This window comes from Jatropha curcas, chromosome 3 (genome assembly GCF_041381405.1).
Source record: "Jatropha curcas cultivar XTBG-Jc1 chromosome 3, XTBG_Jcur_1.0, whole genome shotgun sequence".
Taxonomy (NCBI): domain Eukaryota; kingdom Viridiplantae; phylum Streptophyta; class Magnoliopsida; order Malpighiales; family Euphorbiaceae; genus Jatropha; species Jatropha curcas.
In genome coordinates this window covers 18,608,898-18,680,986 of record NC_143153.1, presented here as the reverse complement: position 1 = coordinate 18,680,986, position 72,089 = coordinate 18,608,898, and the positions used below count along the sequence as shown (strand labels likewise).

Genomic DNA, 72,089 nt, shown 5'->3' with positions numbered 1-72,089 from the left:
CGTGGATGCAAAATTTGTAACCAAGAAAACAGTCAAGGGTCGGGCTGTAGCAGAATTCCTGGCAGAGAATCCAATTACAAGTGATGAACCTTAGGAATTGGAGTTTCCGGATGAGCACCTACTATGTATCGAAACAGGGGCTTGGAAATTGTACTTTGATGGATCAGCCAACAAAAATGGAGCCGGAGCTGGTATTGTAATTGAAGCACCTAATGGCGAGGTTACCACGATGTGCAAGAGACTATTGTTCCCGGTCACTAACAACATGGCTGAATATGAAGCATGCATCATGGGAATGAAAGCTCTCCTTGCATCCGGCGCTAAGGAGGTCGAGGTAATAGGAGATTCATTACTGGTTATTGAACATGCCAATGAGAGATGGAAGGTAGAGGAAGAAAGACTAAAACCCTATGTCGAGTACTTGTTGAAAAAGGCAGCACTATTCGACAAGATCACTTTCACTCACATAGGAAGAACCTATAACAGAATTCCAGATGCCTTGGCAAACTTAGCATCAGCCTGGCAGGATTTGAGTAAAGTTCCGAAGAAGCCATTTATCATTACCATAGCCAATATCCCGTGCTATAAAGAACATTTTATGAACCAGGTAGAGTCGGAGGAAGAACCATGGTTTACGGATATTCTGAGGTATATGAAAGACGGTACTTTTTCTGATGATACGACGAAAGAAGACCACGCAGTTCTCAGAAAAATGGCCTTGAATTATGTTCTAGCCGATGGTGAACTCTATCGAAAAGCTTGGGATGGGATGTTGCTGAGATGTGTGAGTAAGAAAGACGGAGAAGACATAATGAGGAAGGTGCATGAAGGAGTTTGCGGTACTCATCTAAGTGGTATGAGCCTAGTGAGAAAAATCATGAGGCAAGGTTATTTCTGGATGCAGATGGAAGGTGACTGTGTTCAGTATGTGCGTCATTGCAAAGCTTGCCAATATCATGACAATAAAAGCCACTTACCTGCTGTTGAACTCCATCCGACAACTCCTTCTTGGCCTTTTTCTGCATGGGGTATAGACGTCACCGGCAAGATCTCGCCAGCAGCATCGAACGGCCATCAGTATATATTGGTTGCAGTTGACTACTTCTCTAGATGGATTGAGGCTCAATCTTACAAAATCCTAACCGCCAAACATGTTGCTAAATTCATTGAACAGAACATTTTCTGTCGCTATGGAGTTCCCCATCACATAGTTACAGATAATGGTTCTCATTTTCAAGCAGATGGTGGCCAATTGCTTTATAGATATAAGGTTGAGCATCACCATTCTTCTCCTTATCGCCCTCAGGCTTATGGTGCAGTAGAAGCTGCGAATAAGGAGATCAAAAGAATCCTGTCGAAAATGTGTGAAAGGTACAGAAGCTGGGCTGAGAAACTTCCTTTCGCGCTCTGGGGGCATTGCACTACATTCAAATCAGTAAATGGAGCCTCTCCTTTCGAACTTGTATATGGAATGGAGGCAATGTTACCAATAGAGCTCGAAAAGAAATCTCTCAGGGTTTTGGTAGAAGCTGGTCTGACCGAAGAAGAATGGGTCAAGAAGAGGTATGAAGATTTCGCGCTCTTAGACGGAAAAAGACTGAACGCTCGATTCCAGGATCAGATGAGAAAAAGAAGAATTGCTCGTTTCTACAATAAACGAGTACATCCAAGGGCATTAAAGAACGGAGATTTGGTTTTGATCAGATTATTGGATCACGAAGCCCAGAATCATCCTGGTGGGAAATTTAAGCCCAACTGGCACGGACTGTTCAGAGTTCACAAACTATTAGCAAAAGGCACCGCTGAATTAGTGACCATGGAAGGAGAGCCTGTCAACCGAATTGCCAATCAGGATCAAATGAAAAGATTTTATGCCTGAAATGATGATTTCGATTTTAAAAAAATAATAATAATAATAATAATAAAATAAAATAAATAAGCTAAGTTGAAAACCCGAAAGGGCGGCTTAGGCAAAAATTAAGCTCGCTAGGTTGAAAACCCGAAAGGACAGCCTAGGCAAAAGTTAGAGCATGAATAAAAAGGATAATAAAACAAAATTTTCGGGATCAACGTGTGGTGCTTAGTTTAAATGCAGAATCCATGCCATGCGTTCGTGATAAATTTGTGATTGGTTGCTCAACGCCATCAACTTGACTCGAAGGAGAATAGGAAGTCGAATAGTTAGAGCAAATGACCATTGTATTAAAATAAATTCTTTTTACTTCTGTATAATGTTGAAAAGAAGTAAGATCAATAAAGGATTTGAATTTCAAAATTTTTCTTTTTTTTCCGGGGTTATGGTCGAAGAATGCAAGACATTCCTCTCTGCTTATTTGAATGAAGATCGACTCATCTGGTTTAAAATGTTCTGGCTGTTGGTCCTGCCTAAACAATGAACTCTTTTAAGACGTTGATCAGAGGGACGAGCACCATTTTCTCAGTGATTTCCCCGGAAAGATCAATATAAAACCATGAATAAACCTTAGTACTTACATAGGTTCATGCATACATAAAGGAGTTACATTTGCTATTTTTGTCTGATTTGTGCAGATAATAAAATAGTCACCCCATTCTTTGTTATTTCCCAGTGTAAGCTTTTATCTTTACAGAATAATCTCTTTCTTTATGAGCTTTCATTTATTAACCCGAGGGCAGGAGGCCCAAATAGCTAACGCAACAAATGATTTCGAAAGAAAAAAAATTTTGTTGTCTGTTGTTGATTCATGTGTGCAGAAAAGCAGGAATTAATAAAGACAGAATCATTGGGATCATTAATTAAAAGGAGAGCAGATACATTCAAATAAAAGCTCATGGCCTGAGTACAAAAGAAAAGCAACAAACAACAATTTATTCTAGTGGGGCCCATCAACAGAAGCCAATCTTCACAAAGCATGACATCACTATGGGGTAAAGAACCAGTTGGCATATGCGGGTGTCACGGTATCCTACATCGTTCCTTCATCTAAATACACGGTGTTTCAATTTCGCCAGCGATTAGCTAAATTGGTCAGCAGATGCAGTGTCATTAGACCGCTCTCAAAGTTATGGATCCTGGGAACACGCTGAATTATTCCATATTGACGGCTGATCCTATCGGGAAATAGGCCATGGAACGGTCTAAACTAGCATACAACACATAGTTGAGGTTCATACTTCCAATCGTGACCAGTCTGATCCTCCACCAAGGACAAGTCCACCGAATTGTAGGGTTACCCCCAAAATCGAAGCGTCTCCGAGACTGAGATTGAAAGATGGCAGGCCCATAGGTTGGAATTAAGCAAGCTGGAACCGGGGGAATCAGGCTTAACTTGTCCAAAGCCCAGGCTTGCAATAGCAGTGGACAGCCGCGATGATGAACATTGAAGTTGGTGATGTGAAGGGCAATATCCCTAACCCAACACATTGTTTCTCCCATGATCATCATAAAGACAGTATGATGGTACAATTGCATGTCACGAACAACGGTCAGAAGTCGGAAATCTCCAATTCCAGGTTGACGATTCTTCATGGCATACACATTCAACAGCAAGAACCAGCAAGCTCGAATCCAAGAGAGATCTAGATCAATGGACAAAACCCTGCTCAGGAAAGGTTCCAAGGGAAGACCTTGATCCACGTTTATGCCATCAGGAAGGTAAACCGGACACAAAGCCGTAATCTCAGCTAGATCATACCTAGGACCTAGGGGTAAGGCCGGAGTTTCGTCTTGATCAGGATGATGATCCATCACGGCACACATCTCCTCGTAGGTCGGAGTTACTTCAGAGTCTTCAAACCGGAAAACCATGGTGTTAGGATTAAAATGAGTAACGAGCCAAGACAAGAAACCATAGTCAGGTTTTAAGTCTTTGAAATGTTTCAGCCAAACGAGCTGGTTCATAGGAGGAACTTGCCATAGGTCGTCAGGAATGGATTGAACAAAAGATGAGACTTGGTTTCTAAAGGCCATGGAAAAGGATTATCCAAGAAACCGATTTGCTTTGAATGATGGATATGAAGGAGAAATGAAGGGAAACACCTATTTATAGAAGGTTAAAAGCACCGGTGAGCGAAGCATCGTGATTGTCCGACATAATGTTCACTGTCAAGGGTAGTTGGAAAGGTATTTATGTATGGCCTGCTTGGGTTGGTGAGCACTTAAACCCGCATTGATCAATAAGAAGGACGGTCTGTACAATCAGACGGTTGAATTTTTATGACCGCGTTAATCGCCCTGTCAGGTAAGTACTACGATCCACTGTTATTTAGTAATTGATTTTTGTAGTATTTCGTTTTAAGTCCATTATTTTATTCTTTCTTTATTTCATTTTATTTCATTTATTCATTTACAATAAATCGGTCCATGGACCACTAACAAGGTGAACCATTTTTGTGAATAAAGGGGACACCGCTATTTTGTGTTTTTGTGTGTTTATATTTTATTTTTGCAGGAATAGATCTCACAATTGTAAAGTATAAACAGGTATGATGATATAATAAAAACAAAATACTATAAAAAAAAAAGAGAAGGTAAATAATATCATGAAAAATAATGATATAACTGTACAGTCATCCTAAAAATAATAAAATAATATAAAACTACCGCTGCCTACGGCTCAGACCAGCAGCCGCCTGAGGGGGTGGAGACTGTGGAGCATCATCAGAAGAAGAGCCGTCCTCATCCTCCTCGGAAGAGTCGAGCGGGATGCCCTCAACCTCCAGCCTCGTCCGAAGCCGGTCTACCTCCGCCTGGAGTCGGCTCACAGCGCTAGACTGACGAGACTGATGCCTCCGCAGCCTACCGATCTCCAGGTCCTGTAGAACAAAGATGTGTAAGGAAAGATAAAAAATAATAATAAGGAAGAAGCATAAGACACAAGAAGACTGTACTTACTCGCTCATGTACATCAGAATAGAGCCGACCGATGTAGGATCGGGCAAACCCGAACTGCTGGCAAATCTCCTGGTACCTCTGGGCCGGCACCTGCAAATAAGAAAAATCCATTAAAAGGCTATTCAGGTAAAGTACTCTTAACTTTGTAAATTTGGTTTATAACTTACATGTGTAGTGTGCTCAGGGTCCAGCTGCACCGGAGGAGGAGCCTGCCGAAGATCAGCAGGAATGATGATGCCCGATCCCAAGCCTAGACCAGGGTCCAGCACCACCTCCATGCCCGGTGGGAACGGGACATCACCCAATACTACACGGGCCGGTCCAGCCGGAGCAGCCGCAGCACCCGCCCCAGCCGCTGCCTTCGCCCTGTAGTGAGCCGCAGTCTTATGCATCTTCCGCTCCTGCATTAAGTTACAGAGGAAGTAATGGTATCAGTGATCTGAAACAGTGAAAATAATAATGAAAGTAAATAAGACCGAAGATCAGAAAAGTCACCTGAGTGTACTCGAGAATCTCGGGAAGCCACGCCTACATCCGAGAGGAGAAGTAGGTAGGGAAATCACCGGCGGACAGAAAATCGTTCGCCGAGAAGCCCCTGTACTCCACCTCCAGATCCTCCCGGGTCAAGCTCTCTAGGAGACACATGTGACGAGGAGGGGCGTAAGGCACCCGCCGCTGTGCTGGAGCCACCGGGGTGTCGTAAACCCTCTCTCCGAGGAAGTACCGATCAGCCCAGTACCCCCGCATTAGCAGCCTCGATCGGGTGTGCAACTCAGCCACCTCCCGGCCTGGGTAGGTCCTCCAAGCATTGCAATCCCACAGAGTCAGGAAAAGCTGCAAAAGAATGAGAAATCAGTGATTGTTGTGCATAAAAAGAGAGGGAGGGAAAAAGCTAAGCTAAATGTTCAGAGGTTCTTTTTGTACTTACATCGGACAGCTCCCGGTCATTAAGGAAGCTCCGCCAGTACTCAGGATCCTCGCCACTGGCATAAGTGTGATGGCAATGGGCCAGATAACGAGGAATCCTCCTAGACTCGGCAGGAGAGTCACCGCTCGGACCACCCGGATAGATACGGTACTCGTATGACCATACCTGCAACAGAGAAAGAAATCATATCAGTTGGTTGAACAGTTGAGAATGACAAGGAAGAAGCTGAAGAGTGAAAGAATGTTACCTCCAGAGGCCGGATGAACAGCCAGTTTGACTCACCGCTACCACGGGTCCAGGCATCCAGACCGTGATAGAGATGAGCCAAAGCTAGCGTGGCCCAGTCGAAGGACCCGACCTGGCTCAAATCCCGCAGACATGCTAGCACCACCGGGTCTCCCTTATTCTGGGAGGTGCATAGCAGCTAGGATGATGTAATGTAGAAGAGGAAAGATCGAGCAGCCTGGTCCCTCTCCTCCCGAGTGTAGGCAGGAGCAGCAGGTCGGGCCTCCACCGGCAACTCTCTCCAAGCAGCCAGCCTGGTCCTGATCCTCTCGGCCCAAAACCGGAAGACCACCTCATAAGACACGCATCCCTGCGTGGTGTACCTAGTCTGTGTGGTCACACCGAGCAAAGAGCGGACTAGCTGAGCTCCCAGAGCAGCCGTCTAGTACCGAGCATCCAGTGGGGGAACTGGACCGGTGAAGCGAAGACCGGTGATGGCAGCGTAGTCTACGGGCGTCAGGGTCATCTCGCCGAACCCGAACACGAAGGTGTGCGTACAGTCGTTCCACCGCTCCATCAATGCATATCGCATAGCGGGTGGAAAACGGGGCTGCGTGCGGCGTAATCCGGCAGCATAATCCCCAAAGCCTGCAGCGACGACCCGAGCTCGCATGGGCGGGTCCAGCAAATCCCAGAAAGCAGAGGCATCAGTGGCCGATCCACCCGAGCGGGCCTTGCCCAGATCAACCTGTAAGAAAAATTTCCAATTTCAATAAATATAATACTAACAATTATTCATTTTCTTCTATGGCAGGAAAAATAAAAATCCAAATCTCGGTTTGAACCGCAGCTGCGTCACGCAACTGCACAGCCGCGTCACGCATCTGCACAGTGCGTCACGCAACTTGAACCAAATTGCGCACCTTGAAGCACAGTTGCATCGCGCACATCTGCACCTGCGCCACGCCACTCTACAGCTGCGTCACGCAACTGTTTGAAGTTTGTTACCCTAAGAACAGATGCGCCACGCAACTTCACAGCTGCGCCACGCATCTCGACGGTTGCGTCACGCAACTGCTCAAGGCTATGCCTCGTTGACGAACAGTCGCGTCACGCAATTGTTCTTCCAAAGAACAGCTGCGTGACGCAACTGTCGAAGGTACGCAGTACTTTGATTTAAGCCTAATTTCACTATATTTGTGTTGTTCTCATGCAATTTTCAGGGCCAAACTAAGTCGCCTAGAGATACCAACAAGAAAGCATCAATAAATCAAGTTCTAACACAATAAGATGGGATTAAATCCTAAGTTCAGGGCAAGCTAGGGTTTTCTGGCACCTCGAACAGTTGTGTCACGCTACTGTTCACACAAGAACAGCTGCGTCACGCAACTGTTCACACAGGAACAGCCGCGCCACGCAACTCCTACCTGCTTGACGCGACTGTTGACGCACGCACAAACTACAAAATCAGTCATATCGCTACAGCTACGGATCAAAAGCGGTAAAATCGAAGAAAATTTTTACTTACCTCAGACTGAAAGCCGCGCATCCGGCTCATCTCGTATCTCACCGGGAACTCAGTACCCGACAACGGAAGGAGCTGCAACGGTCGCGTCCCGGGGGTCAGTGGGTTCCAGCTCACCGGCACCGGCGCGCCGTCGAAGGTCGGAATGTCCGGTAGCGCCCCGAGGGTCTCCATCTCCGGAGTGTAAGCGGAAGCGGGGATTTTGTGAACACCCAAATTTTGAGGCTCAAAGAGCCAACTTTCCCGGATTGCAAGCAGTCCGGCCAGACCGAAGGCCATTTTGGAAGTTTATCGAAAGTATGCCAATGTGGTACTTGAAACGTCCGGGACGTCGCGAGGATCGCAGAACTGGTCCCGGAATTTTTTTCGGAGGTCCGGAGCTCCCGGAAAAGCCTCCGGAGTGAGAATTAGTAAACCACCAGGCACGGCGGCCCGTGCCGCAGCCCCGGGCCTTTTGTTTTCCTCACTCAGTCTGTGTTGACGGACGCTCCTTCTCCCTTACGCTCCTTGCGATTCTTTACTGCTTTCTTGCATTTTAATTTAGTTTTATCACTTTCTTGCTTTGTTAAATGGTCACTAAAATTAAATTAATTAAAATTCCCTTAACGAGGAGCTTAACCTGGAGTTAAGAAGCGGTCGACGATTAAATCAGGTACATGAACTAAACTCTGCCTATTTAATTTTAGCATTCTTCTCTTCTACTCCTAATAATTCTATAACTACATAAATGCATTCATGACATCTTTAGGCAAATAAACTGCCTCAAATAAATAAGTTTAGGCTAAATGCCCGGTTAATCAATAATCGTGGTGTTAAGTTTAAATCCGACAATATTAGCTAAAAAACGCCTAGTTAATCAATAACTATGGTGAAATTGCCTTTATTTCGAACAAAATTCGGTTTAAGTCCAATTAATCAATAATTGTGACTAAAAAGCCTTAATTCAAACACGTTTTCTTCTTGGCAATAAAATTGCCTACATTACAATTCGGTTAATCAATTTTTGGCAACCACATTGCCTATAAATTAGATTAACTACTTTCAGCGACAAATCACTTAAATCAATCTTTTGGCAAAATGCCTTAAATTAATCAACTTATTTTGGCTAAAAGCCTTAAATCAATCATTTTGGCGACAATCGCCTAAAAAATCATCTTTTGGCAAGCTGATTGCCTAAATCAACCTTTTTTGGCTAAAAGCCTTCAAATTAATCAATCTTTTGGCTAAAAGCCTTAAATCAATCATTTTGGCGACAATCGCCTAAAAAATCATCTTTTGGCAAGCAATTGCCTAAAGTAAATCTTTTTGGCTAAAAGCCACTAAAATCAACATTTTTTGGCATCAAATGCCTAAAACAATCAATTTTCAGGCAAAATGCCTAAACAAAATGCACAAAGCATACACACACTCATGCATAAAGCATCCCCATTCAAAGCCCTTCGAAGAAGGCCTATCGAACTACGTCGACTTTGATCTTCCATTCAAACGGAAGTACGTAGGCACGTTTGGGATTTAACCCCGAGCGGCAAGTCAAAATCACATAAACACTTTCATTAGTCCAATTACATTCATTCACCTTGCAAAGCATTCATTTTTGGTTAGTTCATTCAGCATGAGATAGTCTCGGGATCCACCTCGGGTTCGAAGATTATGCCTTAAACATTGGGATAATTAATCTAGTAATTAGGTTAATTAAAATTAGAGTCATTTAGGGTTTTTTCCTAGTTTACCCTAAAATAATTAAACAAGGTGGCGACTCACACATCACGTGCATTTCTTCCTTAGTCACATGCATCATATGCCTTTGATATTTGGGGAGGGGTTCACAGATTTCTGAGATCTGAGACATCACTTTCAGTTGAGAAGTTCAGAGAGTTTCCAATTGCTTAGGGTTTGTGAATAAGTGAAAATGAATCGGTTAAGAAAGCAGCTACTTATAGTAAGCGGCTTGGCCCAAGCCCACTTCTCCAAGCCCAAAAAGCAACGGGCCCGTTATCTTCTTTCAAGCCCAATAAGCCCGTGCGGCCCGTTTAAAAGCCCACGACGGTCCACTTCAGCAATTTGACGTCGATGTGCGGCTCGTACACTTCAGCAATTTTTGTCTACTCACCGCACAGGGGGCAGAAACACCAAATTGCCCAGACTACCTTTAGGTCAGTTTTCTTTCAACCGCTATATCATAAAGGGGTATACTTGAAAATGCAGATAACAAATTTTTGTTAAATCTTTTATGCCGAAATTTTTGCTAAAATTTTTGCAAAATGATTAAAATATGCCTAAAAAAATGGATATTTTTGGTCCTAGGCCGGAATTCCGGACTGGGGGCAAAAGTATAACCTTTTGCCTTAATGTGAATCTGTTTTCATAATCAATGCATGGGAACATGTGATGTTCCAATATTTTTCTAACAAAAGGCAAGGTTCGTTTGCGCACGGATATTGCTCTTTTTCTTGTGAACAATTTTTCAGGCCAACAAGTGATGGTTTTTCGAAGCCGATAGGTCTTACTAATTAGTGATGTTGCATTGCGAAGCTAGTCAGAACAATTTTAAAACAGTGATGATATATTGCGAAGCTGTTTGAAATCTCTCCCCCAGTCAATGATGATGAATTGCGAAGTTGACCAGGGTAAAACCGACATCTTTTGGGCCGATCAAACCGAGCCTCGAGGATGCCTTTTCTAAATCGACTGGAGCCGACAAAGCCAATCAAACCGAGCTGAGTAGGTGGCCGGATCAAAGCCCTTCAAGCCGATCAAACCGAGCTTTGAAGACTTTTTCATCAAACCAACATCTTTCGGGCCGATCAAACTAAGCCTCGAGGATACCTCTTCCAAACCGACTGGAGCCGACAAAGCCGATCAAACCGAGCTGAGTAGGTGGTCAAATCAAAGCCCTTCAAGCCGATCAAACTAAGCTTCGAAGGTATCTTCGTCAAATCAATTTTGTTATTAATCCGACTGGAAGCCGACAAAGCTGATCAAACCGAGCTGAGAAAGTGTCCAGATGATTAATTCAGCATCTTTCCAAGCCGATCAAACCGAGCTTCGGGAGTGATTGCCAGACAGAAGGTGCGTCAATAGACCACTTTAACATGAATTGTTTACACAATTAATGATAAAGTGGGGGGCAAACTGTTGACGCGTAATTTTATGCCCCCACCTGACTCAATGATGATATGAGGATAAGGGATAAGGCATCACGATCAATCAGAAGTGTTTAAACAAAAAAAAAAATTGAATCAAACCGGCCCAAAGGAGCCTGACCCGCGTTAGGGTTGCGTCACGCGGCTATTACCTGCGTGACGGCACTCTTAGTCGCGTCACGCAGCTCTAACGGGGCTGACACCTCTAGTGCGCGCCCGTGCAATGGCCTACACTGTTTGTATGGATACGCGGCAACTGTACGAAAAGTAAGCTGCGTCACGCAGCTTACGGTTGCGTTACGCGGGTATAACCTGCGTGACGTGACTATGTTCTGTTGCCCTACCCATATAAATACAACATTTTACACTAAAAACAGGACTTTGACACTTTTCTCTCATTTTCTCTAAGAAATATAACTTTCTGAGTTTAAGTTTTTGGATTAACGGCTGGAGTTCTTCCTCAAGAACTCAAGTGAGTAAACTTGAGGAAGATCAAGTCATAGATATTTAGATTTAAAATCAAAAAAGTACAAAAAGATAAGAAGAGGAAAAGAGAGGAAAGAAAGAAAAAAAGAAAACGATTTATTTTGTGAAAGAAATTAGTGACCACACTTCTAGGGTCGTGAAGCATTGTCTCTGAGCCAATCCAAGTGCATGCAATCCTCAAATATGAGGACTAGGTAACCATTTCAACTTTTCTCTTTCATTTCTAGTCTTTTATTTCTTAAAAATCTTATTTTCGTAGTATTTAGTTGGTCTGTTATTGATTAGACGTGATTTTGCCCATTGTTGGACCTTTCTGAGTTAAGTTTAAATATTTTTGACCAAAAGAACACGTAAAAAGAGTAGTTTGAAAGGTAGTTACGGACCAGAGCAGCCGCGTCACGCAGCTACTACCTGCGTGACGCGACTGTTCATGTCCGAAAGCCCTTTATCTGGACTGGACCACCTGCGTGACGCAGCTGTTCGTGTACTTAGTTTCTATTTTGTCTTCATATTTACATTTAATATAATGCTTTGAATAAATAATCAAAACAACTGAGAATTTTAAATAAGTCACGAACAGTTCCGTCACGTAGCTAGGAGTTCCGTCACGCGACTGTTCTTCATAGAACAGCTGCGTCACGCAACTATTCCAATTTCCAGGACAATAACTAGAGTTCCGTCACGCGACTGTTCTTCATAGAACATCCGCGTGACGCAACTGTTCTAAGTTCCAGAATAAATGACAAGAGTTCCGTCACGCGACTGTTCTTCATAGAACAGATGCGTGACGCGACTGCCTTTAAATTTCAAAATATTTTGTTTATCTCATTTTAATTTCATGTCATTAAGTAGATTTTTAATCTTAATCCGGAAAATAATCAATAATGGGCAAATTGTGTTTTAATCAAACCAAACCAATTAATTTTTTGTGATTATGAGATTTTAGAATTTATTACTTATTGTTTATTATTGATTATATTATTAAACTCGGTTTGTGGCCCGCCTTTAACCATAAGGCAAGAGCGGGTCTTTAATTATTTTTACTGTATATTATGGATGAATGGTGGATGTGATGATTAATTTATGATGAATGCAATGAATGAACCTATTTGGGACGGTTAATTAATTTTCCATATAGGAACTCGGTTCGATTTATTCGGGTTGGGTTTGTATAAATATTTGGCTTTTCTAAAATAAAATCAATTAGAAATCGCAGGTTAAAAGAGGCCGATTTTCCGGGCGTCGACTTCCAACGGGCCGACGTACCTAATTTCCTTACCTAGAATCGTACTTGGTACGCCTGACTAGTTTTCTTTCAAATAATTTGGCCTTGAATAAAAATGGGTTAAATGGAGTCATTTAATAAAATTAAAATTGGAAACGGTCCCATTGCCGAAATAATGGGTGGCGACTCAAAATAATTTATAAGACCGATCTATCGGCTTCGCATATCCAAAAAGATTTTTTATCACCTCTTTTTCAAAAGCAAATAAATAAATAACCAAAAAGAGACGTTTTTCGAGATCCTTCCGGGGTTTTTGGGATTTCGACGAAAACAAGTGCCGGTTCCTAAGAAGGATGGAAAGGTGCGAATGTGTGTCGACTACCGGGATCTGAATAAAGCATGTCCGAAGGACGATTTTCCTTTACCTCATATTGACTTGTTGATTGACCGAATGGCTGGACACGAGATGGTCTCCTTGACTGATCTCGCTGTCGAGTACAATCAGATAATGATGCATTTGCCAGACAAAGAGAAGACGACATTCATCACGGAGTGGGGAACCTACTGCTATAGGGTCATGCCTTTTGGGCTCAAAAATGCCGGGGCAACTTATCAAAGAATGGCAACAACTATCTTCCACGACATGATTCATAAAGAAGTTGAGGTGTATGTGGACGACATGGTTGTTAAATCGAAAACAGCTGAAGAACATACCACAGCACTTGAGAAGTTCTTCCTTAGGCTTCGAAAGTACAATTTAAAGCTCAACCCGGCAAAATGTCTGTTTGGAGCTACATCCGGAGTATTTCTGGGGCATATGGTCAGCCAGAAAGGCATAGAGATTGACCCTTCAAAAGCCAAAGCCATTTTGGAAATGCCAGCACCGAAGACGGAAAAGGAAGTTCGGGGTTTCCTGGGAAGGCTACAGTACATCAGCCGGTTCATTAATCAATTGGCCGATACTTGTGGTCCGATCTTCAAATTACTCAGGAAAGGGGTATCCGTCAAATGGAACGAAGATTATCAGAAAGCCTTTGATCAGGTCAAACAGTATCTATTATCTCCGCCAGTCTTGCAACCACCAAGGCCAGGAAAACCATTGCTATTGTACCTATCAGTGACAGAAGAAGCGATGGGTGCAATGCTAGCTCAACAAGCAGAAGACACCAGGGTAGAGAATGCCGTGTACTATCTTAGCAAAATGATGCTAGACTATGAGCAGAAGTATAATAAGATAGAGAAGTTATGTCTGGCTCTAGTTTGGGCTTGTACAAAGCTGCAGCACTACCTCTCATCCTATACCACATATGTTATCTCTGAATCAAACCCCTTGAAATTCCTTATGGAGAGGCCGGTTCTTGACAGTAAGATGGCTAAGTGGGTGTCAGTGCTCGCAGCCTATGACTTGAAATTTGTACAACGGAAGGCAGTAAAAGGAGGAGCCTTGGCTGACCAATTAGCGGAACTGCCCGTGGAAGACGAAATGAAAGAAGTGGAGTTTCCCGACGAAGATCTCTTGAACGTGGAAAATGACGTTTGGGAGATGTATTTTGATGGAGCTTCGAATTATCACGGAAATGGAATTGGAGTCATGTTCAAAACTCCTTGTGGAGAATACGTCCCAATCGCAGTCAAGTTAGATTTCGACTGCACCAACAATGAAGCCGAGTATGAAGCTTGCATTAAGGGGTTAGAAGCGGCCCTGGAAAAAGAGATAAAAGTCCTTAGGGTTTTCGGGGATTCCAATTTAATAGTCTCTAAAGGTCTAAGGAAGTGGAAAATTAAGGAAGAGCGTTTGGTTCCTTACCTACAACGCTTGGATGAATTGGCTCAACAATTTGAGGATCTGTCTTTCCATTACTTGCCCCGAGCCAAGAACCAGTTTGCTGATGCCCTTGCTACTTTAGCTTCTATGGTCAATGTAGAGGGGGACCAAATCATTCGACCTTTGACAGTTCGGCTACAGAAACAACCGGCCCACATCATGAATTTGGTCGATGACAAGCCTTGGTTTTGGGACGTACAGAATTATCTTCAGAACGAGGCTTACCCGGATGGATCCTCGAAGACTGATCAACGGACATTGAGACAGTTAGCATCCGGATATTTCCTTACTGGGGGAGTTCTATATAAAAGAAGTTGGAACGGTTTACATCTAAGATGCGTAGATGAAGGGGAAGCTCAAACCATTATGGATTCCTTACACAACGGGAAGTCCGGTCTACACATGCACGGGATAGCTCTGGCTCGAAAAATTGTGAACCTGGGTTATTACTGGTCAACTATGAAAGCAGATTGCGTGAGGCACGCGCAGAAGTGCCATGAGTGTCAAATTTTTGCTAAGCTGCAAAAACAGCCTCCGGTCAATTTGAATCCCATTGCTTCACCTTGGCCCTTCGCAACTTGGGGCATAGATGTGATCGGAAAGATCCACCCAAAGGCTTCCAATGGTCATCAATTCATCCTGATTGCTGTAGATTATTTCACTAAGTGGATCGAGGCAGCCTCTTATTCGGTTTTGAATGCCGAGAAGGCGGCACAGTTTGTTCGTACTAACATCCTTTATCGGTACGGAACGCCATTTGAGATCATCACTGATAATGGGTCCCACTTTCAGAGTGAATTTTCTGATTTGTTGAAAGAAAAGAGAATCCAACATCATAAGTCTTCACCCTATCGTCCACAAACAAATAGGGCTGTAGAGGCTGCAAATAAGGTTATAAAAGTCATTTTGCAAAAGACAGTTCAAAAGCACAAAGCTTGGCATGAACAGTTACCGAATGCCCTATGGGGATATAGGACTTCAATCAGAACGCCCACCGGAGCAACTCCGTATTCCTTGGTATATGGTATGGAGGCAGTGCTGCCTGTTGAACTGGAAGTTCAGTCGGCAAGAATCATCCGGGAAAGCCAAATCAGCGAAGCAGATTGGGTCCAGAATTACCACCTCCAACTCCTGGGTATTGATGAGAAAAGATTACAAGCGATTCACCGAACGCAGGTTTACTAGAGGAGAATGGCTCGACATTTTAATAAGAAGGTCAAAGACCGAAAATTGGAAGAAGTTTCGCCCTCATTGGGCTGGGCCTACATTCTAAAGAGAATACTATCCGGCGGAGCCGTCATTTTGACTGATTTAGATGGTTTGGAGTTCATGAATCCATGTAATTTAGATCAGTTAAAAAGATATTATGTGTAATTATAATCATTGCATGATGTAAAAAAGAGCTACATTAGACCTGATTCTCCTCGGAAAAAAAAATTATGTATCGGAGATATGTAGGCAACCCTCTTCGGGCGCGGTCTAAACATTAATGGAAAAATCATTTCATAATTCATTCTTCTTTGCCAAAAAAAAAAAAAAAAAAAAAAAAAAAAAAAAAAGAGGAAAGAGAAGAGAAAAAGTGCAAAAAAAGAAAAAGAGAAGAACCCGCTAAGTTGAAAACCCGAAAAGGGCGGCTTAGGCAAAAGTCGGGGCCCACTAAACTGAAAACCCGAAAGGGCGGCTTAGGCAAAAATGGGTAGCTCGCTAAGCTGAAAACCCGAAAGGGCGGCTTAGGCAAAAGTTAGAGCTTGAATAAATAAATTGAGAAATGCTTGGAAAGCCCGAAAGTCAAAACTGTAATGTCATTCTGTCTCAAAGTAATAGAGTCAAGCAAAAGAGTCCATGAAGTTCAAGAAACAAAAAAAAAAACAAAATAAAAGTCTAAGTCCGAAAAACATACATCCAAAGAAAAATCCAAAGCCAAAATTCCAGATAAAGTCTAGAGTCCAAAAAAATCTAAGTGTCCCGTCGCCTACGTGGGGCAACATCCTCAATGTCGTCTTTAGGTGCTAAACCCTCTCCAACTTCGCCTGTCCGAGGAGCCATCACAATCTCCTCATCAGTCCCGTCCGCATCATCGGTGCCAACCTGAGCCCAACCCTCAATTGCACTCAGCAGTGCGTTCCTCCTTGGCCTCTCAATCGGCCAAACAGCAGCAATGAACCAAGTTTGGTACTCTGGAGAAGTATGAACAGCGGCAGGATTAGGTAGGGGCCTAACCATGTGATGATCTCTAACCCAGGCCTTAAAGATGGCTCGGGTAACACCCGGAGTAATAACTGAATCAGCAGAAGTGCCATCCACAATCGGAACAGTCTAGTCTATCCCCATCTGCCTTAAAACGCGTGAAGCGCAGTACCACGTGCAATGTGTAAGGCCTAGAAGGTAAACTCGGGTATGGCGGAAGCTAACCTGGATAAAGCGGGTGATGTCATACCAGGAAATGTACTACAGTTCATGAGGTCCATGCATCAGTAGACGGATGAGTGATCAGGATCCTCCGCATACGATACTGAGAGGACACATTTCCTCTATCATGGCACCGAATCGAAAAACGTGGGCCTCCGGGTCCCAAAATCTGATGCAGGCCTGTAAAAAATCCCAGTCTATAACCACTCCCCTAAGGGTAGCAATAGGAGATAGACCGTACCTCACCAAATTGATCTTTTCTACCTTGGAGAGACTCTTAGTCCAATTGTGCATGCTGTGGTTATAAAAGGGATTCATTTTTGAAAAAAAAGAAGAAGAAGAAACTGACTGATTTCCTAGAGAAAATTGCTTTTTTGGCTCAAATTTCGAGAGGATTTAAGAGAAATCTTTGAGTTTGAAAGTTAAAAATGAATGTAAAAGTGAAACTTCAGCTATTTATAAGGAAAATAGCCAAAAGGCGGGTCTTCTGGACGCGTCCGATTCTCGCCTTCAAAATTTATTTTTCAGACAACCACTGACTCCCATAAATCATTTTTATGGTTGCCGGTGGGGGAAAACTGTGAATACTCAAATTTTGAGGCTCAAAAAGCCTATTTTCTCGGACTGCAAACAGTCTGGCCGGACCAGAGGCCATTCGAAAAGTTCACCGAAAGTATGCCAATATGGTACTTGAAACGTCCGAAAAATTACGAGGATCGCAGAACTGGTCCCGGAATATTTTTTGGAGATACGGAACTCCTGAAAAAGCCTTTGGAACGAAAAACTAGCCAGTATACAGGATAGGGTGACAGCAGCCGCCGTGGACGGCGGTGGCACCCGCCGCCCACAACGGCGGAACCCGCCGCCCACGGCGGCGGAACCCGCCGCCCACGGCGGCGGCACCCGCCGTCCTCGGCGGCAGCACCCACCCTCCAGCCTAGTTTTTCCCTATAAATACAGCCCCGAATCGACAGTTTTAGGGACCCCGGTCTGTGTTGACGGACGCTCTCTTCTCTCCTACGCTCCTTGCGGTTCTTCTACTGCTTTTCTGCATTTAGTGTAGGCTCTTATTACTCTGCTGTTGTGATATTTGGTCACTTAATTGAATTAATTTTAATTAACATTCCCCAAAGAAGGAGCTTAATCTGGAATTTTCAAACTGAAGCTAAGAAGCGGCCGCCGATTAACTCAGGTAATAACGAAACTCTGCCCATTTAATTTCAGCATTTTGTGCATATTTCTCTTCTACTCTAAACTCTAATTAAATAACTGCATTCACACCATCGTCATCTTGGCAGCAAATTGCCTTAAGCAAATAAGTTGAGGCTAAAATGCCCGGTTAATCAATAATCATGGTATTAATGCTAAAACTCCGAACATATTGGCTAAAGTGCCTAGTTAATTAATAACTATGGTGTAATCGCCTTTATTTCGAATAGTTCGGCTAAAAGTCCAATTAATCAATAATTGTGGCTAAAAGCCTTAATCAATCACGTTTTTGGCAACAAATTGCCTACAGTTTAATCAATCACGTTTTGCAACAAATTGCCTACGGTTTAATCAATCGCTTTTGGCAACAAATTGCCTATAATTCAAATAACCACTTTTTGGCGACAAATCGCCCAAATATCACCTTTTCTTTGGCAATAAATTGCCTAAATTACATATCATCTTTTGGCACGAATGCCTTAATCATTTTGGCGACAAATCGCCCAACAAAACCCCTTTGGCACAAATGCCCTTAATCATTTTGGCGACAAATCGCTTAACTAATCTTTGGCAATAAATTGCCTAAATTACATATCATCTTTTGGCACGAATGCCTTAATCAACCATTTTGGCGATAAATAGCCCAAACATCAATTTTTGGCAATAAATTGCCCAATCAAACATCATTTGGCAACAAATGCCTAAAACAGAAAATCAATCAAACTTTGGCAAAATGCCTAAAAAATGCACGAAGCATACACACACTTATGCATGAAGCATACCCCTTCAAAATGCCTTTGAATAGGCTTTATCGAACTACGTCGGCTTTGATCTCTCATTCAAATGAGAGTACGTAGGCACGTTCGGGATTTAACCCCGAGCGGCAAGTCGAAATCACCAAAACACTTTACTAGTCCAATTGCATCAATTTACCTTGCAAAGCATTTTCACTTAGGTTAGTTAATCAGCATGACATTGTCTCAGGATCCACCTCGGGTTCGTAGATTGTGCCTTAAACTTTGGGGTAATTAATCTAGACTTAGGTTAATTAAAATTGGAGTCATTTAGGGTTCTTTCTTAGTTTTCCCTTATAAAAATAAACTAGGTGGCGACTTCATAAAACACACACGTGAACATACCTCGTTCTAGCATAATTTTGCCTTCGGGGGAGGGTTCACAAATACTATTAAGGTTTTTATAATCAATGCATGCCCTCCAAGAATTATCCTTCTTCTTGACTAACTCCACTGGACTAGCATAAGGACTGCAACTATTTTGAATTATTCCATTTGCTAGCATCTCCTTAACCATATCTTTAGTAATAGTTTTTGCATAAAAGCATATCCTTGCATTCATAGGTTGAGACCCAAGCTTGATTGGACTCTTGCGATCATGGGCTCTCCGAGGCGATAAGCCTTTTGGCTCCTGAAAACATCTGCATATTCCAGTTATAATTCTTTTAATTTTGTCCAATCTTGATGTTCTAAGTGCACAACATATAGCTCCCCAACCACCTTGTGAAAATCAGTAAAGAACCAATCATATTGTTTAGCACACAACAGTTGAAGTGACTCACTATGCCCATCAATATGCTCACCTTGCAAGGAATACCACATCCCTTCTAAACTAAAAGATATAGTAAGATCTGTGAAATTCCAGTTTATAGTATCCAGGGTCTTAAGCCATTGTATACCAAAAATAAGGTCATAGCTTGCTAAGGGCAACAAATACACATCAGCCTTAAAGGATTGTTTTTGCATAAGCCACTGAAAGTCCTTACACATGGAATCACATTTCAATTCTTGACCATTAGCAATTTTAACCCAAATACCACTTACTTTGGTAACAGGACAACCAAGTGTACTTGCTAATTGCTCATTAAGGAAGTTATGTGTGCTTCGTGTGTCTATCAACACATGTGACCTCTATTTCCCATAGAATCCTTTAATCATCATAGTTTGATTTGTTCTTGTACCCCACATTGCATTAAGAGATAGCTAACCTTGCATTTCTACTTCCAGTTCATCATTATCCCTACATACATCTTCGAACTCCTCTTCATCTGTTACTTCTTTAATCTGCATCATAAAAACTTGTCCTTTTTTTACACTTATGACCTGGAGAATATTTTTCATCACACTAGAAACACAAGTCCTTAGCTCTCTTTTTATCCATTTCTTTACTTGTTAGGGTTTTGGGAAATCTATTGAATGGTTGGTGATTTGTTTATGTTAGAATTCATTCGAGAGTTAAGGCTAATGAGGGGGTTTCATTTAAGTTGTAGAGGTGGTTATGGTAAAAGGTTTGTTACAAGTAGAATTATAAGTGTTCTCGTTGATTGGTTTAATTTTTGTGGGTTTTGGCTTTTGTTGGATAGCAACTACAGTTAGTTCTTCTAATTTGGAAAGGGAATAAGCATTTGCTAAAATTATTGGTTTAAACATAATTGGCATTTGCAATTCATCATTTAATCTAGAAAGGAAAAAAACTCAAGGACTGCTCTTTAGTGATGCCTGCTCTAGGATACAATTTATCAAAAGCATTAAGGTATTCTTGTAGAGAATCTTTTTGCTTCAAATTCCAGAGTTCTCCCAATGGATCTTCAAAAGCCAAGGTCTCGAATCTCGCTCCCAAGGCTTGAATGTACCCGTCCTAATCTGCATAGGCTTTTGCTCCTTTAAACTTAATATATCCCTAGTGCCATTGAATTGCTCTCCTTCTAAATGGATCGCAGCACTCTAACACGATTATCTTGTGCAATTTTTACCAGCTTCGAAGAAATATTCTACTTTTAGCAACCATCATTCTAAACCTTCTCCACTGAATCGCGGAAACTCCAATTTAATTGTGCTTCCCTAAGGATTGTTGCCCCTTCTACCTTCTTCACCATTCCTTCATCTCTGACCCTCTGCTCCTAAATATCAACATTTTGTCTACCTAATCTAGCAATTAGGGATTTGAGTTCAATCACCATATCCTGTAACCTCGCTTCCTGCCTGTGCTCAAATTCCAACACCATGGATGCTATTTCTTTTCTCCATTCTTGTGGATGATCTCCATTGTTATCTCCAAGGATCAACTACTCTAATACGAGTTGATCCGATCCGAAAATGGAAGAACAAAAACTAATATGAACACAGAGAATTGAGAGAGTAAATCAATTTCACAAGACTTTTCTAATTAAGAAGTGAAGTATTTATTTACAAGTAAAATTGACTTTTATAACTAGTACAATATATATAATTGTCATTCTTATACTCACCGTTTAACTAAGATGCAATTCACACCATTCATTTAACTTCCAGCTGATACTTAACTCTAATAATAGCATTGTATCACTTGATCGCACAAGCCGATAGTCTAGCCTCCCAATAATTGAACCTCTAATAAGTCTACACTTGACCCACCAATATAAGTTTACTACTCTGGCAAGAGTGGAATTGATAGTGATCAATACAGTCTCCTCAACTCTTCCCTTGTCTTGAATCAAATTCCTTACATGAAAGAGATAATGGAGAAGATCAAATGAAGAAAACTCTCTCAATTTGAATTTTTGTTCTATTCTTCCCACTTTAATTGGTACCTCACTTGGATTGAAGAAGATGATTAGCTAACTAATCTAGCAATATTATTTCATGGTATTAGTCTTTATAAATTCTACTTGTCTATATATTTTTTATTATAATATAATATTGTAGGACTCCATATCTTTTTAAATTAGTAATTCTTCCACAATAAAATTATTGCAATAGGATAACAGATGGTTTTTTTTATTATTATTATTCTAATAGACCTGAGTAAGGAATCGAAATCGTGAAGTGGACATATTTTGAATTGTAAGAAATAAAAAACACAAAATCCAAAATAAAAATCATAATGCAATGAATTAATGAAATCAAGAAAACTTGCATGTATTTATGAGCGTCATGCAGAAACTATCATTCAACTATTATGATGAATTTATACTTGGTTCAAAACTTGAAAACTTGTCTCGCTTGAATACTAAGGGATCGTTTTGCTTCCCCTAGCAAGCATCTGTTCTTCTTACAATATCATGGCCTCTAGTGAATTACCGAAGGATATATCCAGTGGACTTATGAAACTAAACATCAAGGAATCCGAGGAGGTTGGCGGCCTGATCCTTGGAGCGGATGATGTAACAGTAACTAGTTCACCCATTCAGCTAACCTGAGTTGGGAGGTTTCTTACTGAGCAGTCTATCAATTTCATGGCCATGAAACAGACCATGGCATCTCTATGGCATCCTATGAAAGGTGTTAGCATCAAGGAAATAGACCGAAATTTATTCCCATTTCAGTTCTTCCAGCAGACTGACCTCAACCGTGTAATTCTGATAGCCCCTTAGTCTTTTGATCGACACCTTCTACATTTTCAATTAGTAGGGGAGGAGCAACCACAATCAGTCCCACTGTATAACACATACACGTGGCTACAAGTCCATGCCCTTCCTCATGGATTTTGGTCAGAGAAAGTTGCAAAGTCCATTGGAAGCTTTGTGGATACTTACGTTGAAGCTGATACTGATAATTTCTCAGGGATTTGGAAAAGTTATATGCGAATTCGAATCCTTTTTTATGTCCAACAATCCCTGAAGAGGAGAATGAGGGTTAGGAAACCTGATGGAGAGTGGATTTGGATTTCCTTTCGCTATGAGCGCCTGCCTAATTTTTGCTTCATGTGTGGTGTTATTGGTTATTCTGAAAAGTTCTGCCGCCACATTATTGAATTTCCTTATTCCAACATGGAACGTCTATTTTCTACGGAGCTCAGGGCAGATTCTCGCCGGAGCACTCAGGCAGTAGGGGAACGGTGGCTGAGGGAGAAAAATATGGAGGCTGACTACGAGTAGGCAATGACAAGTGGGAAGAGTGGGGAGAGTGAAAAGCGGATGGAAGCAGTTACACGGTACAAACGTGCTATAAAAATTAGACGTGGGAAGGAGGAAGTAACCAACTCTAAGGTTATTGTAAAAAGCAGTCATAAAGAACAAATTCATGCTGGTCATAGCAACGTGGTTGGCGTGGGGCCCACATCTGGAGGTTTAGTAGTGAGCGAGACAAAACGAAGGCATTTTGAGGAAGGGGTTCAAACCAAAAAGGCCTCAGAGATTACTACAAGTCAGTCTGCTTTGGAAACTTCTATAATTATTCCGGTGGGACCTAGGACCTAGGCCCATCAAGTATTTTGAGTTGTCTATCTTGGAACTGTCGTGGTCTGGCCAATCCACTGACAGTTCGGGTCCTCAAAGACCTAGTATGTACATATAGGCATGCTTTTATCTTTTTAATAGAAACTAAGATAAATAAAGTTAGAGTTGATCGAGTTCGCCGGGCTTTGGGCTATGAAGGTTGTTTCGCCATGGATAGTATTGGGATCGGCAGAGGACTTGCCCTACTATGGAGAGAAAAGAACACAACCAGCCTTATCGGCTTCTCTCAGTATCATATTAATGTTACCATCTCTTTTCCTTCGCAAATCCGCTGACAACTTACAGGATTTTATAGAAGGCCAGAAAGGTATCTTAGGAGAGAGTCTTGGGAGCTCTTACGTAGCTTAAGGATAAGTCGACTCTCCCCTAGTGTGTTATGGGGGATTTCAACGATATCCTTTACCAACAAGAGAAGAAAGGAAGACTCCCTCAACCCGAGTGGTTAATCGAAGGATTTTGGAATGCAGTTACAGATTGTGGTTTTTTTTATGGGAATGGAGGGTCACCAGTTTACATGGGAAAAGGGAAGGGGTACGACTGGCTGGATAGAGGAAGGATTAGACCGAGTCCTGGTCTCAGCTTCATGGACGGATGATCATGGGAACTGGAGTGTTCTAAATGTGTCTATAACAAATTCGGATCATTCTCCCATTATTCTTAAGCCATCAGGTGTGAGCTATACAGGCTTCACACGTTTCTATTGCGAGAACATTTGGATGGAGGATCCCGAGTGTAGATCAATGGTGGAGAGGAGCTGGAGATTGGCGTCATCAGATTCAATCATGAGTAAATTAGCTGAATGTGGAGAGGCTCTAGCTAAATGGGGTGGTAGCATAATTAAGGCCCGTCGACAGCAGTTGAACAAGCTCAAAAAGCAACTTGCATCTTTACGGTCTAAACGGGATGCACTCTTGATCCGACAGGATGAGGAGATCTCTAAAAAGTATGAAGAATGTTCTTGACGCCATGGAGTCTTTTTGGAAACAGAGGGTCAAATAGTTTTGGCTTAACGGAGGGGATTCAAATTCGAAGTTCTTTCATTCCCAAGCCTCACCCAGGAAAAATAAAAATTCATTGACACGGCTATGAGATTCGTCTGGTGTTTGACGGGAACCGGATGCGGGGCTGGAAGAAATTATTATGAATTATTTTAGCGAACTATTCGAATCCACAGGTTGTGAAGGAGATCCGATTTTTGAATGCCTGGAGAAATCTGTTGCGGATGATCAAAATAGGGAACCCATGAGAGACTATTCACTGAAGGAGATAAAAGAAGCTATTTTTTCCATGCATCCGGATAAGTCCCCGGTGCCAGACGGCATGAATCTTGCTTTCTTTTTTTCAACATTTCTGGTCAATTATCGGCGCTGATGTCGCTGCAGCTTGTTTGGCTTTTCTGAACACTGGTTACTTCCCCTCACTCCTAACCTTACCCACATTGTGTTGATCCCCGAAAAGGACCACTTGACAATGGCAGACTACAGGCCTATATCCTTATGCAACGTGCTGTATAAAATTCTGTCGGAAGTACTGGCTAACAGAATAAAGTATGTTTTATCTCACTTGATTTCTCCATCTCAGAGTGCATTCGTTCCAGGGAGATTAATTTCGGAGAATATCATGGTTGCCCATGAGATTCTCCATTATTTGAAACGGAAGAGGCAAGGAGCTATAGGAATTGTGGCAACTAAAATCGATATGAGCAAGGCATATGACCATATTGAATGGGCATACCTTCAAGGGATCCTGGAAAAAATGGGGTTCTGTTCACGCTTGATTAACCTTGTCATGTTTTGTGTTTCTTCGGTTGGCTATACTGTTTTGCATGAAAGGAAGGAATTAGGACCTATTTTTTGGCTAGGGGTCTGCGGCAAGGGTGTCATCTATCCCCATACTGATGGGAAGTAACACAAAATCTGACCTCACAATAAAAACTTCCCCACTTGAATGAATCTATTAGGAGTAACAATGAGCAACAAATTCAAGCAACACAAGCTGTTCCAAATCATACACAATCAAAAATAACATTCATCACATGAACACAAATCTTTTTACGTGGAAAACTCCTCCGGTGTGAAGGATAAAAACCACGGGACCTCTCCTCCGGTCCAAGGAAATAAAGTTCACTCTCACAAATATTGTCTTACAACTTACAGCAAGCTACAACCATCAAAATATGTAGTTATACCACAAACAACCACAAATAAATGTGTGGGAACACAATAGAGTGATCACAAAACACAGCTGCTGTTCTCAATACATTTAAAAATGTTCTACTCATCCAAAAATTAAACTGATCAGCCAGAATCAAGAGTTGGATGTTAGGAACAAGCTCACCAAAAATCAGCTCAATCCGACAAAGGATGACTGCCGAAAACGCTGAAGAAGATGAAGCTATGCAGAGCTAGAAGCAGAACAGGACAGCTTCGGATTCAGACCCAGAACTCAATCTCTGAACCTCCAAATGAAAATCCCTACGGTGAGAATCAAGAACAGAGAGCAAAGAACAACATATCCAAAAATCACAACGATCCAACGGTTGACACTCCAGGAATCTCCAGAACACGGTGGCTGGTGCTGGATGGGGCTGTGCAGAAAAACCCTCTCCTCTCCTCCGTTTTTCTCACACGATTTCTGGTTGTGTCTCGATCAAATGAGAGCCAAAAAATATTAGGAATATGGCTGTTAGTTGAGGGGCATAATTGTAAAACAATAATTAGTTAGTGGACTTCAAAATATGGGCTTTTACCACATAGGAAGGGAACCCAAACCCAACACATACTTGGTTATTTTATGTGTAGAGGGACTATCTTCCTTAATTTTACACCGAGAGAGACAGATTGATTCATGGTTGTAGCATCATCCCAGGAGCTCCAAAGGTGTCTCACCTTTTCTTCACAGATGACAGCCTATTATTTTTCAGTGCGAAGAAGAATGAAGGGAGGCAACTGAAAGAATGTCTCTCCCAATATGAAAGAGCCTCCGGCCAGGTAATAAACTATCAGAAGTCCTCACTTTAATTCAGTGCAAATACCAAGTCGGATTACAGAGCTGGAATAGCTAATATTTTCTCAGTTTCTGAAATTGATGATCTGGGTATATATTTGGGTATCCCTCCTTAATGGGTCGCAATAAAAAGCAATCTTCTCATATGTGAAAGACAAAATCTGGAAAAGAGTATCTAGTTGGAAGAAGTTGTTCTTGCCCCGGGCAGGGAATGAGGTCTTAATAAAATCAGTATTACAGGCTATTCTTACTTATATGATGGGAACATTCAGACTAAAGCTCACGTTGTGTTTAGAAATTCAAAGAATGATAAACAGATTTTTTTGGGGTCATAGTCAAGAGAGTGGCGGGGTAATATGGAGGAGATGGGACACCTTATGCAGCTCCAAGTTATCAGAAGGCCTTAATTTCTGAAAGCTACATGAATTTAGTATGGCCCTCCTAGGAAAACAGGTTTGGTGTTAATGTTTCCAGAGTCGCTTGTCTCAAAATTATTTAAGGCCCGTTACGTCCCTTTGGGCTCGGCATTGGATGCGGCAGTGGGATCCAACCCCAGCAGTGTTTGGAGTAGTAATCACGCCATAATTCCTCTCATCAAGAGGAAGATCATCAGAAAGGTGGGTACGGGACTTCTATTTCTATTTAGGATGACGCATGGTTGTGAGATGCCAACATTTCCGAAGTTCATACTGTAAAGCCCCCCGACTGTCAGCATCATTACGTTTTTTCTCTTATGAATGCGAGCTGCTCTGCATGAGGTAGGAAATTATTGACACCCTGTTCGATCCTTATAACTCTTAACGTATCCTAGCCATCCCCCTGAGATCGGGTGCTGATGAAGATAGTTGGCTATGGATCGAGGATAAAAGCGGAGAGCGCGTGCAGATTTCTAAATAGAGGAGAGCCAGTATTAATTGATGATGATATGAGGTTCTTCTGGTATGCTATTTGGGCCTTAAACTTCTCCCAAAAATCAAGAATCTGCTATGGAGGATAGGGATAAATAGCTTACCGATCATATCAAGACTGCAGTCACGTGGGATACAGGTTGATGACTATTGCCCAGTTTGTGGACAATGAGGTGAAACTGTAATGCATGTTTTGGTGACCTGCCCTTTCGCCAAAGATTGCTGGTCTCATACTGTTGACGGGGTCCTGATTATTGCAAACTTGGATCCACAGATTACACTGAATACTTGGCTTCTCAATGTGGTTTGAGTTCTGACGAAGCCTGACCTGCACTCTTTTTGTCTTTCCTATGGATTATCTGGCAAAACAGGAATAGGGTTCTGTGGAAACAAGTTAACATTCCTGTGCAAACTCGGATCGATTTAGCAGTAGGATGGATGTACTCTTGGCGTGTGGCTCAATTGCAAACTGCCATAAGCCCAGCCTCAACTATTCCAGGTCCCACACGATGGAACGCCCCTCCTGATGACTTCCTCAAGTGTAACTTTGACGCTTTTTTGCGTCCCCAAAGCAATCAGATGGGTGCCGGCTGGGTCTACGAAATGCTGCCAGCCACCTACTTCATGCATGTCAACTCTCCCTTCCCAGCCCCTACGATCCTCTGCTGGCAAAAGCTTTAACGTTTCGAAAAGCCCGGAGTTGGGTCAAGTCATAGGCCATTGAGAAAGTTATTTTTGAATATGACTGCCAATTTCTGGTTCAAGCCATGTAAAGGAACTCTTTAGATAACTCTTATTTTAGTACTGTTTTATTAGATTGTCAATCTTTACTTGAAGAACTAGCTCATAGTTCTGTGCGTTTTGATAAGTGATCAGTTGCTCATGTTTTAGCATCTAAAGCCTGCTATATGTCTGGTCTAATGGAGTGGGATCTTCTCCCTCCTAATTTTCTATTTGATGCTTTGTATGCTGATTTCCAGTAGTTCATAATTTTCTTAAAAAATAAAACAATAATAAAAAAAAAAAAAAAAAAAAAAAAAAAAAAAAAAAACTTGCATGTTAAATTACACGCAGTGTAAAATAAGTACAATAAGCATTGACATGATAAATTTATAACTTATATTGGCTATAATAATGAAAATTTAATTAAAATGTTTTCTCATATTAACGATTGGAATTCCTGTAAAAAAATAAGTTACTAATTGACATTTCTAATTGAAGTAAAATTCTTAATTAAATTAAAATTCTTAATTTAGCTAATTAAGATTTTGAAGTAAACTAAAGATACTATAGTCCATTTTTAAATTTATTAACTATATTTTTATTCATCCAATTCACCCTTATGCACTAGTAAATCATTGTTTAAAACTATTTGACTGTTTATTTTATTTAAAACAATAGAAGATAATATCTATTTTCAGATATTCACTAAAACCCCGGTTCTAAAAATCCTGGATTTTAACATTCCAACCTTTGTCCATAGAAAAGAGCTAAAAAAAAAAAGAAACAGAGAACAAAATTCATTTTCATGCTTTGTGGCAATTCAGATCAAAATGCTCTTCATTCATTTCAGTTATGATGTAACCTTAATCAGTCTAATTTCAACTACTACTAATTCAGAGAAGATTCACCAAATAAAGGGGCTTTCATATGCTCCGCAATCAACAAATAGCTTTGAAAGCAAGTTCCAAGCGCATCCATATGAACCCTGAATTTATGAATATAAAAGTAACTGGGAAAATTTTAAGACCCTGAACGCTTCTTAAAAAATTTTAATTGTCCAATCATCTGCAATTCGGACCATAGGTTTGCGTACAGTTACTATAGAAGCTCCGCGAGCACCACCTCGAAAACTAAGTGGACCAAGTTCAATTTCGACCTTTTGATTTGATGGTTCAATTAATGCACTCTTCGGACCAGGAGAGCATCCTAGCAGTATGATTCTTTCAACGACACAGTTTGAGGAAGACTGAGATTTGCCATTGTTCAAGTTTGAGGAGGTAAGTGCCCCATCTGAGAAAACAAAACGGCGATGCATGTAGGCCCCTTGTGTAAATTCGAAACTTTTGCCATCATCAATATAGAGCTCACCTTCGGCTTCTTGAGAACTATTTAGAGCTATCACCTGTTCGAACAAAGATAGGTTAGAACCATGGCTGCTCATCCTACAAACAAAATATGTTCAAAGATATATATTTTCAGTCAAGGAGACTGCAGTAAAAACCCAACCACCGATCCTTAGATGAGTCACCTCAAGCGATTCAGAGAAATCATTGTAATTCCAGAATTGAAGCTACTGTAATAGAAAACAATACTAAAATTGGACACTTTTAAACAGTTACCCCACAGCAGGATGATTGCCAAAGGCAAAAATAAAGGCTCAGAGGAAACTTGCCCAGGCTAGAAACTAGATTGCAACTAGCCAAAATTACACAATAATGCTTACATGATGTATAAACTCATACAGATATTAAACAATTGGGAGGAAAAAGAAAAAGGAGGAGACAGACATCAAACTTTTGTAAGTGCTTAAAACTGTACTCGTTGAGGTTTTTCTTGATATCCAATGTGCTGATCTCAACCAGATTCAATATCTGGTGCATACTTTTGTTTATTTCCCAACATAAGATTATATTAGAACACAAAAGTTCATGTAACAAGACAGGTAATCTATAGCTATGGGAAGCAAATTCATGAGAAATGTACAAAATTAATCCTAGCAGACATGTGAACTAGGTTATCTAACTCATGGATCACTTGAGCATGTAGAACAAAAGTGGAACCTTTGTCTAGAAAATGTTGTATGCTGGATTAAGGTTGGGGGTGGAGATAGGCTTCATTTGAATCACTTCATGGGACTGCAAGCAAAATATAATTACAAGGATTGCCAATGTCATGAGATATATATATATATATATATATATATATATATATATATATATATATATATCCAAAATATAATTGCACTGGAACTGGACAGAGGTCAGAATATCATATAAATAATAATAGATTAGCTTTAATTGAAAAAATATATATATATATATCATCTTGCTCGATTGATTGATTCACTACTCTCCATCATTTGTGTTTCAGAACACTGATTTTAACAATTCTAAACAGCTGAAATTCTGATGATTCTGGATATGCAATCCAGAACAAAAATTGCATAGAATGCTAACACTAGTTGTGATTGCAAAGACATCAAACAATTGACATTATATCTCCCAGGAACACAACTTTTTTACTGGCTTAAGACTTAAATATGTATATGAATGCAGAATGCCTAAACCTAGGTTGTGAAGGACAGGGGAGATGAGCATGTATTCAAAAGGTACCAAATGTCAATTACATACCAGTGTGTAAGGATCATCCACCATCTGTGTGGAGCTTCGACGATACCGGTCTTTCCTTGGTATGATAGTTCCAGCCCTTTGGAAAGCAGGGATACTCTCCTCTGAAACCTCCAGCTTGTGGGTTTTGCCTCCCTTAAATGGAGTTCCAGTTCTAAAATCATACCAAGATTCTTTCCCAGGCAAGTAGACCGATGCATGTTTAGCTCGCTGGTAGGAATAATATATTTCAATTTTAAAGGCCAAAGGGGAGGAGTAAAGGGCAAAATTACTTAATTTAGAATAAAAAAACATATGGTTACAGTAGCACCTCGGTATAGATCCCTTGCACCAGAAGACTGCTTCCCACCATGAAAGCTTCATCATTGTTAAAAGTGGCTTCATCAGCAGGGAACTCCATCCACAAAGGACGCACAACAGGAATACCACTAACATTTGCTTCTCTGAATAATGAGTAGAAATATGGAAGCAACATGTAACGAATATGTATGGCCTCTCTGATAAGCTCTGTATTTCGTTCCCTGCAATCATTTAAGAACATTAATTCCAAGGTTGATTATAGATTGGCCTAATGCATAAAATTTAGGGTTTTATCCTTGTGGAACTCTAAAGTTTTCAAAAGACCCATCATGTGCCCATGAAGTGATACTTTTTAGTAACAACCTTGGACCTTTGGGTTGATAGGCACAACTTTTAGTAACAATTTTTAGAGACTGATTTATGGCCCTGAAGGTGCTTAGTTATAACAAAAACTGCAACTTCAGTGGCATATGATGATTGTCTTGAAAACTTTAGGGTGCCATAGGGTTAAAACCCTATAGTTCATGGGCAATTTTATTCATTAGGCTATTATATGTTTAAAACAGCATAATTGGTGCATACAGATGATTACAAGCATCGAAGTTCATTTAGCTTTTTGTTATAGTTTCATTTAGCAAGTACAGTTGGGTCTTCCATCACATGTATCACTAAATCACACCAGCTCTTCAATATTATACTATATCTTAAAAGATCACCAATTTGTCCTTTGTGTATCCTCACTTATGCAATGGTGCATGTGCGCAGGAGCGTAATCAAATTGAGTCAATACTTTGTTGTGTTCAAGCTTTACTCAATTAGAAAATTCAAGCTTCAAAACCTGACTCATGCTTGACATGACTCAATTCAATTATTATTAAAAAGTTAAATATAATTATTGATTAATGTAAAAATGAAGCTCAAATAAACTCAAATGAGACTAAATTCAACTAATTATTCGAGCTACTCCAGTTGAAGCTCAAATTAATCCCGAGTAAAATTCAAATATTTTGCGCACCGAGCTATAGTAGCTCGCAAGTAATTTTACTTATTCATGTGTAAACCACCTCAAACATTTAGCATGAAATCACAAACCCTAGTTCTTAACACAATCCATAACATAATGCCCATTTTAAAAATACCCTGGGGGAAAGAAAAGTATATCCAGCAGCATTACACTTTAAGTCTTCAATTGATATATGATATTCATACACTCAATCCAACCATCTTATGTGAACACTTACTTGAGAATCAAATCAGAATAAAAAAAAATAAAACTATTATTTCCACTGTGGTGATGTGTGTTTTTGTGGGGACAAATGATGCAAATTGAGAAGAAATTACTTAAAAGATTAAAATGACAAGTAAAGAATGCACAATAGCAATATTAACAATGCACTCATAAGTGTTTACTGCACCAACTAAACCAAAAGCCACCATTCCACCAAAAAAATAAAAGAGAAAAGGATATAAAATAGAAACTATAATACATTAACATAAATTGTAAAGAAAATGTACCCAAATAGCCAAGGTTCTCTTCTTTTAGTGTCCTGATGTGCATGAGCTCGAAAGAATGGATAGTAAGCACCAAGTTGATACCAACGAACTAGTAACTCAGGCTCTGGATTCCCAAAGAAACCACCAACATCCGCACCTGGAAGGGAGGCATAGGCCATAAAAATTATCAACCGTCTGTGACCATGAGGAACTAATATTTGAGTATCAAAAGAAAGAAATCATACTTACCAGAGAATGACATCCCGGTCAGACCAAGAGTCAAAATCATTGGAACTGAAACCCTCAAGTGATCCCAATCTGCTGTATTATCTCCAGTCCAAACAGCTCCATACCTTTGACTTCCAGCAAAAAATGCTCTGGACAAAACAAAGGGCCTGTCCTTCCCATCTCCACGCCTTAGTAGACCATCAGATGTTGCCATGTGAAAGTAGTAACCATAGGAATTATGCAACTCCCTATGTTCCATACCACCAAAATGCAATGCATCTCTTGGCATTGTCACCTGGTCACAATGGATAGTTAGTTCCTTTGGACTCTTTTCATTTCCCCTTGTTTATGTGAATATTCGATCCATGTAACAAAATGGTAAATACAGAGCATCCTTAAGGTCTTGGACAAAATATAAACTCAAAAGTCTTCTGTTTCCTAACTAATATTAGTGTATTACTAGGTCCTGGAAATTTAAAATAATTTATACTCTTGTCTTTCCACTAACCGACTAATAGTAAACTTACTAAGTTGAATAACTTTAAACTTCCAACATTTGGGTGGAACAGCTCTTTAGTCCCTTGTGTTTCATACACTATGCTCATTAGAACTGATGTCTACATAATATAAAATTTAAAGGTTTAATGCGTACTTATTGTGTATAAAACATTTAGATTCTATAATTATTCTATTAAAAAACAGAAAGCTAAAATTTTCCTATTTGACAGCTCTCTTTAACAAGTGGTCAACAGACCATTAATGAATATGTAACCTGGGAGGCTTTTACTAAAAGGCATTTGCCAAAGGCAACGAAAACTGAGTTCCAAAGTCAAAGAGGATCCAACAAGATTACATAAAAGTTCTGGATTGAAATGGTGATGGAAGTCAAATCCAAAATCCCCAACAAGAATTCAATATCATCTAGAGTTAAAGTGACACTTTACAAAGACATGGGTACATGAGAGAGAGAGAGAGAGAGAGAGAGAGATATGGGACGTTCCAGCCTTCTAGATACAAGTAAGACATTTCAAGAAGTGCAACAGCCAAAAATAATAATTAGGCAACCAGCAACCATGATATAGAAAAAAAAAAAAAAAAAAAAAAAAAAAAAAAAAAAAGAGGGTTAGCATTGTTGGTGTCTAAGCCTTTCCAAGTTAACTTCAATTTGTCTAAACAAGCATCCAGATATAAACGCTTTTTCAATTCAGGCTCCAATTGTTTTGCAAAAAATTATTTTCCTCAAAAACATTTTCTACATTTTTTGCCATTTGAAGCTCTCAAGAAAATCGGTCAACGGATAATATTTTCTTGCTCACCAAAATTTAGCAAGCTCAATATTAATGAAAAGAAAGCAAATTAATATGCATACATTAATGGTTAACCCATCATCACTTGTGCCATTAACGAGTGCCACAGCTGAACATTTATCATTTTTTATTTCTTTTTTCATCATAAAAATTAAAAAGAAAATTCTTACAATTCTAAACATTTCTATAGTTTTACAAATTGAAAATTTAAATATTTCCCCACTAACTTTCAATATCACAACTAAACAACAAAAACAAGTCCTTCAGAAAAATTTTCCCAAACCATTTCTTGCATCAGTTTCAATATTGAACTTCTTTGTTTAGATCAGTTGTAGCACCACTAAGTCACATCAGAAAATAATGTGAAAATATTAAGGTGGATGGCAAATTGCCTACTAAGATTAGTAAGCCATATGGACCTCTTCCCTATGGTTTTTCAGCTCCACCATGTATAATAACAAACTAGAATGGTACTTGTGCAGTACCTGAACCCCAGATATTGTTCGGCTAACTATTCTGTCTTAAATTCTATGAGGATCTTACTGCCGAGACAAAATAGGAAAAATTAGAAATTGGAGTTATAGAAATTAGAAATTAGAAATAGGTATTTACATATAATAGAAATTAGAGTTATCTGCTAAGAAGGGGAAAGCCTGCATGGTCCTCTTAAAAGCAATTAACAAGTATTCCAGTTATTTCTTGTGGCCTACAATCACGTATTCCCAAAGTAAGCACAACGCTATCATCCAAGACCTAAGTGGAAATATATATTAAGTTACTAAAACTTATAATGGCTAAGAAAGAAGAATACCTCTGGGCCATTGAACACCGAAGGCTCATTCATATCGTTCCAAATATACAATGAAGCCGTGGAACCAACGTAATTGCTATAGGAGAACCTGTCAGCCCACCACGATCTTATCTCTGGATTCAACATATCCAAGTAGGAAGATGAACCAGGCCAGCACCAACCATCATAATCATTTCCACTAGCATCCTTCACATAGTACCCCTTCTCTGTAGCCTGTTTATGCAGCTGGAAGGAATCATCTCGTTTAACATGAGGGTCCACAATAGTCACCATGTGTCTCCCCTTTGAAGCCAACTTCCTTTGCATATCCTCTGGATGCGGAAACAAGACAGAATCCCATGTGAAGTACCTTTTACCATCTGTGTGTTCAATATCCAGCCATAAAACATCATAAGGAATATCATATTCATCAAATTTTGAATCCACATTCTCAACATCCTCTTCATCCCTGTAATTCCACCTGCACTGGTGATAAGCAGTCGCAAAAAACTGTGGCATTGAAGGCTTTCCAGTAACAGTAGTGTATTGGCTAACAACATCTTTGGGACCTTGACCGACAAAGAAGAAGGTATCAACAATTCCTGCTTCACTCATCCAAAATGTATCGATTCTGCTCTGCCCAGAAGGCAGCGAAATCCCAGACTCAGCGTCCCATCCATCTCCTAAAACATCAATCTGCATTTCTGCAGCATTCAACCAGAAAAATCCAGAGGATTTTCCAGTCTTACCGTGGGCAATCATGAAAGGGATTGAGCCATAGAGGCCAAAGGGAGACTCATGTAAGTACTCAAAAACATCCAAATTAAACAATCTGTAAGGCTCAGAAAATTCGACTCCGGGACCTCTGGTAGGTCTCAAGGCGAGACTGGTGGCGTGCTCTGGTATCCCAGACAAAAAATCAGCGCCGTAAAACGACACATCAAAACTAATGGATTGAGGACCGTATGGTCTCCTGTCTGTATGACCCCTAAATCTTTCCTCCCAATCATCCCCTTCCTTTTTAGGCTTGAGTTGTTCAAAATCGAACAATTGATGAGAATTAAAAGAAACCACGCGATGATGATTCGATTTCTTCTCACGGACATATACCTCGAATGGACTATGGCGAAGAACAGCCTCATAGCCGTCTGATAAGTAGACGACGGACGAGGGACTAGCATCGCCGTCAATTGTTTCCGTGGAAAGCCTCTGCAGCCACAGCTTATTTTTCTCGAATTCCGGTAAAATTACGTCTGGGACTTGGAAGCGCCTTTTGGGTGGGTCCATTGAGAGGTCCTCGTCGATTTTGAGACGCATGATGCCATCTTGGTAAATTGACAGACACATAATCAAAGGCTTTATTTTATCTTCCTCGCCTTGATCTGATGATTCCGGTAGAAGCTTCGCGATCAGGTCACCATCGGAGATGCCAACGTCATGGGCGACCAATGAACACGAGCCAGGCTTGTGGGAGCGGGCGCGTTTGCAGAAGGGAGTTTGGTTGCAATTTCGGAACTCATCTTTTTTCCAGGAAAGGACTGTTTGGGAACCAAGAAAAAGGAGCACAAGCAGAAAACGGAGAGCTGTCATCTGAGACATCATTTCAGTGGGGAGAGATCATAGTTAAGACAAAAACCCTAGAAATGGAGATCAGTGAAGACTGATGGGTCTTGGTCCTGCCAGCATCAGTGCATCACAACACGCTTAGCTACTAACCACCAGCAAGAGAGAAATAGTATCGAGTCGGAGGACAAAACGGCCGGTCGTTTCAACTTTGCAATTCTATTTATCTATCTATGGACAAATGCATGCTTCGAACTCTCAATTTTTACTTTCAACTTTCACAACTGTGTCTCTGCATAATAGGTGTCACATTTTAGAAACTTTTAACTTTTCCGCAATACTTCTCGCATTTTAAAAAATAATTTATTTTAAAATAATTATCATATTTATGGTGTCAAGAAATGATAAATGTATTTTTTTCATATTTAGCCTTCGTATATGATCAATAATTATTACTTTAATTTAATGATTTTATTAGAGAATTAGTATTAAATTAAGAGTAATACAGTCAATTTACTCAATAATATATTATAATTTATACAAATTTAATATTTTTTTTAAAAAATATGAAATTTTAAATATGGCAAATATTATGGAACGGAGTTAGTACTTTAATTTACAAAATTATGGACTAAGACTCAATTTATACCATGAATTGGAGCATAACATACGATTTGCTCAAAAAGTAACTTTTTGTATAATTTATTCCTGAATTTCGCCAAAAGTATAAAATGTACAATTTTAATATTGAAGAATCTTTTTACCCGTTGGGTACTCGTTATTTACTTTATAATTTTTTATTTATCAAAAATGATTCATTGTTATTTTAATTTCCAGTAAAAAATAATTAAAAATAATAAATAGTAAATAAAATTACAAAAAATAGATCTACAATATATATATATATATATATATATATATATATATATATATATGAGACTATGGGAATAATGGGATTTTTTTTAGTGCCCCTGATGAAATTTAAATATTCTAAAATAGCATCTGTATGACCAGTTAGAAAATTATATTTTATTAATTAATTGAATATAATTTATTAAAATTATTTTTTAAATAAATACATATAAATAATTAAGTATGTTATAATGAATTTTAGATAAATAATAAATATATACACTGTTGTTTTATTAATTAACCGTTATATTCATATTAATCTCATATGAAATTTTGTTCTAACATTATAAAAATAAGATAAAAATTATAATCAATACCAATGTTCTGAAAATCGGACTGGTCTCTGAACCGGTAAAGCCAGAGATTCACTTAATTGGAGAGTTTAACTGGGTTCAATACGGTTCAATCATAATTTTTATATATTATATTTTCAAATATATTTTAAAATATTATTAAAATATAGGAATGTATAAATATTAAATAATCTTTACAAAAAGAATAAAAATAACTAAAATCTAATATTAAATAAAAAATACTTAATATCATAAAATATAATATTGTTCATCATTAATCCATAATGCAGATCCATTTTACTGAAAATATCAGTTTGGTTAATATAAAAAAAAATTGCAATGTAAAGAGGCACATAATAGAAAAATAAAAAGATTTTTTATTTTAAAAAATAAGATAATAATTTGAGAGAAACCAAAAAAAAAAAAGTAGGCTGCATCTAAATGAAAAGGAGGATGTAAAATCAAATATATTAATTTAATGATTAATTTATATAAAATCATATGTAAGTGATAGCACATGATAATTCTTTTGTTAATGCTTTGGTACCAACACCCAAACGTACTTATATTCTAAAGACAAAACTAAATGAAATTAGGCAATTGAAATGCATTAATTATATTTTTCTTATGCATAAAGGACCAGGATTTGGTAACAAAATTTCAGGCCCAGTTTGCTTTCAGTTTCCTTTTTCTTTCTCATAGTGTCTCAAAATTTCAATTCGATTTTGCTCTTCATGCTCTCAAAAAAAGAAAAAAGTTTCTTCTTCCTTCTCAAATAACTCATTCTTTTATATGATTGGATAACACAATATGACGTTTAAGGACCTACTTATCTTCCTCCTTGCGATTGCCCAATTTCGTCATCCATTGCAGAGCAAAAGGTTGAAAAGAACGCCTTCTTTTGTTCAGAGCATCCCTTAAAAATTCTCACTTTCTTTCTTCATGGAGCCGGAACACTGCAAGTGTGTGATCTTGGTAACACCGGAGAAATGCACCGCCATAGAATCCTCTTCAATAAGTACCAAAATAGCATTCCAAAAACTCAGATCTAAAGGTCCGACTGAAAATAGCGTTAAGTCAGATATAAATGTTCTTCTGACTTTGAAGTTGAACTGTACTTAACAGCGGTCGATTCACCAATTTTTTATTGGTATTTACCAGTTCTCACAGGTTTTTATGCAGTTTTTTTTTTTTTAATCTCCGTTTTAAGTAGTCAAACCAAACCGGACCACAGTCTGGTTCCCAATTAATCCAATTGAACCGATCATTTTGGCCCGATTCTTAGAACCATGATGAATATTTAATAAAAGCAAATATAAATAATAAGTAAACGCAAACGATGACATAAAAAATTAAATGGGTACGAATAACGAATAGAGTTAGCGTGCAACTCACGTCATAAAAATACTAATATATATATATTATTCTGAAGGAAAAAAAAATTTTCAAAAAGCTTTCATGGTACCCTATTCTTTCAACATTCCATTTTTTCTTTTTTTTTACAAATTTTCTAATTTTTTAATTAATTTTTAAACATTTATGTTTCTATATCTAATCTAACATATACCTATATCTAAAATTTTAAATAATTAATATTTTAAAATATTTGAATTTTAAAATTAAAACTTTTAAAACTTCTGAATTTTGAAATTAAAAATTTTAAAAATTTTAATTTTAAAACATTAATACTTTAAAACATTTGAATTTTAAAATTAAAAATTTTAAAACTTTTAAATTTCTTTTGAATTTTGAAATTAAAGTTTTAAGAAATGTTAATATTATATATATATATATATATATATACCTCCATATTAATCATTTTCAATAATTTTCTTCCATAATGATTTTTTTTTCTAATTCTTTTTATTGCTTTTCAAAGTTTTGATTGTTTTCTTCACTTATTACTTTATTTGTATATATTTTTATTCTACAATTGTTGAGTCAGCATATTGCATGATTTAAGTATTTAAGTTTTAAAAGAGTTTCGCTAATACTGGAAAGAGAAATATAAGTATAATTTATATTTATTTATTTATTTAAAAAACACTACCTCATAGTTAAAATGATATTCTTATTATTTAAATTTTATTATCATTATATCTAATAATTATATTTAAAAATTAATATTCATTTACAATAATAATTAATTTATATCTATATTTCAGTTTTGAATTTTTATTTTTTTTATTAGATCATTTAAAATACCTTTTTATATTTAGAAATTATTATTTATGTAAAATAATTAACTATATTTAGATTTGAATATTTATTATTTTTTAGTTTTAGATTGGATTGTTTAATTTTTTGTGTCTATTTATTTATAATAATTATCTGCTTTACATATATATATGTTTATTTATCAATGGAATTTTTCTATCTTTTTCAAATTTATAATTCTATAAAAACAATTTAAGTAATGCTTATTGTCTAGGGCTTTATATTATATATATCTTTTTATAATTTTTTTATTTACTTCTTTTTATTTGTTTGAAGTTGTATGATTATTTTATAAATATTTATTTTTATATGTACAATAAAAAAAATAACATCTGATACAATATATAATAATAAAGTAATAAAACAACCCGTGCAATGTGTGGGCTTCCACCAAATATAAAATATTTAATAAAATTTAAATTTATATTGTATTTCATATTTTTTTTCTACCAAATTGGAATAAAAATATCAATAAATTCAAAAATAGAAAATAAATAATAATTTATAAAATTTAATTTTAACATAAAATAAGCAATTATTCAATCAACAATAAAAAAAAAAAATCATAAATGATTTTCTTATAAAAATAATAATTTTTTATTAAAAATAAATAATTTATGTGAGTGGACATAGATTAAAAATTGAATACATGAAACGATGATTAGGTTTAAAATTACAATTTTTAATGCATAAATACAAAGTAAAATTTGGGAATTATCAAAATTCAATTACAATTGATAATGAATAACATTGATAACACATGGAACAATATTTATATTAAATTAAAATTAATAAAAATAAAAGTTAATACATAAGTGGAAGTAAATTAAAGTCGAGCAATGGGTATTTGATATACATTTGATATGAAACCTTTGAGAATAAAAGTAAGCGAACTTTTGACAGTGAAAATAAATAAAACTTGCATAGATAAATGAAATGATCCAAATTTTTATTTTCAAAACATTTTTCAATTAAATTTAATGAACCGACAGTTTGGAAATTTATTTTAATATTTTAATGTAAATACTGTGATGAACCAAATCGAAAACCGATTGAAAAAGTCGAAAACCAGTTGAAAATCGAAGATTTGGGCCGAATCGAACCAGTTCGACCCAAACCATCTAGAAGCTCTTCTCCCTCTATATCCAGCGTGCGCCTCATTCTTTCTCACCCATTCACTACGCCTCCGACCACCGCGTAGCACCACCAGCACACTGCCACTGCCACCTCTTCCTCCTCCTCTTTCTTCTTCTTCTCCTTTCTTCCTTCTTCCTTTCTTCTTTCGTTCTAGTCTCTTTGCACCTGCGTTCTTGGCGAGATAGAGGCAAAGCAGTAGAGCCGCGCGCCACCGCCACTTCGCCACCTCTCCTTGCTGCAGCTTAACGTCGCCAAGCTCGCCGATCTACCTCCCTCCATTCGAATCAAGCGGAGACAGTAGCTCAGGGAGGATCGCATCGCGCCACCGCTTGCTCCTCCACCATCGCCCGCCTGCCGCAGCTCCAGCGAGTCTTTGACCACCGGATCGCGCCATCTTCGCCTTCCATTGCCACTGTCAGTCGGATCCGGTCACTTCCGGTGAGCGTAGCTCCGATCTGGCACGAGCAAATTCCCGATCTAGCGAAAATTCGACAAAGGATTATATTCTGGGGTAACAAAATTAATGATAATAATTTTAGTTACTTAAATTAATTTTATTATTGTAGTTAATTAATTTAGTTAATTTAATTGAGTAATTGAGAGTAGTTAAATTAAGTTAATTTAATTTTCAGTATTGATTTATAATATAAATGTTGATTCAATTAAAATCCTTTGTTTAATTTATTGAGAGATTTTGATAATAATATTATGAATGGAATGAAATGAGGAATTGAGAATTAAAGGTAATGTTGATATTGATATTCGGATGGAGGATGAGAAAATTGAATTGATTGATTGCCCGATGGATGAGCTGTGTGGTTTGGAATTATTAGATAAATTGTTGATATTTTAACAGGTAGATAGTCCAATTTTTAGGAGAGGTGCTGCTGAAATTTCGGTAGAAAATAAAATAAATTTCGGTAGGAAATAAAATAGATTTCAGAAGAAAATAAATAAAATAGAGTTAGATAGAAAAATAAAAATTTATTACAGAAAAGAAATTAAATATCGAGATTAACTGACGTAGAAAATTTAGAATATAAAATAAAATTCTTAGAGTGGTAAAGGAATATTTTATCTGATATAGTTACTTTTGTTTTGTGTCATTCTTAAATTTCTTAGATCGCCTGGGTCCATCTAGTGCTCCTTCCGGACAGAATCAAAGCTAGAACTTCGCTCTCCATCACTGTGAGTAATAATAAATAATGCGGATCAACATGCATTTGCATAGCATTTCTTTTTTACAAACCTTATATATACTTTTATATTAAAACTCATATTTATTTTATATTGTATAATTGTATATTTGGATGGATTTGGTGTAATAAGTTGAAAGAATTGTTTGATTAATTGTGCTGTGCATATACTGTGCCTTGTTTGTGTGGAATTGGGATGAAGTGGGTCACCATGGGTTTGTGAGACCGTTACCGTTATATGGATCCTGATTATGATTAGCTGGGTAAATGGGAGATCGGCGCCCCCGTGTACACCTACCGTTACCGTTACCGTTACCGTTAACCACAGGTTGGCTTCTTTATTTGGGCGCACCTGATAATTTAGATCTGATCGCAGCTCGCAGGGTGGCCTCCTGTTTTGAGCGCTTGAGGATCTCTATTTGATGGAGACGACCGGGTTGCCTCCTGTTGGTATAAAAAAAAAAAGAGAAAAAAAAGAGAGGTTGGCAAAATAATGAGGACCGGTCGTGTGAGGATTATACCGGCCAGCCAGAATGAGGGATTGGCTCCCTGGTGCACATGTGAGTGGATGGGCCATGTGGGAGGACGGCTCATCGGGTTTCGGTGATTCCACTGACTAATTTCCACGTGATGTGATTATTTGAAGGTGATATTGTTTGTGGGTGCTGATATGATGCCATATGATTGACTGCTGTGTGTACATTCAGTATTCTAGGGTGCATTTGTGTGACTGTTTGTGATGTGTATTATTAATTATTATTCATTGAGTTGCAAAACTCACCCCCTCCAACAAACCTCTCAAGTACTAGGAAGCAGCTGATTCGACTGAAGCTCTGCAATCTTCTCCGCAAAGTTATAAATGTAAACTTTATATTTATGTTATTTAATTTTGGATGTATAAATTATTCTATTATCAGATTATTATTGAACTCCGTAGTTATAAGGTTGTGTATTAATATTGGACTTATCGTTAGCACTACGCTATAAATTAAATATTATGTAATTAGCTGTAAGTGAACCAGTAAGCCCATAATTTGATTATAATTTATTGTGAATAGGCCCTGGTTAAATATTATGTGTCATTTGGGATTGGGCCAGATGTTTGTATATGGGCTTACTGTTTGATGAAATTGGGAAAGATAGGTAGATAGATTGGATAATTTAGGCTTACTACGGGCTTCGGGGGCCTTAAGCTTACCTGGGCCCTAATGCTGGTCCGGCCACAGAAATGGGTCGTGACAAAGGTGGTATCAGAGCATAAGTTATAGAAGTTTAGAAATGACTGCGGAGTTATTTCTGTCACGTTTTGATATAGTTTTCACTTGCCTCTTAAATTTCAGCTTGATTACCGTATGAGTCACATTTTCAGTTAGGCTAATAATGGAATTGATGCTAATAGGATAGGACTTGTTATATTTTTAATAAATTCTATTTTATATTTTGAATTTCAGCATGGTGAATACTAGGAGAAGGGCACTCGAAAATGCGGAGCAAGATGCTCCAGATGAAGCCTCTTTCAGGCATCCAGCTAACCTTAGACACCGAAGGGGTAGACGTGTAAATAGTCAGGATGAAGGCGTTTAGGAAAATCAAAATGAGGAAAATATGGCGGGAAATCCTATTGAAATGAACACATTATTGACCAGGATTCAACAGGCTATAACAGCAGCAATGAATAATGTGTTAATGCAGCAACAACAATTTTTCCAAACTCAACAACAGCAACAGCAACAACAACAGCAGCAACCACCACAGATGCCACCTCCCATACCTGAACATGTAGCATAGCTGTTTCAGCAGGCTCCACCCCCCTTTGTTCAGAGAGTTGCTAATGATACACTTTATGATTGATTCATCCGGTACCAGCCACCTAAATTCACAGGGATTGAGGATGCTCATTCATTTTTGGCAAGAATCAGAGAATTTTGTATTGAACTAGGTTGTGATGATGAAAGGTCCATCGTGTTTGCGGGCCGTAGAATGGAAGGAATCGCAGAAACATGGTTTCGGGATTATATTCAGCCTTCTTCCACTGGAATGTCCTGGGAACAGTTTACTACACTCTTTATGAAGCATTTTGTGCCGGAAGGAACTAGAAGAGCCAAAATGAGGGAATTTGAATCCTTAGTTCAGGGGGATATGTCGGTGGATGAGTACGCCACCAAGTTCATCGAGTTGAGTCTTTATGCTCCGGGGTCCATACCAGATGAAGGCACTAAAGTATATAGATTTATTAGCGGGCTGAATGCAATATACGCCACTTTATTCCAGCAAAGGGAGCCAGACTTTAGTACCATTGTTGACTCAGCTAGGCAGATGGAAATCAAATACATTTCTGATGGAGTTATTTCAGGTAGAAGAGGTAACCGAACAGCAGCTTCATCAGGGAATCTGAGTGTGCCAGGTATGAGCGGGTCTTTTGTTATGAGTACACAATCTTCGAGCTCTCAATTCCAAGGAAAGGGAAGTATCAGCAGAAGGAGAGACAAGAAGAAATCTTGGCCGAGGAGTACCTATACAGGTGGTTCCAGTAGTAGATATAATACAAGCAGCAGCAGACCTGGTATAACTGTTTGTCACAGGTGTGGCAAGCCTCATAAGGGAGAATGCGACTTTGATGCTAACACCTGCTTTAGGTGTCATCAGATGGGACATTATGCTAGAGACTGCCCACTTTCTCCGTAATGATATGTGCCACCCCAGTCTTTTATGGGTAGTGTGTCACGACCTCAATTTTCTACACCACCTGTATCAGGTACCAGATTTATAGGCCAGCAGGGCCGTGGTTCTGTTGGTAGGGGCAGAGGCTAGAGTTCGGGATAGAATTCGCATGCTGTAGGAGCACAACCCCGACTCTTCCACTTGACTCAGGAAGATGCTCAGGCATCTAATGCCGTGGTGGCAGGTACTTTCATTATTTGTTCTTTGGAAGCACGAGTATTATTTGACCCTGGTGCCACCCATTCATTTGCATCTCCTAGGTTTGCTGTGAAAATAGACAGAATGCCCAATCAGTTAGACATTCCCTTACTGATATCGACACCTTTGAGTGAACCGGTTTACACTAATTCAGTCATTTAAACTGTCCTATTGTTCTTGAAGGCGTAGACTTACCTGCAAATTTAATTATCTTAGATGTAATAGACTTTGACGTTATTTTGGGAATGGATTGGTTAGCAAAGTATGATGCAGAGGTCCATTGTAAAAAGAAGGAAATTGTATTTAATCTACCAGATGGAAAGAAACTTGTTTATAGGGTGGATAAGAATATAGCTCCTTACAATCTGATTTCTGCAATCAGCGCTAGAAAACTGTTGAGGAAAGGATGTCAAGGGTACTTAGCGTTGGTAAAGGACACCATGATAGAAACTTGTAAAGTTGAAAGTATGCCGATCGTGAATGAGTTCATCGATGTGTTTCCAGAAGAATTACCCACTCTTCCTCCAGACAGGGAAATTGAATTCTGTATTGATCTGATTCCCGGCACAAAACCTATCTCTATGCCACCGTATTGAATGGCACCAGCGGAATTAAAAGAGTTGAAAGAACAGTTGCAGGAATTGTTAGATAAGGGTTTCATCAGACCAAGTACTTCACCTTGGGGTGCTCCAGTCCTGTTCGTGAAGAAGAAGGATGGTTCACTTCACCTATGCATTGATTATCGGCAATTGAATAAGGTGATTGTAAAGAACAAATATCCGCTTCCTAGAATTGATGATTTATTCGATCAATTGCAAGGGGCTTCATGTTTCTCAAAGATTGACCTTAGATCTGATTACCATCAGCTAAAAATCAGAGAACAGGACATTTCTAAAACGGCTTTTAGAACCAGGTATGGTCATTATGAATTCCTTGTCATGTCCTTTGGACTCACCAATGCCCCAGAAGCTTTCATGGATCTGATGAACCGTGTGTTTAAGCCATGCTTGGACCAGTTTGTGATCGTGTTCATAGATGACATTCTAGTTTATTCTAGAACGGAAGCAGATCATATACACCATCTGAGAACTGTGCTACAAACTTTGAGGGAGCATCGGTTCTATGCTAAATTTTCCAAATGTGAATTCTGGTTGGAAAGTGTAAATTTCTTGGGTCATGTGGTATCTAAGGATGGAATCATGGTTGATCCCAAGAAGATTGAGGCAATCATCGATTGGCCGAGACCTACTACTGTTACTTAAATTCGCAGCTTTCTAGGTTTGGCTGGCTATTATCGTCGTTTTGTGCAAGACTTTTCTCGAATAGCAGCACCATTAACCAAATTGACCCAGAAGAATGCTAAGTTTGTGTGGTCCGATTCTTGTGAAGCGAGTTTTCAGAAGCTGAAAGAGTGCTTGACCACCGCTCCGGTATTAGCCTTACCCTCAGGCGAAGAAGGATATGTAGTGTTTTGTGATGCATCCAGAGTGGGGTTGGGTTGTGTCTTGATGCAACATGGTCGAGTTATTGCATATGCTTCTAGACAGTTGAAGAAACATGAACAAAATTATCCCACTCACGATTTAGAAATGGCAGCCATCATTTTTGCACTGAAAATATGGAGGCATTACTTGTACGGTGTATCCTGTCAGATATTCACTGATCATAAGAGTCTGAAGTACATTTTGATCAGAGAGATTAGAATTTGAGACAGCGACGCTGGATGGAATTTCTTAAAGATTATGATTGTACCATTCAGTATCATGCTGGGAAGGCTAATGTAGTAGCAGATGCTCTAAGTCGAAAATCTTTAGGACTCTTAGCTCACATTTCAATTGAAAGAAGGCCGTTAATTTGGGAATTAGATGGCATGCTTGATGAAGGCCTTAACTTGGAAATTCCTGTTTCAAACTGTTTGTTGGCTCATTTCAGAATAAGACCGATGCTGTTTGACAGAATTAAAGCTGCACAAAACAGAGACCCACAGATGCAAAGAATTGTGCAAGAGGTAATTACTAGTGGGTCAGGAGACTTTTTGGTAGACAATGATGGTATACTCAGGAAGGGTACTCGTCTTTGCGTACCTGATGTAGATAATCTGAGGAACGAGATCTTAGACAAAGCTCACTATGCTGCTTATAATGTGCATCCGGGTACTACAAAAATGTATCGAAATTTGAAAGAAAATTTTTGGTGGTCCGGAATGAAGAAAGATGTAGCGGATTTCGTATCCAAATGTCTCGCATGTCAGCAAGTAAAAGCAGAGCATCAAAGACCTTTTGGATTAATGCAACAATTACCGATACCAGAATGGAAATGGGAAAGAATTACCATGGACTTTGTGGTAGGACTACCAAAAACACCAGGAGGCTATGATTCGATTTGGGTGATAGTGGATCGATTGACCAAAACAGCTCATTTTCTGCCAGTGAGATCCTCTTATAATGCCGACAGATTGGCAAAGTTGTACATTAAAGAGATAGTGCGTCTTCATGGGGTTCCGATATCTATTATCTTTGACAGGGGAACACAGTACACTTCGAGATTCTGGCAGTCGTTACAGAGAGCTTTGGGAACCCGACTTGACTTTAGTACAGCCTTCCATCCTCAAACTGATGGGCAATCCGAAAGGACTATCCAGACTTTGGAGGACATGCTTTGAATGTGCATTTTAGATTTTGGAGGATATTGGGACACGTATTTACTATTGATTGAGTTTGCCTATAATAACAGTTACCAAGCAAGTATAGGCATGGCACCTTATGAAGCTCTGTATGGCAGAAAGTGCAGATCTCCTATCTGTTGGGAGGAAATAGGAGATAGACAACTGGTAGGGCCCGAGTTGATTCAAATCACATCTGAAAAGGTTCCTATCATTCGGGACAGGATCAAGACAGCATTTGCTTGACAGAAAAGCTATGCGGATCCTAAGCACAGAGAGGTGACATTTCCAAGTGGGAGATTTGGTCTTTCTGAAGGTATCTCCTATGAAAGGTGTTCTTCACTTTGGCAAGAAAGGAAAACTAGCTCCGAGATATATTGGACCGTATCCTGTAGTTGCAAGAATTGGAGAAGTAGCTTATCAGTTGGACATGCCTAACGAGTTTTCTCAGGTACACCCAGTTTTTCATGTGTCCATGCTACGGAAGTACGTTCCTGATCCGTCTCATGTGTTAGAGCCGCAAGAGATTCAGGTGGGTGAAGATTTGACATATGAAGAGAAACTGGTTAGAATCCTCGATTTCCAGATCCGTAAACTGCGATCGAAAGAAATTCCTATGGTCAAAGTTTATGGAGAAATCATTCGATTGAGGAATGCACGTGGGAAGTAGCAGCTGAAATGCAAAGAGAATATCCTCATCTTTTTCCTTCCATGTAAAGCGTTATTGTATTAAATTATTTCTCTTTGGCTGAATACGATTTGTCTTCTCACTCGTATGTATTCTAACCTTATTTTGCTTCTTACTAAAATTCGAGGACGAATTTTTATAAGGGGGGAAGACTGAAATGACCTGAATTTTTATTTTCAAAACATTTTCCAATTAAAATTAATGAACCAACAGCCTGAAAATTTATTTTAATATTTTAATGTAAATACTGTGATGAACCGAATCGAAAACCGATTGAAAAAGTCGAAAACCAGTTGAAAATCGAAGATTTGGGCCGAATCGAATCGAATCGAACTAGTTCGACCCAAACCATCTAGAAGCTCTTCTCCCTCTATATCCAGCGTGCGCCTCATTCTTTCTCACCCATTCACTACGCCTCCGACCACCGCGTAGCACCACCAGCGCACTGCCACTGCCACCTCTTCCTCCTCCTCTTTCTTCTTCTTCTCCTTTCTTCCTTCTTCCTTTCTTCTTTCATTCTAGTCTCTTTGTGCCTGCGTTCTTGGCGAGATAGAGGCAAAGCAGTAGAGCCGCGCGCCACCTCCACTTCGTTGCCGCTCCTTGCTGCAGCTTTACGTCGCCAAGCTTGCCAATCTACCTCCCTCCATTCGAATCAAGCAGAGACAGTAGCTCAGGCAGGATCGCATCGCGCCACCGCTTGCTCCTTCACCTCGTCACGCCATCGCCAACCTGCCGCAGCTCCAGCGAGTCTCTGACCACCGGATCACGCCATCTTCGCCTTCCATTGCCACTGTCAGTCGGATCCGGTCACTTCCGGTGCGTGTAGCTCTGATCCGGCACGAGCAAATTCCCGATCTAGCGAAAATTCGACAAATGATTATATTTTGGGGTAACAAAATTAATGATAATAATTTTAGTTACTTAAATTAATTTTATTATTGTAGTTAATTAATTTAGTTAATTTAATGGAGTAATTGTGAGTAGTTAAATTAAGTTAATTTAATTTTCAGTATTGATTTATAATATAAATGTTGATTCAATTAAAATCCTTTGTTTAATTTATTGAGGAATTTTGATAATAATATTATGAATGGAATGAAATGAGGAATTGAGAATTAAAGGTAATGTTGATATTGATATTCGGACGGAGGATGAGAAAATTGAATTGATTGATTGCCCGATGGATGGGCTGTGTGGTTTGGAATTATTAGATAAATTATTGATATTTTATCAGGTGTATAGTCCAATTTTTAGGGGGGATGTTGCCGAAATTTCGGTAGAAAATAAAATAAATTTCGGTAGGAAATAAAATAGATTTCAGAAGAAAATAAATAAAATAGAGTTAGATAGAAAAATAAAAATTTATTACAGAAAAGAAATTAAATATCGAGATTAACTGACGTAGAAAATTTAGAATATAAAATAAAATTCTTAGAGTGGTAAAAGAATATTTTATCTGATATAGTTATTTTTGTTTTGTGTCATTCTTAAATTTCTTAGATCGCCCGGGTCCATCTAGTGCTCCTCTCTGACAGAATCAAAGCTAGAACTTCGCTCTCCATCACTGTGAGTAATAATAAATAATGCGGATCAACATGCATTTGCATAGCATTTCTTTTTTACAAACCTTATATATACTTTTATATTAAAACTCATATTTATTTTATATTGTATAATTGTCTATTTGGATGGATTTGGTGTAATACGTTGAAAGAATTGTTTGATTAATTGTGCTGTGCATATACTGTGCCTTGTTTGTGTGGAATTGGGATGAAGTGGGCCACCATGGGTTTGTGAGACCGTTACCGTTATATGGATCCTGATTATGATTAGCCGGGTAAATGGGAGATCGGCGACCCCGTGTGCACCTACCGTTACCGTTAACCACAGGTTGGCTTCTTTATTTGGGCGCACCTGATAATTTAGATCTGATCGCAGCTCGCAGGGTGGCCTCCTGTTTTGAGCGCCTGAGGATCTCTATTTGATGGAGACGACCGGGTTGCCTCCTGTTGGTATAAAAAAAAAAGAGAGGTTGGCAAAATAATGAGGACCGGTCGTGTGAGGATTATACCGGCCAGCCAGAATGAGGGATTGGCTCCCTGGTGCACATGTGAGTGGATGGACCATGTGGGAGGACGGCTCATCAGGTTTTGGTGACTCCACTGACTAATTTTCACGTGATGTGATTATTTGAAGGTGATATTGTTTGTGGGTGCTGATATGATGCCATATGATTGATTGCTGTGTGTACATTCAGTATTCTAGGGTGCATTTGTGTGACTGTTTGTGATGTGTATTATTAATTATTATTCACTGAGTTGCAAAACTCACCCCCTCCAACAAACCTTTCAGGTACTAGGAAGCATCTGATTCGACTGAAGCTCTGCAATCTTCTCCGCAGAGTTATAAATGTAAACTTTATATTTCTGTTATTTAATTTTGGATGTATAAATTATTCTATTATCAAATTATTATTGAGCTCCGCAGTTATAGGGTTGTGTATTAATATTGGACTTATCGTTAGCACTACGCTATAAATTAAATATTATGTAATTAGCTGTAGGTGAACCAGTAAGCCCATAATGTGATTATAATTTATTGTGAATAGGCCCTGGTTAAATATTATATGTCATTTGGGATTAGGCCAGATGTTTGTATATGGGCTTAGTGTTTGATGAAATTGGGAAAGATAGGTAGATAGATTGAATAATTTAGGCTTACTATGGGTTTCGGAGGCATTAAGTTTACCAGGGCTCTAGTGCCGGTCCGGCCCATGGAAACGGGTCGTGACAATAAAGTAATTATTATATGCATGATGATGACATACACTATATAGTTCCTACTTAAAATAGGATAAAAATTCTACAATAGGATTGTACAATAGAGAATTAATTTAAAATTTTAATTAGTATAAAATTCTCAATTAGAGATTATATTAAATTTCATATTTTATTAAATTTATAATTATTTTGTTCACTATTAAAGATTTTTTATTTTTGTAATATTTTTTATTTTATTCTTTAACCAATAAAATTTAGATTTAAATACAAAATTAATATAACCAATCAAATTAAATTACTTTTACTTTTTCAATCGGTCTATCTATAATCCATACTATATATAACGTGAGAATATGAGAGGAATAATGGGATTTACGAAAATATTTTTGGTAAAATTTGGAATATACTGAAATAATCTTAGTGATAGTCAATTAAATTTTATCTTAAAGATAGCCAATTAAATTTTATTTCAAAAATATACTTAACATATGTATTTGAAACAACATCAAACTTTATAAGTAGTTGGGGAACTATATTTTTTATTAAGAGGTTTGCACACGAGAATGGTCAATTTAGCATAATCAATTTCTTGTTTTCAGATTTTCAGTAGCTCTCTACTTCTTGAGGGCATCAAGTTTTAGACTATTGAACCTATTTGTTTCCGTATATAATTTCAACTTTGCTAGACTAAACTATATTTTGAGTTTGACATAAACTCGAACTTTATAAAAAAAGCAATATATGTACATTAACGTGCAACCTTTCTTTTTTCCTGTCTCCAAGTAATCTGTATCTATATAAAAGCAGAGTAGTTTGCATTATCTGGAAGTCAAGTGTCAACCTCTGAAATTGTCACGTATGAAGATGACAACAGTTATTTAGCACGGTTGTAAGGAAATAAGGTGTAATGATAGCAATTGTAAAAAGATAAGTTGTTTTATATTTTTATATAATATTTTTATCATGATAATATCTATTAATTACATCCAATCAAGATAATGCATTAAATTAAATTAAAATACAAATAACACAAGTCATAAAATAAGAAATACTTAATTTCTTATTTTTAATGATTACCTTGACGTATGGGGTAATCTTATATACCAAAAGTTAGGTTGCACAAACACAGGATACGAGATATGAGAATGTACGAAATATGATAATAAATAAATAATCATTTATAATAAATAATAAACATAAAATAAAAAATACTTAATTTCTTATTTCAATATAATTAGTTAAATTCTTAAAATTATTATCATTATTGAAAAATCTATATCTATCAGGGTAGTTTGCTTTATATGAAAGCAAAGTGTAACTAACACAGTTTGCCACTTGGCATTATTTTGAGTTATAGAATGACGGATGTTAGAATTCATACAATTTAGCACAATTGTACGAATTGTAAAAGGAACAGTTGTTTTATATTTTCAAATAATCTCTTTATCAAGATAATATCTATAAAAAAGATTATCTCTAACATTTAATATATTAATATAAATATATTTCTTTTTACAAAACAATTAATAAGTAATTCATACGCTTAAAAAGAGTGTAAATAAATAATACATTACTGTTAAATAAATAATATATAAGTAATTTAAAAAATATAAATTAGAACGTAGGAGAGATGATAATTTTTAAAAAAGTAGGACATCCACAATGGCACAAAAAATATTTAAAAATACTTCTTTTTTTATTGGTAATAAAAAAAACCTTGGTTGGTTAGTTTTGTATATAGAGTAGTCTCATATACCAGGAGCTGAGTTGCACGGAAATGGGACACAAGATACAGATGTACAGGATACAATAATTTTTAAAAAAGGTAAGACATTCACCCGCGTAAAACACGCTATCTAAATAAGTAATACATTAATATTTTAAATAAATAGACAATCATTTATAATAAACATAAAATAAAAAACACTAAATTTCTCATTTTAATGACACAAAAAGCAAATTAAAAAAAAAGCTTCATTTTTATCGGTAATAAAAAAAAATCTTAGTTGATTAGCTTGGTGTATGGAGTAGTCTCATATCCAAGAGCTAGGTTGCACAAACACAGGACACGAGATACAAGAACGTACGAGATACGATAATTTTGAAAAAAGGTAGAACATCCACATGCTTAGGACACAATACACTAAATAAGTAATACATTAATATTTCAAATAAATAAATAATCATTTATAATAAATTATAAACACAAAATAAAAAAAACTTAATTTCTCATTTCAATGACACAAAAATAAATTAAAAAACATTCATTTTTTATTGGTAATAAAAAAATCTTGGTTGATTAGCTTGTGTATAGAGTAGTCTCATATACTAGGAGCTATGTTGCATAGAAACGAGATACAATAATTTTTAAAAAAAGTAGGACATCCACACGTTTATGATATAGTACACTAAATAAGTAATACATTAATATTTTAAATAAATGAACAATCATTTATAATAAATCATAAATATAAAATAAAAAATACTTAATTTCTTATTTCAATGACACAAAAACAAATAAAAAAAACACTTCTATTTTATTAGTAATAAAAAAAAATCTTGATTGATTAGCTTGGTGTAAGGAGTAGTCTTATATATCAAGAGTTAGGTTGCATGGACACGGGACACGAGATACGAAACAAATGGAGACGACAATTTTAAAAAAATAGACATCCATATGCTAGGTCACACTACTCTAAATAAGTAATACATTAATATTTCAAATAAATAAACAATCATTTATAATAAATCATAAATATAAAATAAAAAATACTTAATTTATTATTTCAATATAATTAGCTAAAATTCTCAAAATTATTATTACTATTGAAAAACATATTAATAGTGTGTATGCATTTTTTTTTATTTAGGTCATATCATGAATGGCTTTTGCTATTGCATACGTTATAAAAAGCTTCACCTAATACTCAAGAAGATATATCTTAGTATCGCAACTTTTTAGCATATTTCAATAAGATACAATTTATCATTTTATTATATAATTTTACTATTTTTGAATGATGTTAGAAAATACTATTTCATCTTTTAATATTACCCTGCGCATCGTGCGGATTATAAGGAAAAAAGCAATTATATTTTCAGATAATATTATATAGGAGAAAAAAACTAAATTAATATTAATAAGCAAAAACTATTTTATTTGGAAATAGAAAGGAATATAAGATAAAAGAATTCCGACAATTTTCTCTTCAAATTATAAGGAAACTAAAAAACTGTAAAAATAAATTTGTAGAGAAAAATTAATTTTATTTTTCTTTTATATCCAAAAAAAAAAAATAAGTAACAAAAGTTTTTCTGAAAAAAAATATAGCCCCCTCTTATCTTTTCTGATTATTCATTAATAAAAAAAGATACAAAAATAAATAAAAAACACTTAATCATGCGATACGGGAATATACACGATACGATAATTTTAAAAAAAAATAGGCGATCCACACGCTTAGGACACACTACATTAAATAAGTATAATACATTAATATTTCAAATAAATAAACAATCATTTATAATAAACCATAAATATAAAATAAAAAATACTCAATTTCTTATTTTAATATAATTAGTTAAATTTTAAAATTATTATCACTATTGAAAGGTACATTAATAGTGTGTGAACATTTTTTGATGCAGGGTCATACTAGGGGCGTCAAAATGTGTTACGACATGTGAACATGATTCACCTAACACATGAAATAAATTGGTTAGGGTTGAGGTTAAACGAGTTCGTGTCATAGATGAGTCACCCATTTATGACACGAATATAAACGTGATGTGCAGTGGGTTAACACGCAGGTTAGGCGAGTGACCTATTTATTTAAGAGTAAAAATGTAATTTTAGTATTAGATATAAAATACTCCAACTAAAACCTATTTAAATTTTATTATTGTATTAGTTTTTTATTTTAACTATGAATCTTGAAGAATTTATGCATTTTACGTGTAAAAATTTATTTTTAAATATGATTGGAGTTAAATAAGTTAAACACACTATAAGCAGGTTACGTGGGTCATTTATAGGTCAATACATCCACTTAACCTGTTTATGATATTAAGCAGATTACACGAGTTATCACTTAACCTCTTTATGATAAGCGGGTTACACAAGTGTATATGGGTCGACACGACCCACTTAATCTTTTTATGATATTAAGCAGGTTAAACGTGTCATGTTCTTGTCAATCATCTAATTTTCGTATTGTGTTTGTGTCTACATTATAAAAAATTATTTCATCCTTTTATATTGCTTCGCGTATCCCGCCGGTTCTAACACTAGTCTTCTTAAACTCATACCATATTGCTTGGATTTTTTTATGATGAGAAAATATTGATTGGATTTATAATTTGGGTATTTGTATGCAGGCATTTCATATTTGGAGAAGGAAGAATCCATTTGGCTATATATAAATGTGAAAATATGGGGGAATGATGAGATTTTTGAAATCGCCCTTAATAAAATTTGAAATGTCTAAAATAAACTTAGTCATAGCCAATTAGAAAATTACATTTTATTAATTGATTGAATATATAAAGATTATTTTTTTAAATAAATACATATAGATAATTAAAATATTTCAAAATTTTAAGTTTTATCTTTTCTAAATTTATTTTTTAATAAATATATATGATAATGAGACATTTGAAAATTTTTTATATTTTATTTATTAAATATTTGATTCTATTTTGATTAAAATTTAAAATAATTTATTTAGGAGAGAAATAAAAAATTATATACTTTTTATTAATATTCTTTTTTTCTTTATTTTTTGTAAGATTTGATTGGATATATTTTTTAACAAATAAATTTTTAGATGTAACATACATAAGCTCTTATTTAGGAGAGAGATAAAAAAGAAAAAAGAATATTACTTTTATTAATATTTATTCATTTATGTTTATATGATTTGATTTTATATATATATATATATATATATATATATATTTTAAAAATTTCAAAATAGAATTTACATAATTAAATCTGGGGTGGTAAACAATTGAAATTTTTAATTTATATGTAGTATTTATTGATATATTTATATATCTATATACCCTAAAACATTTTTTGTTAGGTTAGGTTTGAAAAGAATTTTATTCTTAATAATAATTTTTTATTTTCTTTTTCGTCACTGAATAATTTGTAACTACTATCATTTTAATTTAGTAAGAGATTTATATCTTCTTTGCAATAACTAGATGGCCTCTTGATGATTAAATATTTTTAATTTTCTTTATTTTTTTTCTTATATCCTAAATATGTTTGACTTAAAAGAAAATGGTATTTAAGAAACTGGAAAAAAAACTAAAACTATATATTTCTGTCTTGGGTCAATTTTTGGGGTTTTAAGAACTTGTGTGTATTTGAATATATTCCTTTCTCTAATGCACTAGGTAAGTAATACAGTCACTGTGGCCATAGTGATCATCATTGTCAATTCAGATCTTTTCATTTCTTTTCTTTTACCTAGCAGTAAAAAAATTTTATTATTATTTTTCATTATAGTTGTATATAGATATTGATTTGGGGTTGAGGGCAAGGGGTTGGGGATTAATTGATGACTTGATTTTCTTTTTGAACATCTATTAAGGTTTTAAGAATCTGCATTTATAAATTAGGGACTAAAGGATTAGGTCTAGGGATTGGGTTGAACCTTATTTTGAGGCTACTTTAAGTACATAAGAAGTAGCAATGCAAGTAGTTTGTATAGCAAAATGTAATACAAATTAATCACTTGTATTTATTTTAATCTAAACAAAATATTATGCTTTAATACTGTATAGATAAAAAAAAAAAAAATGAGTATGTAACGAGCATAGTCCATAAGCAACGCATGTCATAAAAAAGACTAGTATATATAAAAATACGAATGGGGAACATTAGGTTCCTAAGACGCCCTATGGACTTTTAATTTTATTGGTTGATTAAAAATATCAAAGGATAATTTAGTCTTATTCTAATTATGGGTTAATTTTACTAGTGGTCCCCCATCTTAGGGTCCCAACACTTAAGCGTGCCTATACTTCAATTTATATCTTAAAAATACTCGAATTTTTATTATTGCACAGTTTAAATACTTCTGACCGAATTTTCAATATGCCGACTACTAGAGGTCCATGTGGCTTGACACGTCAATTTTATTATGCCAACTCGAATTTCCACTAAATGGAAATACTCCTCTCTTCTCTCCTCCAAATCAGTAATTCACTTTCTCTTTCCTTATCTTTTTCTTCTCTCTTCGTGACTAATTATTTTCTTTGTTCTCTGTGTTTCACGTGTGTTCACTTCAACTAGTAGAATTTGAAAACCCTAATATTCTTCCCTAAAATGAGATAAGCTGTTATCGAGATGAGAGAAAAGTGTATTTGGTAGTGGTTTGAGTAGGCATAGAAAGATATAAAGTGGAGAAGGTGGTGTATGAGAATAGAGAGAGAGAGAAGTAGTACTCTTAAAGGTGCTTTGTTTGACATATAAAAATGGTGGCAAACCCAAGAGGTAATTTTTTCGAACCACTATAAAAATGCTTTCTGTGTTGGATGTTTGTGGTCCATGGCTTTATGCGTACTTATTATACCTGTATTGTATATTGTTTGGTGTTTATGGGTATTATTTAGTGGAAAAAGGGGTGGGCCAAAATATTTGAAAGTATGCTTGAAAATGCCCTTGCCTTTTCATTTTATTTTAGGGCAGTTGTGCTATTATTAGGGTTTGGGGTTTGATATTTATAATTTGCTTATTTTATTGCTATATATTGCATTTTTTTTGTGCATTGATGTTTGAATATGTTGCTTTTTATGTCTTTGAATAGGGGGGAGGATTAGATTATGAGTTATTGATACATTACGGAGGTGAAAAGGGTAATATGCTTACTTTGAGGGGTTTAAGTTTAGAGTAATACAATGCAATGCAGATAGAATGTCTATCATTAGGGTGGATAAAGCATTGCAAAGAATGTGTGTTGAGGGTGTGTACATGTATTGGTGGTTAGAACCTAATAAATATTTTAGTGAGGGTCTTAAGCCTCTTGAAAAGGAGAGTGATATATATGAAATGAGTTTATTTGGTAGTGACTTTAGAGTTATAGATGTATATGTTGAACATTTAGGGGTGACTGAGATTGAAGAGGATCTAAATATAAATATTAGAAGTTCTTTTCATATAGAAGAATTAATAGAAGATAGTAACGTTGAACCTACTATTTCTAAACCCATCAATTTAGGAAAGAAGTTGGTAGCTCTAGGCTTTATAAATCCAATCAATAGGCCTGATATGTGTTCCAAGATGAATGTCGATAACCCAATTAGTGCACCAACCCCTATAAAGAAAAAGAAAGGCAGAAAGCCAAGGAGGAAAGAGGTTGAGGAGTTGGAACTAGGCTATGCATGGTTCCTGGGAGATCCGGACTGAACTGAGGAACTGTATTGAAACCAAAAAGGAACCGAGATAGTAGGAGTTGAAATCGTACCGAACCAAATGCAATTTAATATTTTGGTTCTGGTTCCGATTCTTATAAAGAATCGTACTGGAACCGCACCGAAACCATACCAAAGTCAAACTGAACCGAACCAAAAAACTGATTTGCCATATAATTTTTCTTTAATGTTTTAGTATATTATGTTTTTTATAGCAAACATTAAATTTTATTATTTGAAAATAAAATCTTTGTTAGTTGATACCCTTTAATTAATAATATAAATGGAGTATAAATTAAAATTATTTATCCCACATAAAAGTTGATAACTAATTATATAGAACATTTTAACAATGTGATAATTCATAAATGTTTATACAATATTTTACTATATTTATAATTTAAATAAAAAGTGTTTTTTAATTATAAGTGACACATTTTTAAAGAACTATATTGAAAAATACATTATACCAAACTAAATTGCTATAATATTTTGAGATAATTTTATTTGATTTATCATTATTTTTTAATGTATATCTTAGTACAGTATGATTCTTTTTTCTAATTAGCATATATTGTAATTTTATTTTGATATTAGAATATTTTTATATAAAGTAATCTTGTAATGTGTCTTAAAAATATAATAATTTTCAATGGAAGAACTGGGACCGGAATCAAAATCAGAATCAAAGATCCAAAACCGAAAATCCAAAGAACCATATCGAAACCGTACCAAAAATTTGATTTGGTTCAGTTCCAATTCTTTAGTGCTTCGATTCTGGTTCCTAAAAATGAAAGAACTGAATTTTTGGTTTGATTCTGGTTCTTCTTCAAAACCGTACTGGAATTGAACTTGCACAGCCCTAGTTGGAACAGGCTGCAGCTAAAGGAAAACTTGCAAAAAAAGGGTTAGTTAGCATGAGGTGCAATATTTGTGGAGTAGTGGGTCAAATAAAAGGTATCATGGATGCCAATCCTAAACTGGAAGTCAAACAAACGTAAACTTCTTTTCTAAAATTTTTAGTAATATACTTACTTGTTTATGGCACTTTTCATTCACATCCTTCTACTTCTCTTTAATGTAGAAAAGGAAAACAACTAAACTGCCAATGTTAACAGTTCACAGCAAATTGTCAACTCTAGTAATGTGGAGAGTTCACAGCCCTGAGGATAGGTGATTTTTCTCAAAAGTAAAGAATCGAGTCGAATAGGCTTGGTTCATTTTATTTAATAAAATCGATTTTCTTTATCAACCCATTCATTAATCCTCGGAAAATGGTTCTCTTATTTTGTTAAGAGTTTTATTTATTTTTGGAGTTGCCGCCCTTATTAGGTAAAATTCTCGAATTAGTCATGTAACACAACGCCCAATCCCGAGAGACCCAATGGCGGATGCCACATTCGGTGCCGGAGGCACCGTCCTAACCTACATATAATTCATACAATCATACAATCATATTATGAATTAGAAGTGGCTTAGTATTCACAAGTTTAGCAAGTAATAATATTTTGTTTTGAAAATGATTTGGGAGAGTCCTATAGAAAAACTGCAAGAGTTTCCCCTAAAAATAGAAGTCGCCAAACATATGAATACAAAACACTCCCAAATTCAAACTCCAAACCCCCATCAAACTCCAATATCAACACAATAGCACTTCTATAATTTCATAACTACATAATTCCTCAAAAACATTTTAATATTCATCAATTAAATACATTCATTTAAACATATCAACTTCTAATGTTCTAACCATTAAATAAGTTCCAAGTTTATCTCCCAATATATATACCAATAATTTACAATAACATGATTAAGTCATAAATTAAATAATATAGTCTCCAAAAATGTAATACTTATACATGCCATAATTCTTAGTTACATAAAATACTAATCAACTACCAAAATATCTCTTCAGCTCTGATGCTACTCTTCAGGTCTTTAAGCAGCAAGCACAGTCTCCAACCTGTGCGTGATAAAATCAACGCGCTGAGTATAAAACTCAGTGGTACTCATAAAACACAAAAACTAATGTTGTGATGACAACATACTTAAAAATCATTTACATACATAAAATCATTAAATTTGAACATGCATTAACATATATACACCAACACAGCATGCTTTAGAAACTCATTTGATATCATAAATAAGTTATTGTAAACTAAGATTTAGTCAACGAATGTGATCTCATCTATTTCATTTCCTTAAAAATATTTTACAAGGGCTCACATACACTTAGGAGAAAAAGAAGCAGATAAGTTTTCATAGCTTATGCATAATGGTCTTAGGTCGCCAACCTTTTCATAACATATAGAGCGCGTCTACCCTAACATAAGATACCCACATGCCTAGCATATGATCATAGCTTCTTATCATAATGGCATCAAATGCCGAGCATGTTCATCGTACATAATAAATCATATCATGCAACAAATTCACACCAAGTATAATAGAGCCCAAAATTGTTGTTTTTAATTCTTACTTCATAACATTTCTCATAAAATTCATTTTCTTTAGTCTTCTTAAAATCATAATACAAACTTAATTTCAACTTAAGTAATTTATAAAAATTCTCATATTTAAACAAAATGACTTAACATAGAAAATTTTCAGCATAAAAGTAACCTTGACCTTTGCTGTGTTTTCAAAACATAACTTGAGTTATGGGTCTCCAAATCAAATGAAATTAGATTCATTAGAAAGCTAAGACAAACTTCTACAAGTAGTATGAAGGGACCACAGCCCAGCTCAATATGTAAGATAGCAAACGAAAGCTAGGAACACAGACCAATAGACTAGACCTGATTCAGCAGAACCAAGTCTAATGTTTATTGAATTCCTACTTAACCAAACACTTAAATTAAACCAATCTAGAACTAGGTAAGTCTTAAGACACAGGGTAACAACTTTCATGAAGAACTCAGAACCTAATCTTGTCATGATAGTGGTCAAAATGGGCACTCAATTTAGTGATGCATGTGGCCCAACATAACAAAGTCAGTTTGGATTTTTCAATCATAAGTTGAGCTATATATCTCCAAATTGGACACAAGAGGATGAGTTGGAAAGCTGAGAAGTAGAACTACAACTTTTATGAAGGAATCAGACACAAATGGAAACTAGAAAGGATCGAAAAATGATCCTTAATCTCACTCAATAACACATTTTTCCCAAATTCAGCTTTCTTCAACCATGAAAAGAACATGAACAACAAATATACAAGGTAGAAATGTCTACCACATAATAATTACTCATCAAACATCACCCAAGAGCATGTTATTACAACCAAAATTCAACAAATCAATCATTTCATATAAAATCCCAAAATATACACATGATAGCATAAAGGCACAAAATCAAAAATTAGAGTAAGGTAAGTGTGTTTATGAACACTAACCTTCAAAACAAGCTTTAGAAAGCTTTAATCAAAGCTCCTTAAGCTTTGGTTTTGCACTTATCTTTGTTAGAAGGCTCTCCACCCTCTACATGGAAGAAACTCAAAATCAAACAAAGAAAACAAATAAAAGAAGAAATTGGAGCATGATTAATCATGTATATGCTAAAAGAAAACTCTAAACCCAAAAATAATGAAATGATCATAAAATCACTTACTTGACCCAAGTAGGAAAAGCACCAAATTCCTTGAAATTTATCACCAAATATCACTTCTCTAGCTTCACTCTCTAAGATTAATTACTTAAATCAAGTTGGGTAGGTTAATTTTGGTGGATTTAGCTGAGTAGGAAGTGAAGGAAACAAAGAGAAGGAGGAGGAGGAGAACACGCCTAACATGAAGAAAAAGAAGAGAAATGGTTGCTCAAATAATTGGGGTTGACTTTTATAAAGCAACTAAGGATGTTTTGGTCTTTTTCCCAAATTGGATGGCTAGGAGTAAGTCACTAGTAATCTAATCTAATGGCTACAAATATTCTGCAATTATTCTTAAAAAATATTATTTATCTCCACAAAATTCTCTAATTTACTCCATAAAAATAATTCCTCAAATTTTCTTAATGAATATAACACCATAATTCACTATTCACTAATTATCTAAATTCTCCAAAAATATTCATTACTTACTTCCTACCCATAAAAACCATGCATACATGCTCTAAAAATGTTTTATAAAATATTAAAACATATATAGTAATTTTTCCAGACCAAAAATAATATCGACTCCCGTGGACCGGTGGTACTAGTCATAGATCGGTGGTACTATTCACATACCCGTAAACTACTATTGAAACACAGGAAAAATAGGGCGTTACTAGTCAATTCTTGGAATCGGCTAATCCAGTTTTTTTAACTAGAGATAGGGTCTGGGAGTTAGGTACAATAATGGGAAGGTGTTAGGCACCATATTACCCCGGTAACCAGCCTCCTCGTTGTCCAATAGTTCATAATAATTAATAATGCGATTTACTCAAATTGAGATGAAAAAAACCCTTTTTATGCATTTTTGTAAAACATGTCATCCAAGCATATTTTTGCATTTATCAATTCGACACACAAAGAAAGGGGGAGAAGAAAAGGATTACAAACCATCCCTATTGTAAAATCTACCCATAAACCCTTTAAATTTCCCCATTCCCATAAGTTAATACATTCAAGCAATTATTAGGAATCCTTTCAAGGATCCTTTACATTTTGCAATAAAACTTAAATCCTAAACCAAACACAAAGAATCAATAAACACAAATAACAATACATATTCACAGAAACATAAATTACTAATAGAATCATAACACACATAATCATTCAAAAACTATGAAAATGATAAATGTTAATAATACAAGATTTATGAACATTGGAGTTATGATAATAATAAGCTTAAAGCGGCGAACTAAAAGGCAAAATATTAAAGAACAATATAGTAAAGTGCTTGTAAAGTAGCAAACATTAATTGAATGACAGGAATATAAATGAATAAGCAATATTTAAGCTCATAATCTTGATGTTCATCCTTGAGGGATGAAAAAATATACCAATCATTGCTCTCAATCTCGTTATTATTGTTTGTTTGATCCATTATTGACTTAATACACATCACGAACCGTTTAAGGTCGAAGCATGGCCATTGGATCTCCGAATCGAGACATTTATTGAGTTTTTATATATTCAGAGCCTCTAAATCGAAGGGCCTTACGCCATAGGGAGCTATGGCGTGCGCCTCATGCTCATGGTGCACGCCACATGTAGTGATGCAAGGCCTTTCCCAGATTAGTAAGGCTTTTGAAATAAATAGGGCAAAAACAGGCGAATTTGGAGACTTGCGGCGTGAGCCGTAGGCATGTGGCGCATGCCACTAACTTTAGCCACACGCCACAGAGGAACATAAACTCATTTTTGGTTGATCTTAGGTTTCCCTCACAACCAGACCCAGAAGAGATGTGTAAAACTTCGAAAAGAAAAGAAAAAGATGGAGAAATAATGTAACGCCCCATTTTTTTGTGTTTGAAATAGTAAGTTACTGGTCTATGAATAGTAGTACCGGTCCAAGAATCAATATTATTTTGGTCCGGACAAATTACTATCTATGTGTCATATTTTATTTAATATTTTTGGAGTATGCATACATGATTTTTATGGGTAGAAAGTAAGTAATGAATATTTTTGGAGAATTTAGATAATTAGTGAATAGTGAATTATGGTGTTATATTAATTAAGGAAATTTGAGGAATTATTTTTATGGAGTAAATTTGAGAATTTTGTGGAGAAAATAATATTTTGAAGGAATTTAATTGGAGAATATTTTTAGCAATTAGATGAGATTACTATTGATTTAACCTTAGCCATCCAATTGTGAAAAAAAGACCTATATACCCTTTGATCACTTTATAAGGTCAACTCCAATAATTGAGCAACCGCCCTTTTTTTTTTTTTCTTCTTCTTCTCTTCAACGTGAACTTCCTCTCCTCCTTCTCTTTGTTTTTCTCCGCTTTCTACTTAGCTAAATTTACCACATCTTTTCTATCCAACTTGATTTAAGTAATAAATCCTAGAGAATTAAGGTTGAGAAGTGATTTTTGGTGAATTATTTCAAGAAATTTGGAGATTCTCTACTTGAGCCAAAGGTTGAGGAAACCTTCTACCAAGGTGTAAGGCAAAGCTAAGGCTTAGAAAACTTTAATCCAAGCTTGTTTTTAAGGTTAGTGTTTATAAATACACTTACCTTGTTTCAATTTTTGATTTTGTGAATTTACGCTATTATGTGTATACTTGGGGATTTTGTATGAAATGATTGAATTGTTGAACTTTGGTTGCATAAACATGCTCTTGGGTGATGTTTGATGAGTATTTAGTATGTGGTAGAAATCTCTACCTTGTATCTTTGTCTTTCATGTTCTTTTTCATGATTAAAGTAAGCTGAAATTGGAAAAATGTGTCTGAGCCCTTCATGAAACTTTTAGGTCTACTTCTTAGCTTTTCAACCCATCCTCTTGTGTCCAATTTGGATATATATAGCTCAACTTATGGCTGGAATACTCAAACTGACTCTGTTATATCGGGCCACATGCATCACTGAATTGAGCACCCATTTTGACCACTCTAATGGCAAGATTATGTTCTGAGTTCTTCATAAAGTTTTTGCCCTGCCTTAAGACTTCAATGGTTTTGGATTGGTTGAATTTGGGTGTTTGGATAAGTAGTAATTTAAGAAACATTGAACTTGGTTCTGCTAAATCAGGTATGGACTGTTAGTCTGTGTTCCTAGCTTTTGTTTACTATATTTCAAATTGAACTGGGCTGTGATCCCTTCATAACATTTGTAGAATTTTGTCTTAACTTTCTAATGAATCAAACTTTACTCAATTTAGAGACCTATAACTCAAGTTATGTCTTAAAAACATAGCAAAGGTCAAGGTTATTTTAATGCTGGAAATTTCCTATGCCTTGAATCATAGGTTTATTTGGATAAATATATGTATGAATCATGTGTGATGAGGTTCTCTTGATTATTTGTATGCTTTAGGATTTATTTGATGAAAATAAGACATAAATTTGAAAAGTGTTGTTATGGATATGTTTAAATGGATACTAAGGGTGTATTGTACATATGTTATGTTACTAATTTTTCCCATGAATAAATTGTTGGAAATTTTGGGAAAAAGTGTGGAATTGGTTTAGATAATGCATGATGAGGGTTTAAATGGATACCTTGGTGCATAAGAGTTATGTTAGCATGTGTGAACCCCTCCCCAAACATCAAGGCATATGAATGCATGTGACTAAGGAAGAAATGCACGTGATGTGTGAGTCGCCACCTTGTTTAATTATTTTAGGGTAAACTAGGAAAAAAACCCTAAGTGACTCCAATTTTAATTAACCTATTTACTAGATTAATTAACCCAAATGGTTAAGGCATGGTCTATGCACCCGAGGTGGATCCCGAGACTATGTCATGCTGATGAACTAACCAAAACAATGAATGCTTTGCAGGGTGAATGAAATAATTGAACCAATGAAAGTGTTTATGTGATTTTGACTTGCTGCCCGGGGTTAAATCCCTAACGTGCCTACGTACTTCCGTTTGAATGGAAGATCAAAGTCAACGTAGTTCGATAGGCCTTCTTTGAAGGGCTTTGAATGGGGATGCTTTATGCATGAGTGTGTGTATGCTTTGTGCATTTTGTTTAGGCATTCTGCCTGAAAATTGATTTTTAGGCATTTGATGCCAAAAATGTTGATTTTAATGGCTTTTAGCCAAAAAGATTGATTTAGGCAATTGTTGCCAAAAATTGATGTGATTTAGGCAATTTATTGCCAAAAATTGATTAGGCGATTTGTCGCCAAAGTGATTAAGGCATTTGTGCCAAAAGTTGGTATTGGAAGGCGTTTAGCCAAAAGATTTGGGCAATTTGTTTGCCAAAAGTGATTATTCGGGCGTTTGTCACCAAAATGATTGATTTAAGGCTTTTAGCCAAAATGAATTGATTTAGGCAATTTTTGCCAAAAGTTGATGTGATTTAGGCGATTGTCGCCAAAATGATTGCTTGAAGGCTTTTAGCCAAAAGGTTGATTAATTCTAAGGCATTTTGCCAAAGCTTCTGATTTAAGCGATTTGCCGCTAAAAAGTGGTTAATCTAATTTATAGGCAATTTGTTTGCCAAAAATTGATTGAACCGTGGGCAATTTATTGCCAAAATGTGGTTGATTTAATTATAGGCAATTTGTTGCCAAAACGTGATTGATTAAGGCTTTTTAGCCACAATTATTGATTAATTGGACTTAAGCCAGGCTGTTCGAAATAAAGGCAATTAACCGTAGTTATTGATTAACTATGTCCTTTTAGCCGATATTGTCGGATTTAAGCTTAATACCACGATTATTGATTAACCGGGCATTAAAGCTTAATCATATTTAATTGAGGCAGTTTATTTGCCTAATTGTGATGTGAATGCATTTATGCAGTTGTAGAGTTATTAGGAGTAGAAAAGAAGCATGCATGAAGTGCTAAAATTAAATAGGCAGAGTTTAGTTCATGTACCTGATTTAATCGACGGCCACTTCTTAACTCCAGGTTAAGCTCCTCGTTAAGGGAATTTTAATTAATTTTAATTTAATTTAAGTGACCAATTATCACAACAAGAAAGCAATAAAAACTAAATTAAAAATGCAGAAAAAACAGTAAAAGAATTGCAAGGAGTGTAGGGGAGAAGGAGCGTCCGTCAACACAGACTGAGTGAGTCAAACAGAAGGCCCGGAGGCTGATTTATAGGGCAAATCGGATTGTCTCGGCTGCTGGGCTGCCGGGTTTAGGCGGCCGGGCCACCAGATCTCGGCAGCTCGGGCCGCCGGGTTTAGGCCGCTGGGCCGCTGAATCTCGGCGGCTGGGCCGCCGGAGCTCGGCGGCTCGGGCCGCCGGATCTCGGCGGCTCGGGCTGCCGGGTTTAGGCTGCTGGGCTGCTGGATCTCAGCGGCTGGGCCATCGGAGCTCAGCGGCCGGGTTGAGGCGGCTGGGTCGCCGGATCTCGGTGGCTCGGGCCGCCTGAGCTTGGCGGCCTGGGCTGCCGCCGCCGGCGATAGCGGCTACCGCTGCCGTGAAGGGGGGGCAGCCGCCGCCGCTGCGGCCAACGCACTTTCTAGTTTTACGCTCCGGAGGCTTTTTCGGGAGCTCCGTACATCCAAAAAATATTCCGGGACCAGTTTCGCGATCCTCGCGACGTCCCGGACGTTTTAAGTACCATATTGGCATACTTCCGGTAAATTTCCAAAATGGCCTCTGGTCCGATCGAACTGTTTGCAGTCCGGGAAAACTGGCTTTTTGAGCCTCAAAATTTGAGTATTCACAGTTGCCCACCACCGGCAACCATAAAAAATGATTTATGGGAGCCAGTGGCTATCTGAAGGAGCAAATTTTGAGGATGGGCAGAGGAGGAAACCCCGCCGTGGTTTTTTTTTTTTTTCTTTGAAATGATCAAATGCATGGATTTATGTTTGTAACTTAAAGATGTTTTTGCCTCTTAGAGGACTTGAAAAGATGTTTTGCCTCTTAATGAGGGCTTGAAAAGAGATTTTACCTCTTAGAGGACTTGAAAAGATGTTTTGCCTCTTAATGAGGGCTTGAAAAGAGATTTTGCCTCTTAATGAGGGCTTGAAAAGAGATTTTGCTTCTTAGAGGACTTGAAAAGATGTTTTGCCTCTTAATGAGGGCTTCAAAAGATGTTTTGCCTCTTAATGAGGGCTTCAAAAGATGTTTTGCCTCTTAATGGGGGCTTCAAACGATGTTTTGCCTCTTAATGAGGGCTTGAAAAGAGATTTGTTTTATTTTTGTTTTTTTTTTCTTTGAGAACCAAGGGTCTACCTAAAGTCGAGATGATCCAATGGCTTGGTTTTGGATGAAAAATGGTTGGTTATTGGTTAGGGTTTCACCCTAGGTTTTATTGTGAAAGAAAAGGTTAACCATTAACCGGGTTCTACCCTGGGTTTGTGTAAAAGAGATTGATGATGGTTGGGTTCCACCCTGGGTTGTGTATGTTTTTTTTTATAACACTTGCCCCTGAATCTGACTTGGAGGATTTTACCCCCTACTTGAGAGAATTGATGCCCTTATTAGCTGAAGTAGAATTTCTTCTTAATGAAAGACTAAAAATTCCGTGATTACTTCTGTGATGGGAGAATGGTGAAGGTTCTTATCACTTCTTGCCCCTAGAATGGTGCTGACCATGGAATACTTCAAAACATTGGTGTTGTACTTGTCCGATCGATTGAGGAATCAAAGAGAACAAGGCCACTTATATGACTCGAGGAAACGGACAATGTGGGTGACATCGCTCGTCTGAAGGGATCGAAGAAACGATGGTCCGAGTGGAGACGAGGTATTAAAGAATTACCTCTCAATGATTATGTTTGAAACTTTTTTTAGGGTTGTTTTGGAAATCCCGGGGATTGAATTGACATTTTCCTCTCTCTCATTTTTTTTCGAGGAATGACTCAAAGAGTGACGCTTTCAAAATGAACTTTTGAGAATGACTCGATTTTTGTGACTCGTTGTGGAATGACCACTGGTGATGGAGACTTGATTTTAGAGACTCATTGGAGACTCGATTTAGAGACTCAAATTTTTCTTGTAGTGAATTTTGACTCGAAGGAACTCGGTGATTCCTGGAAAAAATGATTTATATACTCCCAAGGAGACCTTTGAAAGCACTTTTTTTTCTTTTTGCCTTAACTTTTGCCTAGTAGCCGCCCTTTGGGGTTTTCGACTCTAGCAGGCTCTTGGCCCTAACTTTTGCCTAGACCGCCCTTTCGGGTTTTCAGCCTAGCGGGCTCAATTCTTGCCTGAAGCCGCCCTTTCAGGTTTTCAACTCCAGCTTTTATTTTTCTTTTCTTCTCTTTTTTTTATTATTTTTTATTATTGTCTTTTATTGGCAAAGAGAAAATGCTATTTATGATGCAAACTTATGTTTGTGACCGCGCCTTTGTGGCTGCCTACGTATCTCCAAGAACTCTTCGGGGGATAGGGAGAATCAGGTCTTTCGTAGTTCCTTCCGGGATGCGAACTTCGTGCTCGGCTGGTGCGGAATTCATCTCCGACTTGATGTTAGCGCGGAATTCCTTTCCGTCTTGGTGCGAAATTTATTTCCCACTTGCTGTTGGGGCAAAATTCAATTTCGCCTTAATGCTGATTGTGGAATTCATTTCCGATTTGATTTCTTCGGGATTCCTTCCCAACTTGATATTAATACAGAATTCATTTCTGTCTTGATTTCTTCGCGGGATTTCTTCCCAGCTTGATGTCTTTACGGGATTCCTTCCCGACTGGATGTCTTTGCGGGATTCCTTCCTGACTTGATGTTGATGCAGAATTCATTTCTGACTTGATTTCTTCGCGGGATTCCTTCCCAGCTTGATGTCTTTACGGGATTCCTTCCCGACTAGATGTCTTTGCGGGATTCCTTCCCGACTTGATGTTGATGCAGAATTCATTTCTGACTTGATTTCTTCGCGGGATTCCTTCCCGGCTTGATGTCTTTACGGGATTCCTTCCCGACTGGATGTCTTTGCAGGATTCCTTCCCGGCTGGATGTTTTTGAGGGATTCCTTCCCGACTAGATGTTGAATCAACTTATTGACTCGAGCTCGTATGATAGTGATGACCCTAGGCGAATCTGACTTCGTTGTTGTAGTGGTTTTACCACTGGTTGACTGAAATATGACTTGTATTCACCACAAAGAGTTTTGAATACCAACATTGTGGTGGTAACTTGAGTGGGTTGAGTGTGGAAGAAGCTTTTATGCTTTGAGTTTGTGGCTTCGCCATGTTTGAATTCTTGAGGTTAATTTGATTCCTTTTCTTGAACTTTATCTTCCTCTGAATTTGAAACTTATTTCCTCAATGGTTCTCCTCTCCATAAGGAATTTTGAGGAGACTCTTCCTTTCCTTGTTTTGAGAAATGGTCCTTGTTTATAAGGACACTTGTACTTGTGCCATGCCTGGCGCTTGATTTTCAAGGTGTTTGTTGTCATCCAATTCGTGGAAATGACTGCTTCTTTTAACTTGCTTTTTCAAAATGTGAGCAGCCGCTTGGTCTTTGTCCTTATGGCTGAAATGATTTGTCATCTACCCTTGATGGGCTTGAATTTAACGGAGAGCTTGCAGTTGACCCGTTTTTGACAACTTGATTTCCTGTAGCTTTGTCCTTGATTTCTTTCTTTTGTGCAGAAGTTCCTTTTGACCCGTTTTTCCTTTTGCTTGCTTAGAAGCAGCCTCTCCATAAAGAATTTCGAGGCAACTTGATTCTGAGATGACTTGAGTAGTGTATGGATAGCATTGCGACTTCGTGCAGACCCAACCCAATTCCAAACATAACTTCTTTATTCTGTCGCTTTTAAGCTCAAAATTCAGACACCTCTCTGTCGGAGCATCTTTCATTCCTGGGTTTTCGGAGAAACTATTCTGGCCCTAACCCCTTCAATCGGCTTTGCCTCGGTACTGTTTGAAGTCTTGCGTACCCTTTGCTGGATCCTTTCCATGATTACCCTTCAAAACTTCCCCTTTAATGGTGCTTCTTAGGATGCCCCCAGTTTTGATTGATGCAGAGCAAATGAATGCATTTTTCTTTGCCAATTTATTATTTTTTTCATCACTTTTTTTTGTCATCATTTTTTTATTTTTCAATTTTTTATTATCTTTTTCGATTTTTTTTTTGTGCTTTAACAGGAAAGGATAGGGAAAGAGTATAAATATGATTGGAACGTAAACTGATCCCTTTTTATTGATAAGACAAAATTTGTGTACAAAAGACACTTAGATTTACAAATGAAAACTTGAATGGAAATGAAAATGAAAAGAAAAACGAGACCCTAAAAGATAGACTCTAGGTGGACTGTGATGGACTAGGATTGGATTGACTGTAGTGACTTTGTTCTTCTCGATGCTTTAATTGATCAGACATGTTGTTGTTGGTCTTGAACAATTCCTTTGCTCTTTTGGAGGTTTGATCTCAACCTTCTCAGACACAAACCTCATTCATTTCTAAGAAAAGTTCGAAAGGATTGAACGATTCTTGTTCAGCAATTTTTTTTTTTTGCATTAATCCCATGGTTAGGCAAGGGATTGGTTGATGTTCAACTTGCTCTTTGGGATGATGGACCCATTGTCAACCAGGTCTTGTAGACGGTTTTTCAAAGTCCAGCATGATTCGGCTTCTTGTATGAGTCTTCTTTGAGTTGACCCAACTGGATTAAGTCTTCCACCTTAGTTGCAGTCGCAATGAGCGATTGGAACGTAGGCAAGTACTGTGTTTGAAGCTGTGACTGGTAGACAGGCAGTAAATTCTTGATTATTATGTCAACTTGTTCCTGTTCAGAGGGTCGGTTGATCATTTGAGCAGCTTTGGCTCTCCACCTCAAAAGGAACGACGAGAAGGGCTCATTGTTCTTTTGTTTAGTAGTTTCTAGTTCCCTTCGAGTAACATCCACCTCCATATTATAGTGATATTGGAAATTAAATGCATTGCAGATATCCTCCCAGGTCTTCATCTTAGACCGATCCAGGCTAACAAACCATCTTAATCCAGCACCAGTCAAAGATTGCTGAAACAACTGAGCAAGGAGCTCGCTGTTCAGGCCAAACGGGCTGAGGGCACCCACATACATTTTCAGATGCGTTGTGGGGCAAGTGGTTCCGTCAAACTTATCCATGTTGGGCATTTTGAATTTTGTTGGCAGTCTCGCTTCGGGGAACAAGGACAAGGAGTCCATGTCCACCACTTCCTTGTGTGTTTTAAGGGCAGTGATTGACCTTTCCAAGAGTTCCAATTTTTCTCTCATTTTCTGAGCTTCCAGCTCAGAAGCAGTTCTGGAGGGCATGTCATCCAGGTTAAGGGTAGGGTT

The 72,089-nt window shown here is 37.2% G+C and overlaps 1 protein-coding gene and 1 long non-coding RNA gene across 2 annotated transcripts; one reads left to right on the top strand and one right to left on the bottom strand.

The window, feature by feature from the left end:
- Positions 1–28,534: 28,534 nt before the first annotated feature.
- On the bottom strand, positions 28,535–36,253 carry RSW3 (Glycosyl hydrolases family 31 protein). Its single transcript, XM_012232785.4, has 6 exons — positions 34,483–36,253; positions 32,386–32,659; positions 32,158–32,293; positions 30,653–30,863; positions 30,346–30,552; positions 28,535–29,117 (listed from the first exon to the last, which is right to left on the bottom strand). Exons 1-6 carry the CDS (start codon positions 36,061–36,063, stop codon positions 28,755–28,757), a joined length of 2,772 nt encoding a protein of 923 aa, XP_012088175.1. The 5' UTR covers positions 36,064–36,253; the 3' UTR covers positions 28,535–28,754.
- Positions 36,254–40,607: 4,354 nt separating this feature from the next.
- On the top strand, positions 40,608–50,680 carry LOC149497648 (uncharacterized). The gene is made up of 5 exons (XR_016319912.1): positions 40,608–41,094; positions 41,706–41,771; positions 42,583–42,640; positions 49,549–49,614; positions 50,401–50,680. It is a non-coding gene; the product is annotated as an uncharacterized LOC149497648 (long non-coding RNA).
- The last annotated feature ends 21,409 nt before the right edge of the window (positions 50,681–72,089 follow it).

Bases quoted from the DNA above. Each gene is read 5' to 3' on its own strand.
- RSW3 (XM_012232785.4), bottom strand. From the start codon at position 36,063: ATGATGTCTCAGATGACAGCTCTCCGTTTTCTGCTTGTGCTCCTTTTT. The intron at 32,294-32,385 runs GTAAGTATGATT...CCTCCCTTCCAG, and splicing joins GACCGGGATGTCATTCTCTG to GTGCGGATGTTGGTGGTTTC. The intron at 30,864-32,157 runs GTACATTTTCTT...AAATGATTGCAG, and splicing joins AGAGAACCTTGGCTATTTGG to GGAACGAAATACAGAGCTTA.